This window comes from Mizuhopecten yessoensis, unplaced genomic scaffold (assembly GCF_002113885.1).
Source record: "Mizuhopecten yessoensis strain PY_sf001 unplaced genomic scaffold, ASM211388v2 scaffold11039, whole genome shotgun sequence".
NCBI classification, from domain to species: domain Eukaryota; kingdom Metazoa; phylum Mollusca; class Bivalvia; order Pectinida; family Pectinidae; genus Mizuhopecten; species Mizuhopecten yessoensis.
In genome coordinates, this window is record NW_018408848.1 from 472,305 (window position 1) to 544,393 (window position 72,089).

General features: G+C 37.3%; 3 protein-coding genes across 3 annotated transcripts; 2 read left to right on the top strand and 1 right to left on the bottom strand.

The window, feature by feature from the left end:
* The first annotated feature begins 22,558 nt into the window (after positions 1–22,558).
* LOC110464878 (cilia- and flagella-associated protein 157-like) lies at positions 22,559–30,698 on the top strand. The gene is made up of 10 exons (XM_021520331.1): positions 22,559–22,776; positions 23,919–24,040; positions 24,470–24,619; positions 25,137–25,290; positions 25,710–25,977; positions 27,463–27,593; positions 28,092–28,242; positions 28,361–28,566; positions 28,914–29,121; positions 29,678–30,698. The coding sequence occupies exons 1-10, from the start codon at positions 22,622–22,624 to the stop codon at positions 29,861–29,863; spliced, it is 1,731 nt and encodes a 576-aa protein (XP_021376006.1). The 5' UTR covers positions 22,559–22,621; the 3' UTR covers positions 29,864–30,698.
* A 3,204-nt stretch (positions 30,699–33,902) lies between these two features.
* On the top strand, positions 33,903–42,042 carry LOC110464880 (cilia- and flagella-associated protein 157-like). Its single transcript, XM_021520334.1, has 10 exons — positions 33,903–34,120; positions 35,263–35,384; positions 35,814–35,963; positions 36,481–36,634; positions 37,054–37,321; positions 38,807–38,937; positions 39,436–39,586; positions 39,705–39,910; positions 40,258–40,465; positions 41,022–42,042. The coding sequence occupies exons 1-10, from the start codon at positions 33,966–33,968 to the stop codon at positions 41,205–41,207; spliced, it is 1,731 nt and encodes a 576-aa protein (XP_021376009.1). The 5' UTR covers positions 33,903–33,965; the 3' UTR covers positions 41,208–42,042.
* A 20,684-nt stretch (positions 42,043–62,726) lies between these two features.
* LOC110464865 lies at positions 62,727–66,158 on the bottom strand. The gene is made up of 4 exons (XM_021520312.1): positions 66,047–66,158; positions 64,248–64,329; positions 63,699–63,947; positions 62,727–63,520 (listed from the first exon to the last, which is right to left on the bottom strand). The coding sequence occupies exons 1-4, from the start codon at positions 66,113–66,115 to the stop codon at positions 63,372–63,374; spliced, it is 549 nt and encodes a 182-aa protein (XP_021375987.1). The 5' UTR covers positions 66,116–66,158; the 3' UTR covers positions 62,727–63,371.
* Between the last annotated feature and the right edge of the window lie 5,931 nt (positions 66,159–72,089).

Here is a 72,089-nt window from a genome sequence, read left to right on the forward strand (position 1 = left end):
CATACTTAAACAGTGTAAGTATTCTTGCCACATGCCTACTTTTTATCTTAAGCTTTCTGATATTAAAAAAGGTGATTTGACTTTTGATTATTGAGTGAAATTCATGGCATCTTCCATGCCACTATGAATGTAAAATGGCGTAAATAAGATATGTAGATTAAAAAATGCATACATTGCTTAAAATAGATAAATTATTTCTTTCCCTAGCCTCTACAACAATCACAAAATGTTATCTATTTTTGTGAATGTTTTTGTGACATCTAGTGCGATTAAAATATGTAAACAATGTCTTTGTAACATCTAGATCTAGTGCCATTACAATAATTGCATAAATCATGTTTTTGTGACATCTAGTCCGATTACAATATGGAAACAACATTTCTATCACTGACCACTACTGTTACCACAATATGATTCCATGTATAATATGACATATTCTTTAAAAAATCGGATTAAGTAGAAATTTTCAACTACTTCTTTCAAGAATCAATGGAAATATTAATTAAACAAGCCTGAAATGATTTACCTTCTGTTGTTGTGTGCATGTTTGTTATATATTGCGGGAAAGCCGCAATACCATCCCATGCATACCTAGTTTCCAACGAAACAAAGGTAGGGACAATTCCCGATTTCTCATGTGAGAATGGTTACATCGGTGCTTGAGAAAATTCCATCGGGTGCTTAGCAAATGGACAATGGTCAACCCACAACTTCCAGTGTATTGGTTACTAAACAGTAGTTGCTTACATCTTCAGATTCTGTTGCTTTAACTGTTTAGTAAAGCAACGGAGAAGGATTCTAAAAACAAATATCCGTTCCAGCAATATCTACGATAAAATATAACTTCACCTCCCACAATAAAGATATTCATACCACAGTCGTCAAGACATTGCTATAGCATTGATACATGTACTATTGCTGAAAAATATAACGATGGAAAACTAATAATTTAATGTTCTGAAGGTAAAAATGCAATGGGACCAGATTAGGGTTCGAGCCATTGACTCTATGATTCAGTGAATCCCATTCTAACTGACTAATCTGCCTGGTCAACGGTAGTTAAATGGCCGAGACTTTCACAAATAACTTGTTTATTTAACGTGCAGTTTTTGAACGCCTCTCTATCATGATTATCCCCGTCAGTCCATCCGTACAGCCAGCCAAGGGAAAATGTCGAATCTATTTAATTGGCGATGAGGAATTCTTCCGTTTAAACTGGGGTTGAATGATTCTTATGACATAGAGCATTATGAAATGTAGCGCTGTTTAATATTCTCAAATGTGTAATATGCTCCATGGGAATATTTCATCAAATCCTGACTTGTTTACTGTAAAGTTGAGATATCGATGACAACGTCTTCTGGTTATATTTGGGATCAAAAATAACAAACCAAACAAACATGCAAGCAAACAAACAAACAAACATGCAAACAAACAACAAACAAGCTTGTGAAAAACAGTCCTTTGTTTTTTTTTTAAAGCATCATTCTATTTCTTAATTTGCTGTTTGCAGTTATCGACTTAACCTTTGCATTGTTTTACACAACGATACAGGATCGGTTAAGCAGGTTCCATAGACAATTAATTATCATACAATAAAGTAGTGAGATAATCTGAACTGACTCAACGTAAACCGTAGGCTTGAAAAAGTACGTTTTCGCAACCGCCGGTAAGCCTTTGAAGGGGAAAAGTGTATTCAAGACAAAAACAGATTTGTTTTTATTTCGCCAGATTTCTTAATTTGTGTCCGGAAAAATAAATACCCTTGCATTATCCAGTTAGTGATGATAAGTGAATTTATAACTATAACTTATTCTGGAATCCCGTATCCAACTATTGATGACAAGTATGATTTACACGTTTAACATCTCTTATTTTGGGTTAAAATACCTGTAGTATGCCTGTATTGAAAAGGAAAACAAACTATCTGACGTGAACAACAATACGATGAATGTCCAGTATATAATTTGTTGTTTTCTTTTTAGGTCTGATGGCAACATAACTGAGCAAGTGTCTCTACCGATATCCACACCGTTTGTTCTCTTCATGCACACAGCGAATGGATGTCAAAGAGTTTTAAACATGTCACCAAAGAAAGAATATACTTTATTTGAAGATGAAACAAGCCTTAATGGAGATTCTGCTACTGGTGATGCTCCGCATGGAAAGGGACCCCCAAACTGGAAGATTCACTATTGCTACTATGACCAAGCCCTTTACTGATGTTTTTTCCTATCACGTACAAAGTATCAACTTCAATCTTCACCAAGGACATCTGGTGTGGGTTAAGCGTACATAGTAAAAATATGGAAATGCGAAACGTCTTTAAAAAGAGCTTTGCAGAAGCATGAACACAAATGGTTATAGTTACAAGTGCGTTATCATTTATGGAATATTTCTAAATCCTCAAACTCATTTGAAATAGAACAAGAAAACATAGACATAGTTCGTATTTAGGTAAACTTGTTATACCCCATTTTGTTTACTTTGCTACCAGAATTCATTCTGAATTTCAATGTTATAGAATGAAAATAGTTATCGGAATCATGAATCGATCACAGAATCATCATCATCACCAAAAGGTGCGTAAATATTCGAACGACTATTTATCTAGATGAATACAAATATCTATGATAAACACGTTGTTGCATGGGCACTGCATAACACTATTTTTTCACTTTTTCTTCTAGACCTTATGTGTGTTTAATTTTCCAAAACACTAAACGAACTCACCCACCGAATTCGCTGTGTTTATATTAAGTGCGTTGTTCTTAGTCGTCATTTTGATAATTTCCATGTGTGTTGTCGTAAATTAATAGCAAACGTGCGTTTCCCATGTACCAATGTAATTACCATATATGACATTGCGGTTTGAGAAAATAAATTTGTGTCAGCGTATGCATTTTTAAAGATGGGCCGTATAAAGAACCTATAAGAATATGTATGTTAATAGGAACACTTGATCTTTTAACATCAGTACCTATTTAAACAATAGTATCGTCGATATCATAATTGTTCGAATTCACGAATTCCACCCTTGATTATTTTCTGAAACGAAAAGTGAGACCAACGTAAGAAAATTAAACCCTAAATTTTTTAAAAATATTTTTCTCTTCGAATCGGCATGGTGGTAACAGTTGTATAGTATTTTTTGATAAAAAATATTGTCAAAAAGTAGGTCTACAAAGTATATTAAACTTCATTGATTTCCATACATATTTATAGTTTCCAATCAGCGAGGGAAATGTCCAATGTCGGGACACTTCTGTAGTCCAAGTTAAGTGTTTCGCGTATCATTTACAACATTCAATCACGATTTTGATGTTTTACACTTGTACATGATAAGTATCTGAAACCATAGCTGCCAATACCTTTAGAAATCACTACCAATTCATGACAACTAAAGACAAGAAATGCCATGATCACCTAAACGACCAATTCATGACAACTAAAGACAAGAAATGCCATGATCACCTAAACGACCAATTCATGACAACTAAAGACAACACATGCCATGATTATCTTAATGATCATGTCATGACAACTAAAGACAAGACATGCCATGATTATCTAAATGACCACGTCATGACAACTAAAGACAATAATGTAACGATCACCTTAACGACCATCTCATGACAACTAAAGACAAGACATGCCAAACTCATCTTAATGACCACGTCATGACAACTAAAGACAAAACATGGCATGATAACCTTAATGATCATGTTATGCCAACTAAACACAAGACATGCCATGGCCATCTTAACCAATTCATGACAACTAAAGACAATACATGTCATGGTCACCTTAAAGACCACGCCATGACAACTAAACACAAGAATGAAATGGTCACCTTAATTACCACGTCATGACAACTAAAGACAATACATGAAACGATCACCTAAACGACCATCTCAAGACAACTAAAGACACGACATGCCAAAATCATCTTAATGACCACGTCATGACAATTAAAGACACGACATGCCAAAATCATCTTAATGACCACGTCATGACAACTAAAGACACGACATACCAAAATCATCTTAATGACCACGTCATGACAACTAAAGACAAGACATGCCATGATCACCTAAACGACAATCTCATGACAACTAAAGACAAGACATGCCAAAATCATCTTAATGACCACGTCATGACAACTAAAGACAATACATGCCATGGTCACCTTAAAGACCACGCCATGACAACTAAAGACAAAACATGGAATGATAACCTTAATGATCATGTTATGCCAACTAAACACAAGACGTGCCATGGCCATCTTAACCAATTCATGGCAACTAAAGACAATACATGAAACGATCACCTAAACGACCACCTCAAGACAACTAAAGACAAGACATGCCATGATCACCTAAACGACCATCTCAAGACAACTAAAGACAAGACATGCCAAAATCATCTTAATGACCACGTCATGACAACTAAAGACAAGTCATGCCATGATCACCTTAATGATCATGTCGTGACAACCAAAGACAAGTCATGCCATGATCACCTAAACGACCATCTCATGACAACTAAAGACAAGACATGCCATGATCACCTAAACGACGTATTCATTACAACTAAACACAAGACATGTCATGATCACCAAACCATATCATCCAATTGTACATTATAGTGTTGGAACCATAAAGAAAACAGGTTAGTTTATGTCGGTGTATTGGTTTATCATTCCAGCGTGAGTCTCCTATTTTATCAAATCGAAAAGGTTTGCTGTTTACTTACTAAGCGATAGTAGCATAGCTACGCGCGTTTTATTGAATTGATATAAATAATGCTTCCTTTTGGTCAATTTAGTCTGTAAGGAATATTAAAACATAGCTAAAACTCCTCAAATCCATTGTTGAATATATCCCGTACGTCAAAACTCCGGTTTGACCTGGTCAACACAGAACCTGGCTGACTACTGCTGTCCTGACAAAAAAAACTAAAGTGGTCACGTATTCCTTCCCAAGTTGTTTACAATATCCCTTCCAGTTTGATAATCCAAACAAGAAGAATATGAAATTGAAAAGACTGGGTGATCGTTTCACAACCCACCGTGCGTGTTTTTAGTCCGTACGTTTTTTGGGGAGGCCACGGCCACCACGTTTTTCTGAAAACGTGGGGAGGGAGTGGCAATAGCAGGGAGAGAGTACGTCAACGCACGTCACTCGCACGGTTGCGCAAGGTGTAAGTACGTGGTCCGCACGCCACGCCTGGTCGTGAGCGATTGCGTGAATCGTACGTTGCACACGTGGTAAGTGAGTTGTACGTGCTTACAACTTGCTTACAACGTACGATATCCTTGCGATTGCAACGTTATCGTACGGTGTCCTTACTCACTCGCATGTTGTAAGTGCGTGGAAGTGCGATGAACGTGAGTTTATCCGCCCAATGTCTGAGGGGATATATAGAACGCTTCTCCTCGCCTCTTCCCCTTCCTCTCTGGCCATCTCATCTTCCGCGACCCGTTTCTGTTGGGCCTCTCATGCTGTATCCTCTGCCTTTTGAGCTGCAGATGCAGCTGACCCCTTCTTCTGTGTCCTCTTATTAGGCATCTTGGAGACGAAATGCTGGCACTCGTCCGTTGGCTCGGCTTTTATATATACTCCAGAAATCAGTGAACACAACGTGCGTTGTAAGTGCGGAGCACGTGCTTACTCCGTACGGTCCACGTCAGTTCTGCGTGCTCATTGGACAGTAGAACTGGGGAAGTGACGGGTAAGCACAGGCCACGAACTTATCACGTGCGCAGCACGCACGTGCTAAGTGCGCCGTCCGTAGAGCAAGTGACCATGGGAAAAAATTAAAAGACTCACGGAGTCGGTGCGTTGTGCGCTCATTGGCTGTAGAAGGCATGCGCGTCACCCGTACTGGGGTGAATCCGTAGCCCGACCGCATCCCGAACGCAGCAAAAAGAAACTCATGCACTAAAAGTGCTACGGCGTGTCTGCGTGCTCCCTAATCCGTACTGAGGAGGTACTCACCACGTACGGATCCCCCAATTTTGCCCACGTTTTTGCAAGTAGACAGCACGCACTTGCAAGTACAGCGGGTTGGGACCAAGGCTTTACAGAGCAAAGACACGTGTACCATATAAGACCGATGCACGTCTATCTTACAGACCCAAGCCAGCCACATGTATATTTCAGAATCCAGTCGCGTGAATGTTACAGAACTGAGTCACGTGTACGTTTAAGATTCTAGACAGTATCATACATAACCCAAACACGCGTACCTTAAAAATTAAATAATCGTGTATTTACACCTTTCTTATCAGAGACACATGTTGCGTACAACACTTAGAAACTGTATCATTCAGAAACCAGTCACGTGTTAATTACAGAACCCAGACGCGCTCATAGCGTACACAACATGGAAACGCATATTGTACAGATCCAGAACACATGTATCTTACAAAACTCGATCATTTGTGAAATCCAACGGATACACATGTCTTCTCCATTCCCTTGGAAACAGGTTATCACCTACACCTTTTGTGGTAGGAACTATAACACGTGTTGTTATTATATACACGTATTACACGTGTTATTATCGTAAACAACTATACCACATGTTGTTATCATATTCAACTATTACATGTGCTGTTATAACATATAGCCATTTAACCCATGTTCGCGTTTAAGGATTCTGGGTATAATTTGGTTCATAATAACATTTTGAATTATATTAAATTATGCAGCATCTAGTTTTTGCAAAAAATCGGAAACTATTCGAAATTTCCGTTAAAATTTGAATTTGAAATCAAGACATGATTGGGTCCAAGGTAAATTTGAAAGTATAACGGAAAGATCTGAACAACTTCCTATTGAGAATAGTTCTTGGTGACAATAGCTAGACGTCGAGGGCTTACTTAGAGGCTGTACAGCAGACATGTTAATATTTAAAATAATTCTGAATAATCGTCCAGACAAACATAAGTGTCAGCAGTTCTTTCTACCACGCATCTCTAATTGTTATGATAGTATACACAATTCTGTAGCCCAGAACAGCATAAATATCCCCCGAAGATAATGTAAACGCGTACTACGTTTAAAGTCTGATATAATTAATTATGTGTTGTCCTTCAGTAGTATATTTAAGCTATATGTTGTTTATAGTATTTAATTAATCGTTTTAAATATTGACACGATACGAATGTACAAATGTTCAATTCATATATAGATAATATATAGTGACGTCTTTGAACTTTTTGTCCGATATATTGTTTGATTATGAGATCCATAAACCATATAAAATTAAAACAATCTTTCCTAATTCTCTATAAATACGACACAGAGTCGTTTTTGTATTGGTTTTACAATATATCATCAAGCAGAGTTGACACCTGACTTCATGGCGCTACTAATAACCCACGGGTAAGTTGCTCATAGTAATGTTTTAATGTTATTTTTTTTTTAATTTGTATAAAAGAAATAATAATACAAATTTAAAAAAAAGTAACATTTCATTAATTTAGTTGAGTAAGATAGACTTTTTGCCGTGAAAAACGCCGCGAATAAAACCTCCCTTATTTTAACCTCAATTCCCTTAAAATGATTGTAAAACTCACAGATTGGTCTCCAAGAATTCTGGCATGTATGTTATATTTAGATGTAAGTTTCTGCAGTTCACTTTTAAATAGTACAAATTTTGTTGATACAAATACCAACTGGCATACTATATATTTTTGTCTATTTCAAAATGTAACATGAAATGTACCCGCGTGCTTACTGTTATCGTACAAGTGGATGTTTTTACCGTTCTGTATTTTATACGTATGGTCATAACATTTAAATATTACATGGGTAAAATCACTGGAAGACATAAACGTCATGTGGAAAATGATCTATATTTTATTAAGGTGACTGTCGAGTGGTTTTGCTTTTATATGTATAACCCTATCCTGGATATCCAGGTGTTACGCTCACTTTCGCTCTGTACAATCCTGGAATATGTCATAGCAAAATTGAAGGCTTACTGTGCAGCACCTTGTGATGAGACGAGAAGACTAGTTTGGTCCTTTGACGTACATCAAGAGAACCTCGCGGTCGCGTAACGGTAAAAACTGACAGGCTTTGAAGTCATTTTTTTTACCAGAGACTAATCAAACAGGTGTCTTCGTGCCCTCAATTTTGTTATGACATATTCCAGGGGTGTAGAGAACGAAAGTGAGCGTAACCTAAGGACAGATCTTTCCGAGTAAGTTTATTCATCGAAGTTTGTTACATTGCAAGCGTATTCTGTGATATAGCATGTCACTGTTATTTCATCTAGCTGGTGTTTGTGGTAACTGTAGTGTCAACATGTGGTCGTAACGAATTCCAGCAAAACAAGAGATACGAAGGCTACAGGTCTGAGACATGTGTTGGTATCTTCGGTTGTGCGAAGATGTGTGCCCAAGAAGGGCATTGCCAATCTATCAACTACAATCCGAGTCACCTGTGAGTGTGAGTTGGTCGGAGACTCGGCAGACAAGGATACTACCGACATCCTAGGCTGGGGCTACGCTTCCAACATTTCTTTTATAAATGTAAGTTTCATAAAAAAGTACCACTGTCTTAAATTGATATAATGATGGCACTCACATAGCATCCTGTTTCCCAGAAATCATATTATTTCAATATTAGCTGTCATGTACCGCGTCGAAAAGATATGACTTTTTTATTTACTAACGATGAGAAAATACTATTTACCACATTTTTGCAAGGGAGATATCGTACTTTATCAACTTTATAAATCAAATATCTTTTACATTGTGACATATATATACAGTGATAATTTTCACAGTGTTGAAATACCACACTTGGCATTGACCAATCAGATCAGCACTTTCTATCATTTTCATTCCAAGCTTTGCAGATTTTTCTATTGACTTGTAAACAAATATCGCTATGCTTCCATACTGATAAAAATATAATTTTCAAGGGGGAAACCTTAAGATATCATCTTTTTATTCTAGATAGTTATTGTAATTTATAATCCAGACAAAATGCCTAATTTCCCTTCTATTAGATAATAAATATATGTTCTTCGTGTATACGTAAGTTTGATTCCTCCATCATTATAGGTACAGTGAATGTCCTCGTTATGTTCCAGAACAAACTTGGACCATGCGCCGAAGTTTCAGTACCTGATTCATCTGTCTGCATACCATTATCAAGTGGAAACTATACCATTGTAAAGAAATGTAAGCATTCCTCACGTGCCGCAATAGCAAGCCTACTTAGTATTTTATAATAAAAAGATATGATAAAATAGTTATAATACACCTTATTTATATTTGATTAAACACTGAGTTAACCGAAAGTGAATCCCCCTAAAGGTCCTCTAGATTAGTAAAATGGGTTAGTTTTACAAAGTGTTTCTAAAGCATAGAAATGTAGATAAACCATACATAACACAAAAATATAAGTATGTACATATATGATGTAAAATATAAAATAATTTTCGCTATTATAGCATGAATTAAAAACTATTTTTTTAATCTAAAACTATGTATCAAGATGAATGCTTTATTACTGTTTGCTTAAAAGTTTAAAAGATGAGGACGATATTGCATCTTTTGGAAATGCATTCCACGTTTGACAACTAAATAAAACAAAATGACTAGAAAAGAAGGTTGCCCTGTGCTTTGCTTACAACAGATAAGTGTCCGCCTGTTGTGTAACTGTGATATGGACATAGTTACCATGTTTATTAGAACAGAAATATGCAGGAGCAAGTTCAATTACACAGTTTACATACTGATGAGTCATTAAAGACTTCCTATAATTAATATACAATTTTATAGGCATCCATTTCAGCATAGACAACGTTTCCTTTGACGAAAAGGTATATACTTAAACAAAAATTAATATCTCTCCTGATTTTTGAGATATCTATATTATATAAAACTAATTAAATGGCATATTTCTACCCTTTATCTTAATTGATTTAAATATAATTTAGGATACTAAAAATAATTATTCATTGCATTTAAAGTTAAATTTCATTCTTTTAAAAAGTATATGTTATATATAAATATACTTGGATTAATTTAAAGATGTCTTTATTATATTAATGTTTTCTGTTTAAACATTGCCGTTATACTTTTGCCTCTTCGTTCTGGTATTAAATATTAAGTTGTCTTACTGTTTTACCTTATACAACTGTACGTATTCGATGTATATGAGATTATGATGACAATAACAGGACGAACAAAAAACATTTAAAACATTACATACAGTGTCAAAAGTCTAACTTTTTAGCATATTTTGTTTGTAATCTGTTTCCAAGACACGTACATATATTATAACTATGTGACATGAAGTGCCTACCCATGTCCTATACTTCTTTGTCTATATCCTAGACTGCCTACACATATCCTTTACTTCTTTGTCTATATCCTAGACTGGCTACACATGTCATATACTTCTTTGTCTATATCCTAGTATCCTAGACTGCCTACACATGTCCTTTTCTTCTTTGTCTATGCCCTAGACTGCCTACACCCTACCCATGTCCTATACGTCTTTGTCTATATCCCAGACTGCCTACACATGTCATATACTTATTTGTCTATATCATAGCCTGCCTACACATATCAGATACTTCTTTGTCTATATCATAGACTGCCTACACATCTCCTTTACTTCTTTGGGTATATCCTAGACTGCCTCCACATGTCCTATACTACTTTGTCTATATCCTAGACTGCCTACACATATCATATACTTCTTTTTCTATATCCTAGACTGCCTTAACATATCCTATACTTCTTTGTCTATATCCTAGACTGCCTACACATATCCTATACTTCTTTGTCTATATCATAGACTGCCTACACATGTCCTATATTTCTTTGTCTATACCCTAGACTGGCTACACATATCCTATACTTCTTTGTCTATATCCTAGAGTGCCTACACATGTCCTATACTTCTTTGTCTATATCCTAGACTGCCTACACATATCCTATATTTCTTTGTCTATACCCTAGACTGCCTACACATGTCCTTTACTTCTTTGTCTATACCCTAGACTGCCTACACATATCCTATATTTCTTTGTCTATATCCTAGAGTGCCTACACATGTCCTATACTTCTTTGTCTATATCCTAGACTGCCTACACATGTCCTATATTTCTTTGTCTATACCCTAGACTGGCTACACATATCCTATACTTCTTTGTCTATATCCTAGAGTGCCTACACATGTCCTATACTTCTTTGTCTATACCCTAGACTGCCTACACATATCATATACTTCTTTGTCTATATCCTAGACTGGCTACACATATCCTATACTTCTTTGTCTATATCTTAGAGTACCTACACATGTCCTATACTTCTTTGTCTATATCCTAGACTGCCTACACACATATCATGTACTTCTTTGTCTATATCCTAGACTGGCTACACATATCCTATATTTCTTTGTCTATACCCTAGACTGCCTACACATATCATATACTTCTTTGTCTATATCCTAGACTGGCTACACATATCCTATACTTCTTTGTCTATATCTTAGAGTCCCTCCACATGTCCTATACTTCTTTGTCTATATCCTAGACTGCCTACACATATCCTGTACTTCTTTGTCTATATCCTAGACTGCCTGCCGGCTGACAGACCAACTCATGCTGTCCTGAAATCAAACCTAAGGATGGTGAGTAAAACTATTGACTTCCTTTGCACCTATGGAAACGCTGGAGTGGGTAACTCTGCCACAACGTGCTTAGCAAATGGACAATGGACACCACACTCATTTCATTGTATCCCAGGTAAGTTATGAACGATTCCAACTGCTTGGTCAAGACATCTCAAGTATATTTGTGGTTATTGGATATCTCCTGTACAATATTGGTTATTGACCTCTCCTGTACAATATTGGTTATTGACCTCTCCTGTATGAGTTTGTTATTAACCTCTCCTTTATAAGTTTGATATTGACCTCTCCTGTATTATTTTGTTATTGACAACTCCTGTGTGAGTTTGCTATTAATCTCTCCTTTATAAGTTTGATATTGACCTTTCCTTTATGAGTTTGTTATTAACCTCTTCTTTATAAGTTTGATATTGACCTCTCCTGTATTATTTTGTTATTGACAACTCCTATGTGAGTTTGCTATTAATCTCTCCTTTATAAGTTTGATATTGACCTTTCCTTTATGAGTTTGTTATTAACCTCTTCTTTATAAGTTTGATATTGACCACTCCTTTCTAAGTTTGATATTGACCTCTCCTGTATGATTTTGTTGTTAACCTCTCCTGTATGAGTTTGCTATTGACCTCTCCTGTATGAGTTTGCTATTAACCTTTCCTGTATGTGTATGTTATTGACCTCTCGTGTATGAGTTTTTTTAATGACCTCTCATGTATGATTTTGTTATTGACCTCTCCTGTGTGAGTTTGCTATTGACCTCTCCTGTATGAGTTTATTTTGGACCTCTCCTGTATGAGTTTGTTATTTATTTCACCTGTATGAATTCGTTATTGATCTCACCTGTATGAGTTTTTTATTGACCTCTCCTGTATGATTTTGTTATTGACCTCTCCTGTATGAGCTCGTTATTGACCTCTCCTGTATTTTTTCGTTATTGACCTCTCATGTATGAGTTTGTTATTGACCTCTCCTGTATGAGTTCGTTATTAACCTCTCCTGTATTTTTCGTTATTGACCTCTCCTGTATGAGTTTGTTTTTGACCTCTTCTGTATGAGTTTGTTATTTGATCCTCCTGTATGAGTTTGTTATTAACCTCTCCTGTATGAGTTTGCTATTGACCTCCCCTGTATGAGTTTGTTAGTGACCTGTCCTGTATGAGTTTGCTATAAACCTCTACTGTATGATTTTGTTATTAACCTCTCCTGTGTGAGTTTTCTTATTAACCTCTCCGGTATGAGTTTGTTATTGACCTCTTCTGTGTGACTTTGCTATTGACCTCTCCTGTATGAGTTTGTTATTAACCTCTCCGGTATGAATTCGTTATTGACCTCTCCTGTATGAATTTGTTATTGACATGTCATGTATGTTATTGACCTCTCCTGTATGAGTTTGTTATTTATATCACCTGTTTGAATTTGTTATTGATCTCACCTGTATGAGTTTTTTTTATCAACCTCTCCGGTATGAGTTTGTTATTGACCTCTTCTGTGTGACTTTGCTATTGACCTCTCCTGTATGAGTTTGTTATTAACCTCTCCGGTATGAATTCGTTATTGACCTCTCCTGTATGAATTTGTTATTGACATGTCATGTATGAATTTGTTATTGACCTCTCCTGTATGAGTTTGTTATTTATATCACCTGTATGAATTTGTTATTGATTTCACCTGTTTGAGTTTGTTATTGACCTCTCCTGTATGAGTTTGTAATTGATCTCACCTGTATGAATTCGTTATTCATCTCACTTGCATGAGTTTGGTATTGACCTCTCCTGTATGACGTTGTTATTAACCTCTCCTGTATGAATTTGTTATTGATTTCACCTGTATGAATTCGTTATTGATCTCACCTGTATGAGTTTGTTATTGACCTCTCCTGTATGACTTTTTTTATTGACCTCTCCTGTATGAGTTTGTTATTGACCTCTTCTGTATGATTTTGTTATTAACCTCTCCTGTGTGAGTTTGCTATTGACCTCTCCTGTATGAGTTTGCTATTGACCTCCCCTGTATGAGTTTGTTATTGACCTTTCCTTTGTGTGTTTTATATTGACCTCTCCGGTATGACTTTGTTATTGACCTCTTCTGTATGATTTTGTTATTGACCTCTCCTGTGTGAGTTTGCTATTGACCTCTCCTGTATGAGTTTATTTTGGACCTCTCCTGTATGAGTTTGTTATTTATTTCACCTGTATGAATTCGTTATTGATCTCACCTGTATGAGTTTGTTATTGCCCTCTCCTGTATGATTTTGTTATTGACCTCTCCTGTATGAGTTCGTTATTGACCTCTCATGTATGATTTTGTTGTTAACCTCTCCTGTATGAGTTTGCTATTGACCTCTCCTGTATGAGTTTGTTATTGACCTCTCGTGTATGAGTTTGTTATTGACCTCTTCTGTAAGATTTTGTTATTGACCTCTCCTGTATGAGTTTGTTATTAACCTCTTCTTTATGATTTTGTTATTGACCTCTCCTGTGTGAGTTTGCTATTGACCTCACCTGTATGAGTTTATTTTGGACCTCTCCTGTATGATTTTGTTATTTATTTCACCTGTATGAATTCGTTATTGATACTCCTGTATGATTTTGTTATTAACCTCTCCTGTGTGAGTTTTATATTGACCTCTCCGGTATGGCTTTGTTATTGACCTCTTCTGTATGATTTTGTTATTGACCTCTCCTGTGTGAGTTTGCTATTAACCTCTCCTGTATGAGTTTATTTTGGACCTCTCCTGTATGAGTTTGTTATTTATTTCACCTGTATGAATTCGTTATTGACCTCCCCTGTATTAATTCGTTATTGACCTCTCCTTTATGAGTTTGTTATTGACCTCATCTGTATGACGTCGTTATTGACCTCTCATGTATGAATTTGTTATTGACCTCTCCTGTATGAGTTTATATTGATCTCTCGTGTTTAAGTCTGCTATTGACCTCTCCTGTATTAATTGGCTATTGACCTTTTCTGTATGAGTTTGTTATTGACCTCGTTATTAACCTCTCTGTAAAATATTGATAATTTTTTTCGTGTGTATGACATTCATTTTGACTTCCCTTATATCAAGGAACCTTTTATGATGTTTATTCTAAATTGATCTCTCCTGCATTATGCTGATATTGAACTGTCCTGTATGACGATGATATTGAGTATTTGGAGTATGAGTTTCATATAGACATTTCCTTTCCTAAATTATAATTATGAATATTAAAAAACCCCACACATATTCGTTCAATATGTTTAGTAAAGGTCCCTTTTTTGTGTGTGTAGATTGTGGAGAACCTCCGCACGGGTCGTCTGCGACTGTTCAGCCTGGGAGGGAGCACCACCATCGATAGTGTCCGGACTTACACCTGTACCGGGTATACAGCCGCCGGTCAATCTGTAACGTGTCAGGGTAATGGGCAATGGACAGCCCCGATTTGTATGCGGTAAGATGTATAGTTAGATAACAAAGCAGTTGAACTTTAGCATGTTTTGTATTTCTATAAATCTGCTAAGGGGATTTTGTTTTAGATTGACCCCTGGTACATATGTCACAGCATTTCCCGTATTTGCCCTTGTTATACAGATTTAAGTTATTCAGCTAATGGTTAGTCAACGAGTAGATAACGTTTACTCAAAAGATGATAGAACTATTCCTTAAAGAAGATCAAGTCCTTTGATCAGCATATAATTTACAAATATGATATTTTTCTTTTGATGTATATACAGTATACGACATTTATTTCTGATAGAATGGCCATTTGGAGCGTATGCACCACTGCAGCCTCTTACTGGCTGCCCTGTCGGTTTTGAGTCCGGGTCCCGGACCTGGAACACAGATTACGACGCCAGGAACATGATGTTAATACCTGGCATTCTAGAAGGTACATGACCACTTGAAAGATATATCTAACTCCATTTCGCATGTCTTACTGTAAATATCATTCGTATGTGCATTAACTTTCTTGCGTGTTTAAAACTTTGAAAGTTTGAAGTTTAAGATTAACAATGTTTTGAGCAGGATATGCACGGGGATCCTTTGTAGAGTGGAATTTCTGTACCATGACCGACTCCAATGCCTCCTCGACACAATATGACTGGCCTCCCGGGGACTATTGTATCATGAGATATGACGGAGTGTGTCCATCAGGTATCTCCTCCCGGGGACTATTGTATCATGAGATATGACGGAGTGTGTCTATCAGGCGTGTCCTCCCGGGGACTATTGTATCATGAGATATGACGGAGTGTGTCTATCAGGTATGTCCTCCCGGGGACTATTGTATCATGAGATATGACGGGGTATGTCTATCAGGTATGTCCTCCCGGGGACTATTGTATCATGAGATATGACGGAGTGTGTCTATCAGGTATGTCCTCCCGGGGACTATTGTATCATGAGATATGACGGGGTATGTCTATCAGGTATGTCCTCCCGGGGACTATTGTATCATGAGATATGACGGAGTGTGTCTATCAGGTATGTCCTCCCGGGGACTATTGTATCATGAGATATGACGGAGTGTGTCTATCAGGTATGTCCTCCCGGGGACTATTGTATCATGAGATATGACGGAGTGTGTCTATCAGGTATGTCCTCCCGGGGACTATTGTATCATGAGATATGACGGGGTATGTCTATCAGGTATGTCCTCCCGGGGACTATTGTATCATGAGATATGACGGGGTATGTCTATCAGGTATGTCCTCCCGGGGACTATTGTATCATGAGATATGACGGGGTATGTCTATCAGGTATGTCCTCCCGGGGACTATTGTATCATGAGATATGACGGGGTATGTCTATCAGGTATGTCCTCCCGGGGACTATTGTATCATGAGATATGACGGAGTGTGTCTATCAGGTATGTCCTCCCGGGGACTATTGTATCATGAGATATGACGGGGTATGTCTATCAGGTATGTCCTCCCGGGGACTATTGTATCATGAGATATGACGGGGTATGTCTATCAGGTATGTCCTCCCGGGGACTATTGTATCATGAGATATGACGGAGTATGTCTATCAGGTATGTCCTCCCGGGGACTATTGTATCATGAGATATGACGGGGTATGTCTATCAGGTATGTCCTCCCGGGGACTATTGTATCATGAGATATGACGGGGTATGTCTATCAGGTATGTCCTCCCGGGGACTATTGTATCATGAGATATGACGGGGTATGTCTATCAGGTATGTCCTCCCGGGGACTATTGTATCATGAGATATGACGGGGTATGTCTATCAGGTATGTCCTCCCGGGGACTATTGTATCATGAGATATGACGGGGTATGTCTATCAGGTATGTCCTCCCGGGGACTATTGTATCATGAGATATGACGGGGTATGTCTATCAGGTATGTCCTCCCGGGGACTATTGTATCATGAGATATGACGGGGTATGTCTATCAGGTATGTCCTCCCGGGGACTATTGTATCATGAGATATGACGGGGTATGTCTATCAGGTATGTCCTCCCGGGGACTATTGTATCATGAGATATGACGGGGTATGTCTATCAGGTATGTCCTCCCGGGGACTATTGTATCATGAGATATGACGGAGTATGTCTATCAGGTATGTCCTCCCGGGGACTATTGTATCATGAGATATGACGGGGTATGTCTATCAGGTATGTCCTCCCGGGGACTATTGTATCATGAGATATGACGGGGTATGTCTATCAGGTATGTCCTCCCGGGGACTATTGTATCATGAGATATGACGGAGTATGTCTATCAGGTATGTCCTCCCGGGGACTATTGTATCATGAGATATGACGGGGTATGTCTATCAGGTATGTCCTCCCGGGGACTATTGTATCATGAGATATGACGGGGTATGTCTATCAGGTATGTCCTCCCGGGGACTATTGTATCATGAGATATGACGGGGTATGTCTATCAGGTATGTCCTCCCGGGGACTATTGTATCATGAGATATGACGGGGTATGTCTATCAGGTATGTCCTCCCGGGGACTATTGTATCATGAGATATGACGGGGTATGTCTATCAGGTATGTCCTCCCGGGGACTATTGTATCATGAGATATGACGGGGTATGTCTATCAGGTATGTCCTCCCGGGGACTATTGTATCATGAGATATGACGGGGTATGTCTATCAGGTATGTCCTCCCGGGGACTATTGTATCATGAGATATGACGGGGTATGTCCATCAGGTATGTCCTCCCGGGGACTATTGTATCATGAGATATGACGGGGTATGTCCATCAGGTATGTCATCATACGCAAATTCATTCTATTCTCCATCAATCGTAATCCTTAATTCTTCCCAAAACTTAATACTCAACTAATCAATCTCTTTTTTTCCCATATCTCCCCAATTATCACAGGTTTCCTCAATCCCGTACCATTGTATAAATCAGCCTTGAGGTGGTGAACGGTTACTCGCTAGTATATCATTCTCGGGACGTGATTTCTTAAGTTTATATTATTTTTTTCATATAATAATGACGGCATGTAACAATGATTTGTAACAGATGGGTATCAGTGTCCATATCAAAATCAGTCTCCACATTAAAAAGTCTGGTCCGCCTTCGTCTTTTAAATATTAACAAGCGATGTTGGAAACCTTTATTTTTTATATATTTATAAACAATAAATTGTTCAAATCAGGCATAAAATATAAGCCACTGCTCTATTCATTCTAGTGCTTTCTCTTCTTTACGAATTTCATCTTCCCTGACTTTTTGAACTCATCCTAATAATGTGTTCTCCCGACTCGGTTCAGTATCAATATCCTTTTCTGGAAATAATCTGTATTTACTTGTTTATTGTACTTTAGCATTCGATGAAGGCAGTATTTACTGGGATGAGGAAAATGATGATGAATCGATCAGACCAATGTCTGGAATCTTACCGGACGGACATTTTGACCGTAACGCATACATGATTTTCTGCTGCAGGTATGGTATGAAATTAGTTATCGCATTGCATACTTACTAAATGAGAAAACCATGAAATCCTAGGTAGTTTCCTGACTTATGCATGTTATATGTACTCACATGCTGTACAGCATTTGGCTGGTCAGAAGGAATCTATTTGTATTATCTAAATTAATAATATATTAATAACAGTTATATGTAAATTATTATTTAGTTATAGCAATTCTATATAATTTTCTATCTGCCATAATTTGTTATGCTTTACAATTTACTATTGCTAAACTAAGAAAAAAAATATACATGCTATTTTTATTTTTATTTATAAGCCTTTCAAAATATTCATAATTAAAAATATTACCTTTTCGTTACAATTTGCACATTTTCCTGTAGCGGAGAAATATTGGCCCTTATCCTATAACAGCACAGGGACATTTTTTCTTTCGTTTACGATCTCGATCATTTATGTCGGCAAAAATAAGACCTGGATACATTTTTTTACAGAAATGATGGCAGCACCACGAACCCAATCACCTTACCGACATCCACGCCGTTCGTGCTCTTTATGTATACTTTGCTTGAATATCAAAGTGATGTCGACATGACGCCACAGATGGACTATACAATCTTTGAAGATGAAATGTCTAATCATTCTGACAGTTCAAGTGGTCAAGTCCCGGAAACAGTTGGACCTCCAAACTGGACCATATATTACTGCTACTACTCTCTGTGACACCGATATGAGATGATGTTAAGAAAAAAGAGAGAATATTGATTCAGAACTGCCCTGTAGTACGACAGAGACACCCTTCATTGATGACAGTATCCAACAGTAGGCTGGCAACAGGTAGTGCATACATGTTACCTTCATTACTATCGATGATGTATCGTTTCCTATTTCAATGATCAAGTTCCTTAACCTCATAAAAAAAAGAAACGGTCATTGTACTAACAATACGTTATCATTTTTAGTGTTTCATCGTAAAAGCAATTTCGTTTTCATTTTCATTTATAACTCTATAGCATGGATTAGCTTAATTCGCCAGTTTGTAGGACTTGTTACATTACGACGCCATGGCATTTTCTTCACCTTGACAATAACTCCTTTGTTTAGAATGGGATATTATTGTTAGAAAAATGACAAAGAATCGCTTTTTTGTTTGTTTAGAATTTCAAGCAATGAGCTAAAAACACAAAGACCCTGAGCATAAAATGATTACTGTTAAAATGTTGTATGTATAATGCATGTATGGTTAGGACGATGATATTGGTATTTTTCCTTTTTTCACAAGTAGACTGATATCTCGTGGCAATGATGCATAGGATTATAAGCTTATATAAAGTAATTGATTCATAATTGATATAGACATAAAGTTTGGCATATTGAAATGGCATTGATTTCATAATGTAAAAGTTCATTTTGTAGACTTCATTAACATTAATAATATTAAGTTTGGACATTCATTTGATAATTACAGTCTGGTGCAGCGGGAGTTACTTCCCATTGCCCATCAAATTGAACACCGGTAAGCCTCCGGTCTGGTACCTTAGTTTCTAAATATAAATGGCTTTTGTCATAAACGTTGGTCGCTCGCTTTTTCTACATATAGCGTGGTTGCATTGTTATAAAACATTTACACAGTACTTTTGCACTTAGATGTATTTTTCTTTTGAACAAAAATGTAATTTCCAGTAGTCAAACGCTTTTCACAATGAATTATGAACAGAATTTAACGCATCACTGGTGATATACCTGTCGGTTGGATGATCATGTACATATAGTGCTCCTGACATATGTCGTTAGTGACAAGATTTACTGTCCGTGGACAAGAAATTATAGTTTGCACTTGAAGTGATTGAATTCAGTAACATGCACACCCTCTCATACGTATCCTAATAAATGACCTCCTGTTTTCAAATAGTTTTTCGTTCATGTTAATTTTGTCTACGTGTTATTAACGTATGGAGCATGAGGTCAGAATATTTGACTCATTCGCATCCAAAATAACTAAAGGCATTTAAAAAAAAAATGTTGACTGGTATTTCGCTTTCGACATTTTTGCAATCTTGTGTGTAAAATATGAATATTATACAACGACACAACTGGCTTTTTTCCAGTTTGATTACATTCAACTGTCCGAAATCATGAATAAGTTACAGGCTCTATGCATCAAATATATCTGTGTTTAATTGGAAATAAAGTAACTGAGAGCCAGCGTGTTGCTCTCGTTAATAATATATCCGTACGTCTAGTGCAGGTCTGGGATTGAGAAAACAATATACCTGCTGTTACCCAATGCATGTATCGTAAGAGGCGGCTAATAAGGAACCCCCTGCAGAATAAGGGATTTGCTTTTGTGTCCTCTATTTTGGACCACGAAAGCGTTCAAAATAAATTTGCTGCATCCATTGCAACATTTGGGATCTTTATATTTCTCTCTACTTTTAAGTACCTTTTGTTTCCTAGCGCATTGCTTGGCAACACCTCACTTTTGACTGTCACGTTGAACGTTCGCCCAGGTGAGGAAAGCAATAGGATCTGTTTCCGTGCCAGGACATATCAATGTCCTTAAAACGGCAGTTGTTATTCCCTGCTTAACGTTTAGCATTTAGGGTAATGGCAACAACTGGTTTATCCGTTGTTAGGATATTGTTACCGGGCGAAATGCTGTGATGGGTGCCTTCGGCAGGGTATCTTAGTTAGACAGCACTATGAAATCGGCATCAGATCCGCGCTATCACACGGAGGCAAGTACACCAACATACCCTGTCTCCGGCACACACACAAATGCACGTTTACACAACACACATGGATGTACGTCCTTAAATTATCTTAGTTGTTAATAGGACGTTAAACAAAATAAAACCAAACCAAACCTGGTCAGTCTATTAACGTTTTGTCTCCTAGCATCACCGAGAAGTCCTGTAAGGACGAAACAGACGTATAATGCAGTGTTTATCATTTTTAGCCTTTTAAAAGTTCTATCACCTGTGTGTGTAAGGGTCATCTTTTCTAATATTTCACCATAGGGATTCTCGTTCCAAAACGCGTATCCATTGGTTCATACACATTTAAGTTGATAAACATTCTTTGTTGTAAATCTTGAAGGATAAAAGAATCATGTTGTACAATTATGTAAAGTTTTTCTCCAAGTAGGATATAAAGTATCATTCTAGTAATTCACATTTAGATTTTTTTTCGTTTTGTAGAAAACATATATATGAAAAAAAGCAAGAAAACCAAAACGATGTTATAACATAAAAAATGATTAAATGGTTTAAGACATTGATAAACTTGATAAATAACTATGTTGGTATGTATTGCGTGTTCTTGAAAAAGGAAAATTCTCATCATTGACTCATTGACTAGAAGAAGCAAACGATACGATATTGTTTGTAAACACCATGGCGATCTATCGCAGTATAGCGCCCGATCAATGTGGGATAAACCGGAAAAAATGAGCATTAATTGCCACGGGATAAAGACACTTTGATAGTAATAGGGTATTTACAGTTTTTACAGTTTATAGCTTACAGTTTATAGCTATAAACTGTTACGTAACTAAACGTACAGATAAAGGAGGTATATAATATACATCTCAGTTCGAAATAACGAAGTGCATTTTATATATTGTGTATAAATATCGAATGCATAATCATGCACAAACAACAACAACAATGTAGAAAATATGACGTTAATTAGTATAGTCTAATAACACTGATAGCTAGTTGTAGGATTCCTGTGCGTCGGGTATTTAAACCATACTCAGGATGTGACCATAAACAATAGTACCCCGAGATTGGTATCGTTATAGAGTTGTATAAACTTATGTCCGTGCTGACGCATTCGTCAGTCTACATATCTATTACTATATGTACCCGTCCTACCATATCCCTGGTGTTCTTTTTATAGCCGTAGCTAAGGAATCCCCGCTATTGTCTAAACTAGCCTCTGACAATTAAGCTTGATTGGACGTGTTGTATACACCATTAAACTGTAGATCGACGCCATACTTGATTTGGTGTTTGTTGTTGTAGGAACTCATTTGACTACAAGAATTTAACATGCCACCGAAGAAGAAAAAGAGTGGAAAGAAAGGGAAGAAGAGCGGAAAGTCTGGACGTGGGTCACCGTCTAAAATGTCCGCAGACAGCGTCAATGATATGTCCAAAGACTTCATATTTATGCAGATTAGGGATTTAGAACTTCAGCTGATGAAGTGAGTGCATTTCTTTATATACACGTACATTCTTGTGACGAAGTATAATGTAAAATAATATTTCTATAGGCCTAGACTCGGCTTTAGTTAAACTCCTCAATTTATTTGAAGAAATGTAATTTTTCCTTATCTGTTAGCTTATGTTGTTTATTATATTTAGCTTTCTACTTATCTGTCTGTTTATAAAACATAGTGGGATATAATACATATATAAGGGACTTATAACAGATCTAGTCACATGTATTGCTCAGTTGTCACTTTGACTGTCTAAATTGAATTGAATAAAAATCAAATTGTATTTACTTTCTATTTCGTCACAGCACTCATCTAACATAAACAAAGACTACAATTATTTATTGAAAACTTAATAAAAATTAAGCACGACAATTATAATAATCAAGAGGGAATTCAAAATAATAATAAAAACAAAAATAATGAATAATCGATTTCATTAATTAATCTATTGTTTCATGATGCATGCCAAGTTTTCGTTAGTTGATGGTGCAATGGAGACCAGGTACTCTGGAAGTAAAACGATTCATACCCGCTTCACCTGTGTCACCCGTTATATTTATGTATAGCCACCTAAGACACAGACAGCGTTTGTTTTACGTTTAAAGACAGTTGTATGCCATAGCTTATAAAATGTTGTATATTATTATTGTTATGTATCGGGTATAGATGACAATCGTGTTTTTCTGTAATGTAGATAAGATTCATGCCCTTAATAGCCTTAACAGGTTAAATAACAGTTTAAATAACTTTACAGGTAAACAGGCCACTTAAATAAGCCTGAATCAGTAGGCTGTTACGTTGCTAGATAACCAGCCTTTTATAAGCAGTTGAAATAAATAATATTCACAAAAAGGCGAGTGGTTTTAACGGATTGAATAAAAAAATCGTTTTATGGACTTCTTATTGCTATAATATACAATCAAAGGGGTGAAGTTTGTGTATGGTGTCGTCAAACATCTGGTACAATAGCGTAATAAGAAGAATGTTTTTGCTTTAAATGAATGAAACAATTAGTCGCAAATATGGTTGCTCTTAAATCTACTGAGATGTAATAAGATATAACCAATATATGCAAATGTTGAATGTCAGTTCGTCTCTAAATATCAATGTATTGATTGTTCTACAAGATATCAAGCTAAATCAGAAGAGCTAGAGAAAAACCAGATTGTGCTACAGGAAAAACACGATGAAATGGCCAGAGAAAACGCCGACATTGAAAAGTTCTTCCAGGGACAAGATAATGAAAAAGGTATTGACTATTCCAAGTGTAATTGTTTAACTGTAGCTATTTTTCTTCAGTAATTCATCTGCTGATTCATAGGTTTAGATTATTTTGACGAAGTCGTACATTTTATATCATCTTGTACAATTTACCATAAAATACTTTAACACGAGAAGAAACATAACATTGATGTTTTAAGTCTAAAATATCAATACATTTACGACATTCGATCAACAACAAATATTATAAAGTTGGAACATTCTTTGCCAAAACAATATCTGAATTAATAAAGCAGAAATAGAATATTGAAAGTAATTTGAAAATCTAATCCTCTATGTTTTTTCCCTTTGTCTAATTACGTACACATTGTATTGCCTTGTAAAAGCAGCATAACGTTGGGAGTAGGTCTTGTTTCTATTGATAAATTCAGATCGCATTGAATTTGGTAATTCACAGAACAGGAGAAGGCCCTGATCATGGAGGAGATCAATGGTGTTCAGACGACTCGCGAGGAGGAGAAGGAATGGGCCAATGGACAGATTGACCAGATCCGTCAGGACTTCCAGGACACAAAGGAGAGTCTTACAGCAGAGAACAGCCTACTCAGTAATATTCACATTTCACACATTTAATCCAACACCTACACATTTATCAGTAAACTTTTCTTAATCACTACTTGTAAGCATAACACAAATATTTTTATAATTTCAAGTTGAACTTTTGCCTTGCGTAGTTCTTTTTTTGTAAGCGAAATTGAAATTTCATTGAAGTCCCTTTGTCAATTTTGACCATTTCGCTTCCTCGTATGGACAGTCTGTATAGGTACGCTTGCATTTCATTGCACCAGTAATGCTGGATCCAGACTCAAAATCGATAGGTCACATCTATCTCTACGATGATGTATCGTCATATGTTTAATTATATACAATATTGTACTGATTCAGAAAAAAACTTCTAATCCGTGTATTTAATTATTAATCATATCACGTTTTGAAGGTTCAATTGTTCATAAGGTTAAATACAAAATATCTGATGATTTAAAATGAGTGTTGCGAATAGAAATGGATAATAAGTCGGAATTTTGATTTAAGGATATTAATAATGATGTGAATTTCTTAACTAGGTCAACAACTGAATGACTTAGAGGATTTTAAATTGAGGAAAGAGGAACGAATAGATATGGTGGCAGCTATGGAGGAGCATATGCGACAAAGTGACGAGGACCAGAAGGATATCATAGAGAACATCCGTCTAAAGGCCATTGTTGATAAAGACAGGTGCAGTTTAGAAATGAACAACTCATTCATACTTCATACTAACATACACTAGTTACAGAAAGGTCTTCTTCGTTAATCTGACTTCTGAAATAGAAACATAGCGTTTAGAAATTCAAACTGATTTCAGTTTTTAATAATGTTAAGTTAAACGACAGTTAGAGAACAAGACAAATAACAGAAGTATAACGTTTTCATGAAAATGCACGTTACAAAATGACCAAACCAATCTGATTAAATTCGTCGGGCGTCGGGTGTAGAATAGGATTTAAATCCTGGGTATAAGAGGGTATTAGAAGACAGATTATTTTACACTCAGGTACAAATACAGAAACAACAATAAAAAAAGAATTTATTGTCATCTGTAAACTCAATTCATTGAAGATATGCCAAAACATGATTATACATTTTTTTTTATTAAGATTGAAAAAAGAAATGGTTGACCAGGTGAATCAAAGAGCTGCAGATTTTAGAAAAGTTTCTAACAAACAAATGGCCGAAACGACAAAACGAGCTATTCGGGAGAATGTGTCAATACGAGGGGAGATAATCCAGACCTCAGACAAAACTGTGGAACTAATGGCAGATAACGCAGAGGTTCGCGCACGCGTAGAGGAACAAGAGGAGCGCATCAAGATATTGGAAGAAAGAGAAAAAGAACTTGCTAAGAGTAATAGCAGCAGTGTAAAGGTAAGTAGAGCAATATCCGCCTTGCTGGAACAATCCCATAAAAATGAGCATAAGGAAAGAATAATAAAACCCAAAATTGAAATAATGAAAAAATAAAATGACAATGTGCTGAGTAAATTCCTCCCGCAAAAACGATATCTCAATTTATGTACATAGTTTTATTTTGACCGCCGAGACATCCTAATATGGCAAAAACTAATCAAATACATTTATACAAACACAAATTGTATCAATCACAAGCAAACATGAGATTTTGCGACAACAGGCATTGTTAAACTAACCCCGCAGTAGCAATAAATGCATCGCAAAATATGGTATTCACGTCAATTCAATTGAAAGGCATGAATGCACCAACAAACAAAGACATGATTGATCCTGCAACATAGAAGTCAGTTGGTAATGTGAAGTATACGCCCTATATAGATGTGTCGCTAACTGTACAAGGACCAAGTCGGAAAAATATAATAAGATTTATATCTGGAAATGTCTTTGCCAATCAGAGGTTACTGCAGCAATCGTGAATTCTCAAAACTTATTCGACCTGATATATATCCCAAAAAATATGAAGTAAGTCGTCCAAATAACACTAAAGGTACGCTTACAACTGTTTCGGTTTAACCGAAAACAAAGCTAATTCAGAAACTCATAAAATGTACTCCATATGTGCTTCTCTAAGAGCCCATCTAGTGCAAACAGAGTCAACATTGTTTTTCACACATAACATGCATTATCATAGATGCTTTCTTATGAACAATCTTTTTTACAATATGCAAAATAGACCAAAAAGGAATAGCTCAATGGAATTCAGTCTATCAAACGGCCTTTGATTGGCTGAAATGTATCGTGTCATGCTTGGCTATGTTTGTGTCCGATAGAAAAAAGGAAACCTACAGTAGCATCTACCCATGAGCACTCGTGACAAATTGCATTGTTTCTGAAAGGTATTATTGTTGCAACAGAGATCATTCCACGGGTCTTCTTCAGAAAACGACGATTTGTTCATCGTTTCGCTAGCTTACATATTCATACGGAACAACTTGGCTAACTTAGCAAAAAAAATAAAATAAATAAATAAATAAATACAATAGGGCTTGTGTTTTTTTCTTTAATATTAATTAAATAATCACAAATAAATCAGTTACAAAAAATAACACGTAGAAGAACGATATGGCATATGCCGCAACCAATCGTTATTCATATGGTATACAATTTGTACTTATAAACATAGATCTGATCAAATGATTTCTGGCAGAGCCTTGCATCAACGGGGTATGTCTTTTTACCACACCACATTGCAAATTTTCATCAGGGCGCAATAACACTATAGTGAACCAAACCGGCGTCATCGATGTATTATGAAACAAACATAAACTATACAAAGCATGCTGAGTTTGCTTGATGATCAAACTTTCAATCCTTTCAACAGCTAGATATCTTTGAACAGCATGTCAGTCATTATTAATTAAAACAAAATTCATTTATCAGATAATAAAGATGCTTAAAGGCAGGAGTCAACACATGAAGGAATTGCTAGAGGAAATGGAAATGCGAGATCATGCCTTCCAGGACCTGGACGGTGATCGTGCTATCCTAGTGCCCCAAGTAGAGGCTCAGAGGTACGGTTATCATACTCATCACATTAAACACAGGTATCATTCATTGATACGAATAGTAATTGCTAAGTTAGTTAATCTATTCATGCTTAAATAATGTTATGTGTGTGGGTATTTTAGTACCACTAACACTGTGACGTCGTTTCTGTTGTTAATCTGAATTCTTGTTTTTATAAGTCTTGCAATAATTTGTATATTTCATTTATTATAATATAATTACATATGTAGATATGGGTGTGTCCTTCAAATAGCTTGACGTAACTCAAACATATCTTCATACAAAGACCGAATTCTGCGAACTATTGCAGCACATGATTCTGAATAAAATCGACATCAATATTGCTAATGCACCCACTAAAACACTAAATAATCTAGATAACTGACTACCTAAAACACTTTAAGTATAACAGACACATATATGGTATATCAAAGATATACTTGAAAATTATGCAATCTTTAAAAAGGATCATAACAAGTTTTGGAAATCCGTATGATTTAAAGGTTGCACAAAGAACAGCTCATCAATGACAACAAACGTCTGAGGGAGGAGATACGAGATGTGAAAGGGAAGTTGAGGAAGGAAAACCGTGATATGTTGAAATTAGGCGAGGTCCTCAGTAACGCTTCTAGTACCATCAGAGAGGTGCTCACGGTAAGTCTTACTGAATTTCCAGTCAAATTAATGTAAGCACTCTTCCTGTAATTCATAATTAAGATAAGAGCGTGGCCACAGACAAGTTGTTTTAATTTATAAAACCGTTATTTTTCAGAAAGAAGCTGTCACGGGAGCTGTTACTCCTGTGTACGGAATGGAAGAGGAAAACGAAACAGATCGCAAAAACGCTTTATTGGAAGAGCTTCTTGGGATGGTTACCATGGTGACCACTCCCAAGTCTGGAAAAAGTAGTCAAGATAAATACAGAATACGAAAGAAGAGTGCCAGTGAAATACCCGGGAAAAATTCCTTGAAACGAGGGTTAGTAGTTAGCCTATTTTGAACGTTGTCCAATCTTATATAAGCTGAATGAACATCTTGAAGCATCGTATCTTCAATAAGATTAATCGGTTTGGAACTAATTTTGAATCAAAATTTTTACTTTATACACAAATTAAATCGTAAATTGTTGGTTTTTAGGGTAAAACTTTGATAATACGTGTTCCATCGTGATTACTTCACAGCTATTGATTGTAGTTTTGATCTGTGAATATAATGCACGCAAATTTATTGGAACGTGCTAATCAATAATGCAATTCTAATAAAAAGTATATTGATGCTGTAAGACAGTACTATTGATTCACATGACCTTTTAACTTTGTATTTAGCGCACTTCCGGTTTCGCCGATAGCCACCAATAACAAGGGCACATTGTTTCATTATCAGCCTGGAGACTTGGGTATAATTCCGCGTCCTGCAAATCCAATACCTACCAGTGTTGATAAGATGCGAGTTAAGTCAGCAACCACTAGGCTAGGAGAACTCCGCAAGATGCTCACGAACTCTGTGGGTGTACAGACAGTGAGTGCACCGAAGGTAATTATGGCTGACTCCTAAGGCATGTTCTATCGGTTAAACAAAATTGACATAAATGTGTTTACAAAATTAAATGAAGCTAGGTTCCGTTATATAGGTAAATGAATGTGACATTTTTTTTTTATTTGATATTTTTGTTCTCTTGACTTATACAATATGGAGTTCATTTCATAACTCGTATAACCGGTAATAAATGTGTTGATGATGTATCGGATAAATTGCAATTGATATGTATGTATATTTTCAACAAATTGTTTTGTTTATGAATAATGGGATTAACATCAAAACGTAATCAGGTAGCACGGCCTTATTTTCGTGCTATCTAAAGTTATACGAGGAATTAGCAACATGACAATATCAAGCCCTATAATCAACATCACGTTAAGATAAATTTAAAGTTGATCTCCCACATATTAACGTATGTTAAGATCAGCTTAAATTGAGTTTGAGGCTAACTCAAAGTAGTAGAAATGATGTAGCCAGGCCGCTTGAGTACTGAAGTATGATAGACTGACATGATATATAGATACCTGACTGTTGCTATCATTGATTCCAGGCTTTGTACTACGCTGACCACCTCCTCGACAATGTCACTCCAAGACAACAACAGACTTTACTACACGACCAGGGACGGGAACACTCTCGGGATCAGCTCAGGTCACGTGGTACACCTATTGGCAATGCCGGCCCCATCAGCCCAGCAAAACGGATGCTTTACGGAAAGGGCTACAAGATTACGTAACCAACTTCACTATCCATTTCAAATCCATTCTTATAAAGGTTTTCACGTATGAGGTAGATTATTACGATATAAGTATGGTTAAACAGAAAGGGGAAATAATGTAACATATAAACTTTAGCTCCATGATATAACAATAGTAAAAATTTGAAATACAAAATGTAACTTAAAATCTGTTCCGGACAGTTCTGTGCTGATTCCTTGAATTTAGTTTCAGAATTTCATTTTAGTTTAAACTTTAAAATAATCTTTGGTCTTACTCGACTTCATACTGACTGTTTCCTTGCTGGTATACATGTCATGCTAACTGATGTTATACTATAGACATTGCTGATACATGACATTATGAATTGGTCTGATTACTCTTGTCTTACGTTTAAGTACTAGGAGATATGCACATTCTAGCCGGCCTTTGTCGTGCGGCAACATTGAAATGTATATAATAATATACACACAAAGCATCTCTAACTTATGAATGAATTATTTATAAATAAACGAATTCAAATCTTGTAGAATGTATATTGTTCAATTGCAATATTTTACTTTATTTTACTTTGTGTTACTACATAAGTATCTTGTTCATGCGTAATTCAATATTTTCGATAGTAAATCCGTGGAATAAGCCCACAATGTAAAAATTGTACAGAATATATTACCAACAAACTTTCTGAATATAACATTTTCCTCATGATTTATTTAAGTTGTTTGGCATTTAACTGAACCAATATGAAATTATAAAATTATTGTTTTCTCATTTAGACTCTCATGATAATATCAGACAAGCGTGGATTCCTTGTGTCAATAAAATTCATCAGTTTGAAAAAATGTAATATCAAAGTTTTACTTTAAACATTAACGTTTAATACGTACATTGATGGGGTATAAAGTAAAACTTTGATATACAAAACAAGTTTTATGGTGTTTTTCTCCAAAAATGAAAGTTTTTAGTTGTATTTTCCTAAATTCTGCATGTAATGTAATGATTCTTTTGAAATAAGAAAAAAATGGACTTATGTCAGAACGTGAAGGCTTATTCTCATATCGGAATATAGGTCGATGTTGAAAATAAAAAAAAAAATGTGAAAAAAGTAATTTGCCGTTTTTGCTTCGGTTTCTTGTTTACTTCAAATTCAAAATAGCTACACTCGAGCAAAACGTTCTCTGTACAAAAGAAAGAACCCCGAAAATATAGGCTTGTTTTGTATTTTGTCCAACAATTTTAATGACTCATTATTTCTCAAGATATTGACGTACAACACTACGCTTTTTATTATCCAGTTATATATACATGATAACCAACAAACTATCCAGCGGCATTAGACATGTTTGCAGTTCTGTTCTGAATTCTATAACTTGAAACGTAAAGAAATGTGAGAATGTTTATCAAGGGTGTACTGAGCCTTTAAAAATACGCACCATGCTCGAAAGAGCAATGAAGTTCATCTGTAATAACACTTATTGTCGATTAGTTAAGCTGTTACATACAATATAGGTGTGCAACTATTTATTTAATTAATGACTTACAATATTAAATCAGTAATACACTTTGAGTCAAACTTGTCAAACGACAAACCTGTTTCACCTCTGTATACTGAGGGTTATACGTTATCCTTTGCTTGTGACAATCGATATATCACCTGTATGAATGTCTTTTACATATATTTGCACATATCCTATCGTTATGTACAGTGAGAAACATCTTTTAACAGATATTAGCACACACCTAATCGTTATGTACAGTGAGAAACACCTTTTAACATATGTAAGCACACACCTAATCGTTATGTACAGTGAGAAATACCCTTTAACAGATATTAGAACACATCTTATCGCTATGTACAGTGAGAAACACCTTTTAACATATATTAGCACACACCTTATCGTTATGTACAGTGAGAAATACCCTTTAACAGATATTAGAATACATCTTATCGCTATGTACAGTGAGAAACACCTTTTAACATATATTAGCACACACCTTATCGTTATGTACAGTGAGAAATACCCTTTAACAGATATTAGAATACATCTTATCGCTATGTACAGTGAGAAACACCTTTTAACATATATTAGCACACACCTTATCGTTATGTACAGTGAGAAATACCCTTTAACAGATATTAGAATACATCTTATCGCTATGTACAGTGAGAAACACCTTTTAACATATATTAGCACACACCTTATCGTTATGTACAGTGAGAAATACCCTTTAACAGATATTAGAATACATCTTATCGTTATGTACAGTGAGAAATACCTTTTAACATATATTAGCACACACCTTATCGTTATGTACAGTGAGAAATACCCTTTAACAGATATTAGAATACATCTTATCGTTATGTACAGTGAGAAATACCTTTTAACATATATGAGCACACACCTTATCGTTATGTACAATGAGAAATACCCTTTAACAGATATTAGAATACATCTTATCGCTATGTACAGTGAGAAACACCTTTTAACAGATATTAGCACATACCTTATCGTTATGTACAGTGAGAATCACATTTTAACAGATATTAGCACACACCTTATCGTTATGTTCAATGAGAAACACCTTTTAACAGATATTAGCACACACCTTATCGTCATGTTCAGTGAGAAACACCTTTTAACAGATATTAGCACACACCTTATCGTTATGTACAGTGAGAAAAACCTTTTAACAGATATTAGCACACACCTTATCGTTATGTACAGTGAGAAACACCTTTGAAATTCCAGGGGTGACGCTCACTTACATTCTCNATCGGCATCAGATCCGCGCTATCACACGGAGGCAAGTACACCAACATACCCTGTCTCCGGCACACACACAAATGCACGTTTACACAACACACATGGATGTACGTCCTTAAATTATCTTAGTTGTTAATAGGACGTTAAACAAAATAAAACCAAACCAAACCTGGTCAGTCTATTAACGTTTTGTCTCCTAGCATCACCGAGAAGTCCTGTAAGGACGAAACAGACGTATAATGCAGTGTTTATCATTTTTAGCCTTTTAAAAGTTCTATCACCTGTGTGTGTAAGGGTCATCTTTTCTAATATTTCACCATAGGGATTCTCGTTCCAAAACGCGTATCCATTGGTTCATACACATTTAAGTTGATAAACATTCTTTGTTGTAAATCTTGAAGGATAAAAGAATCATGTTGTACAATTATGTAAAGTTTTTCTCCAAGTAGGATATAAAGTATCATTCTAGTAATTCACATTTAGATTTTTTTTCGTTTTGTAGAAAACATATATATGAAAAAAAGCAAGAAAACCAAAACGATGTTATAACATAAAAAATGATTAAATGGTTTAAGACATTGATAAACTTGATAAATAACTATGTTGGTATGTATTGCGTGTTCTTGAAAAAGGAAAATTCTCATCATTGACTCATTGACTAGAAGAAGCAAACGATACGATATTGTTTGTAAACACCATGGCGATCTATCGCAGTATAGCGCCCGATCAATGTGGGATAAACCGGAAAAAATGAGCATTAATTGCCACGGGATAAAGACACTTTGATAGTAATAGGGTATTTACAGTTTTTACAGTTTATAGCTTACAGTTTATAGCTATAAACTGTTACGTAACTAAACGTACAGATAAAGGAGGTATATAATATACATCTCAGTTCGAAATAACGAAGTGCATTTTATATATTGTGTATAAATATCGAATGCATAATCATGCACAAACAACAACAACAATGTAGAAAATATGACGTTAATTAGTATAGTCTAATAACACTGATAGCTAGTTGTAGGATTCCTGTGCGTCGGGTATTTAAACCATACTCAGGATGTGACCATAAACAATAGTACCCCGAGATTGGTATCGTTATAGAGTTGTATAAACTTATGTCCGTGCTGACGCATTCGTCAGTCTACATATCTATTACTATATGTACCCGTCCTACCATATCCCTGGTGTTCTTTTTATAGCCGTAGCTAAGGAATCCCCGCTATTGTCTAAACTAGCCTCTGACAATTAAGCTTGATTGGACGTGTTGTATACACCATTAAACTGTAGATCGACGCCATACTTGATTTGGTGTTTGTTGTTGTAGGAACTCATTTGACTACAAGAATTTAACATGCCACCGAAGAAGAAAAAGAGTGGAAAGAAAGGGAAGAAGAGCGGAAAGTCTGGACGTGGGTCACCGTCTAAAATGTCCGCAGACAGCGTCAATGATATGTCCAAAGACTTCATATTTATGCAGATTAGGGATTTAGAACTTCAGCTGATGAAGTGAGTGCATTTCTTTATATACACGTACATTCTTGTGACGAAGTATAATGTAAAATAATATTTCTATAGGCCTAGACTCGGCTTTAGTTAAACTCCTCAATTTATTTGAAGAAATGTAATTTTTCCTTATCTGTTAGCTTATGTTGTTTATTATATTTAGCTTTCTACTTATCTGTCTGTTTATAAAACATAGTGGGATATAATACATATATAAGGGACTTATAACAGATCTAGTCACATGTATTGCTCAGTTGTCACTTTGACTGTCTAAATTGAATTGAATAAAAATCAAATTGTATTTACTTTCTATTTCGTCACAGCACTCATCTAACATAAACAAAGACTACAATTATTTATTGAAAACTTAATAAAAATTAAGCACGACAATTATAATAATCAAGAGGGAATTCAAAATAATAATAAAAACAAAAATAATGAATAATCGATTTCATTAATTAATCTATTGTTTCATGATGCATGCCAAGTTTTCGTTAGTTGATGGTGCAATGGAGACCAGGTACTCTGGAAGTAAAACGATTCATACCCGCTTCACCTGTGTCACCCGTTATATTTATGTATAGCCACCTAAGACACAGACAGCGTTTGTTTTACGTTTAAAGACAGTTGTATGCCATAGCTTATAAAATGTTGTATATTATTATTGTTATGTATCGGGTATAGATGACAATCGTGTTTTTCTGTAATGTAGATAAGATTCATGCCCTTAATAGCCTTAACAGGTTAAATAACAGTTTAAATAACTTTACAGGTAAACAGGCCACTTAAATAAGCCTGAATCAGTAGGCTGTTACGTTGCTAGATAACCAGCCTTTTATAAGCAGTTGAAATAAATAATATTCACAAAAAGGCGAGTGGTTTTAACGGATTGAATAAAAAAATCGTTTTATGGACTTCTTATTGCTATAATATACAATCAAAGGGGTGAAGTTTGTGTATGGTGTCGTCAAACATCTGGTACAATAGCGTAATAAGAAGAATGTTTTTGCTTTAAATGAATGAAACAATTAGTCGCAAATATGGTTGCTCTTAAATCTACTGAGATGTAATAAGATATAACCAATATATGCAAATGTTGAATGTCAGTTCGTCTCTAAATATCAATGTATTGATTGTTCTACAAGATATCAAGCTAAATCAGAAGAGCTAGAGAAAAACCAGATTGTGCTACAGGAAAAACACGATGAAATGGCCAGAGAAAACGCCGACATTGAAAAGTTCTTCCAGGGACAAGATAATGAAAAAGGTATTGACTATTCCAAGTGTAATTGTTTAACTGTAGCTATTTTTCTTCAGTAATTCATCTGCTGATTCATAGGTTTAGATTATTTTGACGAAGTCGTACATTTTATATCATCTTGTACAATTTACCATAAAATACTTTAACACGAGAAGAAACATAACATTGATGTTTTAAGTCTAAAATATCAATACATTTACGACATTCGATCAACAACAAATATTATAAAGTTGGAACATTCTTTGCCAAAACAATATCTGAATTAATAAAGCAGAAATAGAATATTGAAAGTAATTTGAAAATCTAATCCTCTATGTTTTTTCCCTTTGTCTAATTACGTACACATTGTATTGCCTTGTAAAAGCAGCATAACGTTGGGAGTAGGTCTTGTTTCTATTGATAAATTCAGATCGCATTGAATTTGGTAATTCACAGAACAGGAGAAGGCCCTGATCATGGAGGAGATCAATGGTGTTCAGACGACTCGCGAGGAGGAGAAGGAATGGGCCAATGGACAGATTGACCAGATCCGTCAGGACTTCCAGGACACAAAGGAGAGTCTTACAGCAGAGAACAGCCTACTCAGTAATATTCACATTTCACACATTTAATCCAACACCTACACATTTATCAGTAAACTTTTCTTAATCACTACTTGTAAGCATAACACAAATATTTTTATAATTTCAAGTTGAACTTTTGCCTTGCGTAGTTCTTTTTTTGTAAGCGAAATTGAAATTTCATTGAAGTCCCTTTGTCAATTTTGACCATTTCGCTTCCTCGTATGGACAGTCTGTATAGGTACGCTTGCATTTCATTGCACCAGTAATGCTGGATCCAGACTCAAAATCGATAGGTCACATCTATCTCTACGATGATGTATCGTCATATGTTTAATTATATACAATATTGTACTGATTCAGAAAAAAACTTCTAATCCGTGTATTTAATTATTAATCATATCACGTTTTGAAGGTTCAATTGTTCATAAGGTTAAATACAAAATATCTGATGATTTAAAATGAGTGTTGCGAATAGAAATGGATAATAAGTCGGAATTTTGATTTAAGGATATTAATAATGATGTGAATTTCTTAACTAGGTCAACAACTGAATGACTTAGAGGATTTTAAATTGAGGAAAGAGGAACGAATAGATATGGTGGCAGCTATGGAGGAGCATATGCGACAAAGTGACGAGGACCAGAAGGATATCATAGAGAACATCCGTCTAAAGGCCATTGTTGATAAAGACAGGTGCAGTTTAGAAATGAACAACTCATTCATACTTCATACTAACATACACTAGTTACAGAAAGGTCTTCTTCGTTAATCTGACTTCTGAAATAGAAACATAGCGTTTAGAAATTCAAACTGATTTCAGTTTTTAATAATGTTAAGTTAAACGACAGTTAGAGAACAAGACAAATAACAGAAGTATAACGTTTTCATGAAAATGCACGTTACAAAATGACCAAACCAATCTGATTAAATTCGTCGGGCGTCGGGTGTAGAATAGGATTTAAATCCTGGGTATAAGAGGGTATTAGAAGACAGATTATTTTACACTCAGGTACAAATACAGAAACAACAATAAAAAAAGAATTTATTGTCATCTGTAAACTCAATTCATTGAAGATATGCCAAAACATGATTATACATTTTTTTTTATTAAGATTGAAAAAAGAAATGGTTGACCAGGTGAATCAAAGAGCTGCAGATTTTAGAAAAGTTTCTAACAAACAAATGGCCGAAACGACAAAACGAGCTATTCGGGAGAATGTGTCAATACGAGGGGAGATAATCCAGACCTCAGACAAAACTGTGGAACTAATGGCAGATAACGCAGAGGTTCGCGCACGCGTAGAGGAACAAGAGGAGCGCATCAAGATATTGGAAGAAAGAGAAAAAGAACTTGCTAAGAGTAATAGCAGCAGTGTAAAGGTAAGTAGAGCAATATCCGCCTTGCTGGAACAATCCCATAAAAATGAGCATAAGGAAAGAATAATAAAACCCAAAATTGAAATAATGAAAAAATAAAATGACAATGTGCTGAGTAAATTCCTCCCGCAAAAACGATATCTCAATTTATGTACATAGTTTTATTTTGACCGCCGAGACATCCTAATATGGCAAAAACTAATCAAATACATTTATACAAACACAAATTGTATCAATCACAAGCAAACATGAGATTTTGCGACAACAGGCATTGTTAAACTAACCCCGCAGTAGCAATAAATGCATCGCAAAATATGGTATTCACGTCAATTCAATTGAAAGGCATGAATGCACCAACAAACAAAGACATGATTGATCCTGCAACATAGAAGTCAGTTGGTAATGTGAAGTATACGCCCTATATAGATGTGTCGCTAACTGTACAAGGACCAAGTCGGAAAAATATAATAAGATTTATATCTGGAAATGTCTTTGCCAATCAGAGGTTACTGCAGCAATCGTGAATTCTCAAAACTTATTCGACCTGATATATATCCCAAAAAATATGAAGTAAGTCGTCCAAATAACACTAAAGGTACGCTTACAACTGTTTCGGTTTAACCGAAAACAAAGCTAATTCAGAAACTCATAAAATGTACTCCATATGTGCTTCTCTAAGAGCCCATCTAGTGCAAACAGAGTCAACATTGTTTTTCACACATAACATGCATTATCATAGATGCTTTCTTATGAACAATCTTTTTTACAATATGCAAAATAGACCAAAAAGGAATAGCTCAATGGAATTCAGTCTATCAAACGGCCTTTGATTGGCTGAAATGTATCGTGTCATGCTTGGCTATGTTTGTGTCCGATAGAAAAAAGGAAACCTACAGTAGCATCTACCCATGAGCACTCGTGACAAATTGCATTGTTTCTGAAAGGTATTATTGTTGCAACAGAGATCATTCCACGGGTCTTCTTCAGAAAACGACGATTTGTTCATCGTTTCGCTAGCTTACATATTCATACGGAACAACTTGGCTAACTTAGCAAAAAAAATAAAATAAATAAATAAATAAATACAATAGGGCTTGTGTTTTTTTCTTTAATATTAATTAAATAATCACAAATAAATCAGTTACAAAAAATAACACGTAGAAGAACGATATGGCATATGCCGCAACCAATCGTTATTCATATGGTATACAATTTGTACTTATAAACATAGATCTGATCAAATGATTTCTGGCAGAGCCTTGCATCAACGGGGTATGTCTTTTTACCACACCACATTGCAAATTTTCATCAGGGCGCAATAACACTATAGTGAACCAAACCGGCGTCATCGATGTATTATGAAACAAACATAAACTATACAAAGCATGCTGAGTTTGCTTGATGATCAAACTTTCAATCCTTTCAACAGCTAGATATCTTTGAACAGCATGTCAGTCATTATTAATTAAAACAAAATTCATTTATCAGATAATAAAGATGCTTAAAGGCAGGAGTCAACACATGAAGGAATTGCTAGAGGAAATGGAAATGCGAGATCATGCCTTCCAGGACCTGGACGGTGATCGTGCTATCCTAGTGCCCCAAGTAGAGGCTCAGAGGTACGGTTATCATACTCATCACATTAAACACAGGTATCATTCATTGATACGAATAGTAATTGCTAAGTTAGTTAATCTATTCATGCTTAAATAATGTTATGTGTGTGGGTATTTTAGTACCACTAACACTGTGACGTCGTTTCTGTTGTTAATCTGAATTCTTGTTTTTATAAGTCTTGCAATAATTTGTATATTTCATTTATTATAATATAATTACATATGTAGATATGGGTGTGTCCTTCAAATAGCTTGACGTAACTCAAACATATCTTCATACAAAGACCGAATTCTGCGAACTATTGCAGCACATGATTCTGAATAAAATCGACATCAATATTGCTAATGCACCCACTAAAACACTAAATAATCTAGATAACTGACTACCTAAAACACTTTAAGTATAACAGACACATATATGGTATATCAAAGATATACTTGAAAATTATGCAATCTTTAAAAAGGATCATAACAAGTTTTGGAAATCCGTATGATTTAAAGGTTGCACAAAGAACAGCTCATCAATGACAACAAACGTCTGAGGGAGGAGATACGAGATGTGAAAGGGAAGTTGAGGAAGGAAAACCGTGATATGTTGAAATTAGGCGAGGTCCTCAGTAACGCTTCTAGTACCATCAGAGAGGTGCTCACGGTAAGTCTTACTGAATTTCCAGTCAAATTAATGTAAGCACTCTTCCTGTAATTCATAATTAAGATAAGAGCGTGGCCACAGACAAGTTGTTTTAATTTATAAAACCGTTATTTTTCAGAAAGAAGCTGTCACGGGAGCTGTTACTCCTGTGTACGGAATGGAAGAGGAAAACGAAACAGATCGCAAAAACGCTTTATTGGAAGAGCTTCTTGGGATGGTTACCATGGTGACCACTCCCAAGTCTGGAAAAAGTAGTCAAGATAAATACAGAATACGAAAGAAGAGTGCCAGTGAAATACCCGGGAAAAATTCCTTGAAACGAGGGTTAGTAGTTAGCCTATTTTGAACGTTGTCCAATCTTATATAAGCTGAATGAACATCTTGAAGCATCGTATCTTCAATAAGATTAATCGGTTTGGAACTAATTTTGAATCAAAATTTTTACTTTATACACAAATTAAATCGTAAATTGTTGGTTTTTAGGGTAAAACTTTGATAATACGTGTTCCATCGTGATTACTTCACAGCTATTGATTGTAGTTTTGATCTGTGAATATAATGCACGCAAATTTATTGGAACGTGCTAATCAATAATGCAATTCTAATAAAAAGTATATTGATGCTGTAAGACAGTACTATTGATTCACATGACCTTTTAACTTTGTATTTAGCGCACTTCCGGTTTCGCCGATAGCCACCAATAACAAGGGCACATTGTTTCATTATCAGCCTGGAGACTTGGGTATAATTCCGCGTCCTGCAAATCCAATACCTACCAGTGTTGATAAGATGCGAGTTAAGTCAGCAACCACTAGGCTAGGAGAACTCCGCAAGATGCTCACGAACTCTGTGGGTGTACAGACAGTGAGTGCACCGAAGGTAATTATGGCTGACTCCTAAGGCATGTTCTATCGGTTAAACAAAATTGACATAAATGTGTTTACAAAATTAAATGAAGCTAGGTTCCGTTATATAGGTAAATGAATGTGACATTTTTTTTTTATTTGATATTTTTGTTCTCTTGACTTATACAATATGGAGTTCATTTCATAACTCGTATAACCGGTAATAAATGTGTTGATGATGTATCGGATAAATTGCAATTGATATGTATGTATATTTTCAACAAATTGTTTTGTTTATGAATAATGGGATTAACATCAAAACGTAATCAGGTAGCACGGCCTTATTTTCGTGCTATCTAAAGTTATACGAGGAATTAGCAACATGACAATATCAAGCCCTATAATCAACATCACGTTAAGATAAATTTAAAGTTGATCTCCCACATATTAACGTATGTTAAGATCAGCTTAAATTGAGTTTGAGGCTAACTCAAAGTAGTAGAAATGATGTAGCCAGGCCGCTTGAGTACTGAAGTATGATAGACTGACATGATATATAGATACCTGACTGTTGCTATCATTGATTCCAGGCTTTGTACTACGCTGACCACCTCCTCGACAATGTCACTCCAAGACAACAACAGACTTTACTACACGACCAGGGACGGGAACACTCTCGGGATCAGCTCAGGTCACGTGGTACACCTATTGGCAATGCCGGCCCCATCAGCCCAGCAAAACGGATGCTTTACGGAAAGGGCTACAAGATTACGTAACCAACTTCACTATCCATTTCAAATCCATTCTTATAAAGGTTTTCACGTATGAGGTAGATTATTACGATATAAGTATGGTTAAACAGAAAGGGGAAATAATGTAACATATAAACTTTAGCTCCATGATATAACAATAGTAAAAATTTGAAATACAAAATGTAACTTAAAATCTGTTCCGGACAGTTCTGTGCTGATTCCTTGAATTTAGTTTCAGAATTTCATTTTAGTTTAAACTTTAAAATAATCTTTGGTCTTACTCGACTTCATACTGACTGTTTCCTTGCTGGTATACATGTCATGCTAACTGATGTTATACTATAGACATTGCTGATACATGACATTATGAATTGGTCTGATTACTCTTGTCTTACGTTTAAGTACTAGGAGATATGCACATTCTAGCCGGCCTTTGTCGTGCGGCAACATTGAAATGTATATAATAATATACACACAAAGCATCTCTAACTTATGAATGAATTATTTATAAATAAACGAATTCAAATCTTGTAGAATGTATATTGTTCAATTGCAATATTTTACTTTATTTTACTTTGTGTTACTACATAAGTATCTTGTTCATGCGTAATTCAATATTTTCGATAGTAAATCCGTGGAATAAGCCCACAATGTAAAAATTGTACAGAATATATTACCAACAAACTTTCTGAATATAACATTTTCCTCATGATTTATTTAAGTTGTTTGGCATTTAACTGAACCAATATGAAATTATAAAATTATTGTTTTCTCATTTAGACTCTCATGATAATATCAGACAAGCGTGGATTCCTTGTGTCAATAAAATTCATCAGTTTGAAAAAATGTAATATCAAAGTTTTACTTTAAACATTAACGTTTAATACGTACATTGATGGGGTATAAAGTAAAACTTTGATATACAAAACAAGTTTTATGGTGTTTTTCTCCAAAAATGAAAGTTTTTAGTTGTATTTTCCTAAATTCTGCATGTAATGTAATGATTCTTTTGAAATAAGAAAAAAATGGACTTATGTCAGAACGTGAAGGCTTATTCTCATATCGGAATATAGGTCGATGTTGAAAATAAAAAAAAAAATGTGAAAAAAGTAATTTGCCGTTTTTGCTTCGGTTTCTTGTTTACTTCAAATTCAAAATAGCTACACTCGAGCAAAACGTTCTCTGTACAAAAGAAAGAACCCCGAAAATATAGGCTTGTTTTGTATTTTGTCCAACAATTTTAATGACTCATTATTTCTCAAGATATTGACGTACAACACTACGCTTTTTATTATCCAGTTATATATACATGATAACCAACAAACTATCCAGCGGCATTAGACATGTTTGCAGTTCTGTTCTGAATTCTATAACTTGAAACGTAAAGAAATGTGAGAATGTTTATCAAGGGTGTACTGAGCCTTTAAAAATACGCACCATGCTCGAAAGAGCAATGAAGTTCATCTGTAATAACACTTATTGTCGATTAGTTAAGCTGTTACATACAATATAGGTGTGCAACTATTTATTTAATTAATGACTTACAATATTAAATCAGTAATACACTTTGAGTCAAACTTGTCAAACGACAAACCTGTTTCACCTCTGTATACTGAGGGTTATACGTTATCCTTTGCTTGTGACAATCGATATATCACCTGTATGAATGTCTTTTACATATATTTGCACATATCCTATCGTTATGTACAGTGAGAAACATCTTTTAACAGATATTAGCACACACCTAATCGTTATGTACAGTGAGAAACACCTTTTAACATATGTAAGCACACACCTAATCGTTATGTACAGTGAGAAATACCCTTTAACAGATATTAGAACACATCTTATCGCTATGTACAGTGAGAAACACCTTTTAACATATATTAGCACACACCTTATCGTTATGTACAGTGAGAAATACCCTTTAACAGATATTAGAATACATCTTATCGCTATGTACAGTGAGAAACACCTTTTAACATATATTAGCACACACCTTATCGTTATGTACAGTGAGAAATACCCTTTAACAGATATTAGAACACATCTTATCGTTATGTACAGTGAGAAATACCTTTTAACATATATTAGCACACACCTTATCGTTATGTACAGTGAGAAATACCCTTTAACAGATATTAGAATACATCTTATCGTTATGTACAGTGAGAAATACCTTTTAACATATATTAGCACACACCTTATCGTTATGTACAGTGAGAAATACCCTTTAACAGATATTAGAATACATCTTATCGTTATGTACAGTGAGAAATACCTTTTAACATATATGAGCACACACCTTATCGTTATGTACAATGAGAAATACCCTTTAACAGATATTAGAATACATCTTATCGCTATGTACAGTGAGAAACACCTTTTAACAGATATTAGCACATACCTTATCGTTATGTACAGTGAGAATCACATTTTAACAGATATTAGCACACACCTTATCGTTATGTTCAATGAGAAACACCTTTTAACAGATATTAGCACACACCTTATCGTCATGTTCAGTGAGAAACACCTTTTAACAGATATTAGCACACACCTTATCGTTATGTACAGTGAGAAAAACCTTTTAACAGATATTAGCACACACCTTATCGTTATGTACAGTGAGAAACACCTTTGAAATTCCAGGGGTGACGCTCACTTACATTCTCGGATAAAAAAGAAATGTAACGTATTGCAAATATCATAGAAAAAAAACCACCAGCTTTAAGAATCCATATAACCCCATTTAGCATTCAACAATTCAGCGATAAAACAAGAGGTTTCTCCACACCCACATGCAATTTGTCGTTTAATGCAGCTGGGGCACGCATGCGCAGTAAGAGTTCCGGTGATTGGGACATCTTTCTCTTGATCGCGTATAACCGATGCATTTTCAGAGTTGACAAATGAATCCTCTTTTGTGGTGACATCAGACGTGAGGTTGTAACTCATCAAACCGGAGTTGTCGTCCTCACCATCGAACATTTGTTCGTTTGCAATGCCTGTAACCAAATAGTCACAGACAGCTTTATGTACGGAAGAAACGGGAAGTTCGGTGCAGCTTGTGCTGTCGTACACTTCCGGTATGATGGCATCCATTGACGATACAACACCGGAAACAATTGGTGTCATGCTGGTACACGTTTCATTACCACATTGTGTTTTACTTTTTCCCCTCCAAACTCCTCGGCAGCTGCAGCAAAACTCAAACAGTGTGGTAGTTGTGCTACATATGACACAAATAACTCGTCTGTTTGTCAAATTTTGCCTCGAGCAAAAGTTTGAACATTTTGGACACATCTGTATATCATTCGAACTATTGATGTAGTTCTGTGAAATCCCGATTTCAAAATCCCTTTTTTCTTCGTCGGTCAGCACAGCGATTTGTCGTAGACTTAAATACTCAAGGGGTTGGCCACATACAGTACCAGGACAATCACTAGTAGAGATATGCTGACACTTAAAACGGACTTCTCCGGCACGCATCAGATTTCTACACTTAAAGATCAATCGACTTCGTTCTGAAAGAGGAGAGATACGAAATATAACAAATATAATATTTGAAGGTGATTTGCCAGACCTAACCGTGAATAGAAAAAATAATGTAGGCATATAATATATACATGTTATTGTACTTGAAGCCAATGTCAACAGAAAGGAAAAAAAGAACCGATGAGACATGAGCAAAGTGAAAAACAACATTGCACAGTCATATGTCTGATTTGTCCGTATGTTTTACAATCATACTATATATAACATATGAACAATCGAGACGTATTTAACATAAATAAAAGAAAAACATCGCCATACCTTTCATGAAAATAAAAGTGTAATTGATTAATGAAACATTTAGACATTTTATTTTTATTTTGCACAGTTCCATGTCACAGAACGTTAAGAGGGCTAAACTTACTGGATATGAAATAAAACAATTTCATAATTTACGGATCTGATCTTAGTAATATCATCCTTAGCCTGTAGCCTGGTTAATATTATTCAGATACAGTTCATAAATAACGATTATACCTAGAATGTAGAACAAGATTATAAAAAGTTATCTATTTACCGATGTTATGACCACACGGCATCCTTATAAAACGGTCATCTCCGGGCTGTTCTACCCGTCTTGGACGTTGCTCCTTGTCCATATCATACAATTTGGATCCGTTAACGAGGTTGTCATCAGATCCCCCGTCCTTTGTGCCGTCCATGTCTGAACATTTATTTAACAATATACCTAACATTTAATTCTATAACTACCTGTTCATCATATCTTATGTTTTTCTTCTTCAAAAATTTAACATTAGGACAATACCTTTCTCGTGCAATGTCAAGATCTAACATTTACCAAACGAACGATATAATAAACGAACAACTTTGGTCGGACCTGTTCAACCGTTTAAACGAAAACGGCCCTGGGATTTCAACACAAGGCTGTTTTCGTTTATCGCGTTCTAATCGGTTAAACCGTTTCGACCAGAGTTTTCGTTTATGAAATAAGGTCGGACCTAGTAATCCGATGCTGATTTCAGGCAAGGCCTACATAAACCTGTGCAGGTCCACCAGGTTTAATATCCAAAAATGTTACATTTCAAAACAGATAAACCGCGTGTTCTGCATCAAAGAACAGGTCCACATATGGTGATCTAAAACGAGACTACAAAGATGTTGTTCAGCATTTTATCATTCCTAAAGTTAAACACGAGTTGTCTTCCTTTCTTTATTGAACGTAATCGAGGCCTGTTCGTTTATGAGGAACAAACGGTTTAAATGGTTTTAAATGTAACATTTCGGGTACTTATGCAGGCCTTGCAAGGCTTTGTCAAGGCTCGCCTGAAATCAGCATCATATTACTAGGTCCGACCTTATTTCTTAAACGAACAACTCTAGTCCAACCGGTCCAACCGTTTGGATCGCGACCAGAGTTGTTCGTTTAACTTTAAGTTAACAACGAACCCCTTCGGCTTCGCTTTCGGTAAATATGATTTACGTGTAAAGATTTCACGATTCCGTAGGAAATACATGTATAATTATCTAATATTACTTCTAAAGGAAGTATAAGTAATGCAAAATTGATTATGATATGATTCAATCAATATTTTAAAGTACAACAAAAACATGTATATAGATCTTATTAATATTGAATTCTTATAAAATGTCAATTTGCTGTCATGCAATTGTAACGTACATGGGGACGAGTACAAGTTCATCTGACATTATTTACATCTTATGGTTCACAAACGTTGTGTAGATCTTTAGGAACTACATCAAATTACAATGGCTACGTATGGAAACATTTCGACCACATGCATTCTGGATGATTTAACTATAAACTGAGATTTATACTAAGTAGAGAATGCGACATTCCAAATGTTTATAAAAGCCTTATGTCTATTTCATTTATCAGTTTTATTGTTTTTTTTTCTTTCTTTCTATGTGTTAATTTTTATTTGTGCATATGTTAAGACTATAAACTATAAAGGTATTATTCATATAAAACACAGCTATTTGTCGTTCTTGACAGGATACAAATACCGATAGAACTTTATCGATTGTTACGTCTGGAGGGGAATAATACGACCGGAATGTGATACAGCTACGGAACACCTTTGTAAGCAAATTTGATTGACTTATGTTTCTAAATACGATCCCGTGACAGTGCTCTAATACCAGTGACAACGAGCGATACATGCTGTCTGTCTGGATTACTGCATCAGAATTATACTAGCATTGAGTAAATAGCACCTTATACCAACACAGTACCACTTTGGCAATGCATATTACATCAGGCACAACTACAGCTGGTCTATCTGTAAAACGGTCATGACATAGGTAGTAAGTCCATAGTAACAGATGAACACAAACTATCAGCTTGATTGTTGCATGGCGATAAATCTATATAAAATTATCGAATGCTACACTTAAAATTTAGATACGACAATTTTATGTAAAAAATCAAGCAATTTTCTTACCTGATAAATCCAAAATAAAATAGACGGCTGATTTGAAAACAAACCTTGTTTGATGGTGTTCTCTTCAGTCCTGGGGTTTGTTTGAGGATGTTGGTGTTCTCTTCAGTCCTGGGGTTTGTTTGAGGGTGTTGGTGTTCTCTTCAGTCCTCGGGTTTGTTTGAGGGTGTTTGTGTTCTCTTCAGTCCTCGGATTTGTTTGAGGGTGTTGGTGTTCTCTTCAGTCCTGGGGTTTGTTTGAGGATGTTGGTGTTCTCTTCAGTCCTGAGGTTTGTTTGAGGGTGATGGTGTTCTCTTCAGTCCTGGGGTTTGTTTGAGGGTGATGGTGTTCTCTTCAGTCCTGGGGTTTGTTTGAGGGTGATGGTGTTCTCTTCAGTCCTGGGGTTTGTTTGGGGGTGTTGGTGTTCTCTTCAGTCCTGGGGTTTGTTTGAGGATGTTGGTGTTCTCTTCAGTCCTGGGGTTTGTTTGAGGGTGATGGTGTTCTCTTCAGTCCTGGGGTTTGTTTGAGGGTGATGGTGTTCTCTTCAGTCCTGGGGTTTGTTTGGGGGTGTTGGTGTTCTCTTCAGTCCTGGGGTTTGTTTGAGGATGTTGGTGTTCTCTTCAGTCCTGGGGTTTGTTTGAGGGTGATGGTGTTCTCTTCAGTCCTGGGGTTTGTTTGAGGGTGATGGTGTTCTCTTCAGTCCTGGGGTTTGTTTGAGGGTGATGGTGTTCTCTTCAGTCCTGGGGTTTGTTTGAGGGTGATGGTGTTCTCTTCAGTCCTGGGGTTTGTTTGAGGGTGATGGTGTTCTCTTCAGTCCTGGGGTTTGTTTGAGGGTGATGGTGTTCTCTTCAGTCCTGGGGTTTGTTTGAGGGTGATGGTGTTCTCTTCAGTCCTGGGGTTTGTTTGAGGGTGATGGTGTTCTCTTCAGTCCTGGGGTTTGTTTGAGGGTGATGGTGTTCTCTTCAGTCCTGGGGTTTGTTTGAGGGTGATGGTGTTCTCTTCAGTCCTGGGGTTTGTTTGAGGGTGATGGTGTTCTCTTCAGTCCTGGGGTTTGTTTGAGGGTGATGGTGTTCTCTTCAGTCCTGGGGTTTGTTTGAGGGTGATGGTGTTCTCTTCAGTCCTGGGGTTTGTTTGAGGGTGATGGTGTTCTCTTCAGTCCTGGGGTTTGTTTGAGGGTGATGGTGTTCTCTTCAGTCCTGGGGTTTGTTTGAGGGTGATGGTGTTCTCTTCAGTCCTGGGGTTTGTTTGAGGGTGATGGTGTTCTCTTCAGTCCTGGGGTTTGTTTGGGGGTGATGGTGTTCTCTTCAGTCCTGGGGTTTGTTTGAGGATGTTGGTGTTCTCTTCAGTCCTGGGGTTTGTTTGAGGGTGATGGTGTTCTCTTCATCCTTGGGTTTATTTGCGGGTGATGGTGTTCTCTTCAGTCCTGGGGTTTGTTTGAGGGTGTTGGTATTCTCTCCAGTCCTGGGTTTTATTTGAGGGTGTTAGTGTTCTCTTCAGTCCGAGAACACCATCACCCGAAAATAAACCCAAGGAGGAAGAGAACACCATCCCCCTAAAACAAACCCCAGGACGGAAGAGAACACCATCCCCCTAAAACAAACCCCAGGACGGAAGAGAACACCATCCCCCGCAAATAAACCCCAGGATGAAGAGAACACCAACTTCCTCAAACAAACCCAGGACTGAAGAGAAAACCAACAACCTCAAATAAACCCCAGCACTGAAGAGAACCCCATCACCCTTAAACAAACCCCAGGACGGAAGAGAACACCATCTCCCTCAAACAAACCCTAGGACTGAAGAGAACTCCATCATCCTCAAACAATCCCAGGACTGAAGATAGCACCAACACCCTCAGACAAACCCCAGGACTAAAGAGAACACCATCACCCGAAAATAAACCCAAGGATGAAAAGAACACCATCACCCCCAAACAAACCCCTGCAGTATTAGAGTGTAACAGGGCGGAATGGGTAACTGTTTACCCGTTCGGCCCATATACACTCTAATGTCTGAATACTTTTCACAGAGGCCGAAGGCCGAGGTGAATATTGTTCAGACCAGGTCCGTAAATCAGGGTTAGACCAAAGGTTTGTTTGAGGGTGTTTGTGTTCTCTTCAGTCATGGGGTTTGTTTGAGGGTGTTGGTCTTCTCTTCAGTGCTGAGGCTTATTTGAGGGTGTTAGTGTTCTCTTCAGTCCGAGAACACCATCACCATCAAACAAACACCAGGACTGAAGAGACCCCCATCCCCCGCAAATAAACCCAAGAATGAAGAGAACACCATAACCCTAAAACAAACCCCAGGAGTGAAGAGAACACCAACTTCCTCAAACAAACCCAGGACTGAAGAGACCCCCATCCCCCGCAAATAAACCCAAGAATGAAGAGAACACCATCGCCCGCAACTAAACCCAAGGATGAAAAGAACACCATCACCCGAAAATAAACCCAAGGAGGAAGAGAACACCATCCCCCTAAAACAAACCCCAGGACGGAAGAGAACACCATCCCCCCCAAACAAACCCCTGCAGTATTAGAGTCTAATTGGGCGGAATGGGTAACTGTTTACCCTTCAGTCCTGGGGTCTGTTTGAGGGTGATGGTCTTCTCTTCAGTGCTGGGGTTTAATTGAGGGTGTTGGTGCTATCTTCAGTCCTGGGATTGTTTGAGGATGATGGAGTTCTCTTCAGTCGTGGGGTTTGTTTGAGGTTGTTGGTTTTCTCTTCAGTCCTGTGGTTTGTTTGAGGGTGTTGGTATTCTCTCCAGTCCTGGGTTTTATTTGAGGGTGTTAGTGTTCTCTTCAGTCATGGGGTTTGTTTGAGGATGTTTGTGTTCTCTTCAGTCCGAGAACACCATCACCCTTAAACAAACCCCAGGACTTAAGAGAACACCAACACCCCCAAACAAACCCCAGGCCTGAAGAGAGCACCAACCCCCTCAAATAAACCCAAGGACTGAAGATAACACCAACACCCTCAACTAAACCCCAGGACTGAAGGGTAAACAGTTACCCGTCAACCTAACGCCTTCAGTATTAGAGTGTAACAGGGCGGAATGGGTAACTGTTTACCCATTCCGCCAAATTACACTCTAATACTGCAGGCGTCAGGTTGACGGGTAACTGTTTACCCGTTCGGCCCATATACACTCTAATACTGCAGGCGTCAGGTTGGCGGGTAACTGGTTACCCATTCCGCCCAATTAAACTTAAATACTGCAGGCTTCAGGTTGACGGGTAACTGTTTACCCATTCCGCCCAATTACACTCTAATACGGTGTTCTCTTCAGTTCTGGGGTTTGTTTGAGGTTGATGGTGTTCTCTTAATCCTTGGGTTTATTTGAGGGGGGTGGTGCTCTCTTCAGGCCTGGGGTTTGTTTGCGGGGGAGGGAGTTCTCTTCAGTCGTGGGGTTTGTTTGAGGGTGATGGTGTTCTCTTCAGTCCTCGGGTTTATTTGAGGGTGATGGTGTTCTCTTCAGTGCTGAGGTTTATTTGAGGGTGTTGGTGCTCTCTTCAGACCTGGGGTTTGTTTGAGGGTGTTGGTCTTCTCTTCAGTCCTGGGGTTTATTTGAGGGTGTTGGTGCTCTCTTCAGTCCTGGGGTTTGTTTGAGGGTGATGGTGCTCTCTTCAGTCCTGGGGATTGTTTGAGGGTGATGGTGCTCTCTTCAGTCCTGGGGATTGTTTGAGGGTGATGGTGCTCTCTTCAGTCCTGGGGATTGTTTGAGGGTGATGGTGCTCTCTTCAGTCCTCGGGTTTGTTTGAGGGTGATGGTGTTCTCTTCAGTCCTGGGGTTTGTTTGAAGGTGATGGTGTTTTTTTCAGTCCTGGGGTTTGTTTGAGGGTGATGGTGCTCTCTTCAGTCCTGGGGTTTGTTTGAGGGTGATGGTGTTCTCTTCAGTCCTCGGGTTTGCCTTCGCTACCGGAGGTTGATTTGTCCGGACGACAGTGACGGGGTTCTATATATAAAACTAAAAGTAAAAGTACCACGTCAAACCATCTATATTGCTCCATTCCCTAGTAAGAGTTCAGGGTTAAGTGTATCGCACAGTACAGCTGTGCTCTAATAGATTAAATAGAAGTAGAAACATGATAATATTTGTTTAAGTAAACACACTTATGATGTGTTCATACGGCACTGACGAAACGAAAGTAGAACTCCCTGAAGTATAAATCTATACATTCTGAAAGTGCGTAGTGCCATTACATCTTATGAAGAGAGTGTTGCTTATAATGAGTGAATTAACACTTTGATAACAAACACATGTATATGCAACCGAACACGGATCAATACAAGGTGACTTCACTGATCAACTTCGGTATTTCATCATATTTAAAAAAATGAAACAACGATTAAAAGGAAACTGCAATTTCTATGTTAAAATAGATATGAGGCAAAGCTATTTGTTACCATCGATTTATGACTATACAACTTTATACATCATTCTTTGTTATCTTTGTGTACTGCATAATAATCCTAGCCATTGCCATTATCATGTGACTGGTTTGGACATTGATCTGCGCTATCGCAGAAAATATACCGCTTCAGCACGCACGCATACATTACACACATAGAGGCACTCTTTAACTGACCTTAATTGACCTTAACTGACCTTATCTGACAATTGGGTACTAACTCAGATAAAACTGTGTCAAACTTACAATAGACAAACCTAGGTCTTTAGCCCTTCTTAGACAAAATAAAGCAGGGAGTATTTTTAGTGTTATCATCAAGCATTTATCTAAATTCACATAGCGTAAAATGTTTTACGTATGAATGATCCGACCTCTGTAAACTTAATTCCTTGATTCAGTAATGCATGTACTTTACGAGAGGTACATGTGTCATTCCTAATCGCAAGGATCTGTATTTAAAATAAATTAATAGAAAGTTTATCTGTTACCAGATCTGTTGTAAAAGAACTTAAAAGCCATAATTAATACTCAGATGGTTTGATTTGTGCTACATTTTATTTGTCCTCTACTTTATTTATTTTTTATAATTACTGTACATTGTTTCGATTTCATGCAGAGCTTGTTAACGTGAAATATTCACTCGAGCTGTCGAGGTATGAACTCGATTTCGCGATTTATATGCGCCACTCCTGTCCGGAATGCGGTATTTTCCACGAGCAGTGTCTGTTGTTGCTATGTGTATGGTATTTTATATCATTTTAGATAAAACGATTGTGTTTATATTCCATATACTGTTATTGGTATCGTTTGTGTTTACGCAGTTGAATACAGACATATATGAGCTGGACATGTCAGGGACCTCTGCCACACAGAGGTGACTATTTCGGAATAATATTAATCGGTTTGGTAGGAATAAAAATGGCTAGGTTTCAACAGGACTTGAAGACCAATTTTGCGAGCTTTCGGAAACGTCTATTTCGTTTGTTAAGCAAAGAGTGTAAATGGCCGTTGTCTCAACTCTAAACCGCTGAACACAACTCACTAAGTCATAGTGGGTTGAATCAGTAAAATCAGCTGTCAAAAATGATAGAGACAATTCGCCCAATTACTGTACAATTATGGACTTTAGGTTCGGTCTATCCCTGATTTACTGGTCTGAATAATTTTCACAGAGGCCGAAGGCCGAGGTGAATATTGTTCAGACCAGGTCCGTAAATCAGGGTTAGACCAAAACTGAAGTCCACAATCGTTTTATTATATGAAATTTTACAATGAGATTAATTATTTTTTATGCCGTAAACACAAGGATGGCATGGACCATTTTGGAATCACTGAGTAAAGGACTTAAAATACAAAATAACATATACAAAAATTGAATTTCAGATTCAATTTATGTGATATTTAATTTGAAGTAAATATTTGCACAATCGACATCATCAATGTTCAGAATTTGATGAGATAATTTATTTGTAGATGAATTCAGCAGTGTGATTGGTAAAAGAATTCCAGACTGGCTGGGAAATTACCTATGCCTTTATTTAGTAGCGGTTTGTAACACTTTTCTATTAATAGGTCGAGGTTTGTAACACTTTTCTATTCTTAAAACGAGGTCTGTAACAAAATTACAGACTCGTCACATGACCTTGCTCCTCCAATCAGGGCTGGGAATTAGCACCAGTCATATAATAAACTCTAATACTGCAGGCGTCAGGTTGACGGGTAACTGTCTGTCCATTCCGCCAATATACACTTTAATACTGCAGGCGGTCACGGGACGGGTAAATGTCTACCCATTCCGCCCAATTACACTATAATACTGCAGACGGTCAGGGGGACAGGTAAATGTCTACCCATTCCGCCCATATACACTATCATACAGCAGGTGGTCACGGGACAGGTAACTGTTTACCCATTTCGCCCAACTACACTATAATACTGCAGCCGGTCAGGTTGACGGGTAACTGTCTACCCATTCCGCCCAATTACACTATGATACTGCAGGTGGTCACGGGACGGGTAAATATCTATTCATTCCGCCCAATTACAATATAATACTGCAGACGGTCAGGGGGACGGTTAACATGTCAACCCATTCCTCCCATATACACTCTCATACTTCAAGCGGTCACGGGACAGGTAACTGTTTACTCATTCCGCCCTTTTACACTATAATACTGCAGGCGGTCAGAGGGACGGGTAACATGTCTACCTATTCCGCCCATATACACTCTCATACTGCAGGCGGTCACGAGACGGGTAACTGTTTACCCAATCCACCCAATTACACTCTCAAACTGCTGGCGTCAGGTTGACGGGTAACTGTTTACCCATTCCGTCTAATTACACTTTAATACTGCAGGCGTCAGGTTAACGGGTAACTGTTTACCCATTCCGCCAAATTACACTCTAATACTGCAGGCGTCAGGTTGACGGGTAACTGTTTACCCGTTCGGCCCATATACACTCTAATATTGCTGGCGGTCAGGTTGACGGGTGAATGTTTACCCATTCCTTCCAATTATACTATAATACTGCAGGCGGTCACGGGACGGGTAACTGTTTACCCATTCCGCCCTGTTACACTCTAATACTGCAGGCGTCAGGTTGACGGGTACCTGTTTACCCATTCCGCCCAATTAAACTTAAATACTGCAGGCGTCAGGTTGACGGGTAACTGTTTACCCATTCTGCCCTATTACACTCTAATACTGCAGGCGGTCAGGTTCACAGGTAACTATTTACCTATTCCGCCCAAATTCACTTTTATGCTGCAGGCGTCAGGTTGACGGGTAACTGTTTACCCATTCTGCCCTATTACACTCTAATACTGCAGACGGGCATTGAACGGGAAACTGTTTACCCATTCCGCCCAATTAGACTCTAATACTGCAGGCGGTCAGTGGGACAGGAAACTGTTTACCTATTCCGCCCATATACACTCTAATACTGCAGGCATTAGGTTGACGGGTAACTGTTTACCCATTTCGCCCATTTACACTCTAATACTGCAGACGGGCAGGGAACGGGTAACTGTTTACCCATTCCGCCCATACACACTATAATACTGCAGGCGGTCAGAGGGACGGGTAACTGTTTACCCATTCCGCCCAGTTACACTCTAATACTGCAGGCGTCAGGTTGACGGGTAACTGTTTACCCGTTCGGCCCATATACACTCTAATATTGCTGGCGGTCAGGTTGACGGGTGAATGTTTACCCATTCCTTCCAATTATACTATAATACTGCAGGCGGTCACGGGACGGGTAACTGTTTACCCATTCCGCCCTGTTACACTCTAATACTGCAGGCGTCAGGTTGACGGGTACCTGTTTACCCATTCCGCCCAATTAAACTTAAATACTGCAGGCGTCAGGTTGACGGGTAACTGTTTACCCTTCCGCCAAATTACACTTTAATACTGCAGGCGTCAGGTTGACGGGTAACTGTTTACCCATTCCGCCAAATTACACTCTAATACTGCAGGCGTCAGGTTGACGGGTAACTGTTTACCCATTCGGCCCATATACACTCTAATATTGCTGGCGGTCAGGTTGACGGGTGAATGTTTACCCATTCCTCCCAATTACTCTATAATACTGCAGGCGGTCACGGGACGGGTAACTGTTTACCCATTCCGCCCAATTACACTCTAATACTGCAGGCGTCAGGTTGACGGGTAACTGTTTACCCGTTCGGCCCATATACACTCTAATATTGCTGGCGGTCAGGTTGACGGGTGAATGTTTACCCATTCCTTCCAATTATACTATAATACTGCAGGCGGTCACGGGACGGGTAACTGTTTACCCATTCCGCCCTGTTACACTCTAATACTGCAGGCGTCAGGTTGACGGGTACCTGTTTACCCATTCCGCCCAATTAAACTTAAATACTGCAGGCGTCAGGTTGACGGGTAACTTTTTACCTATTCCGCCCAATTACACTTTTATGCTGCAGGCGTCAGGTTGACGGGTGAATGTTTACCAATTCTGCCCTATTACACTCTAATACTGCAGACGGGCATTGAACGGGTAACTGTTTACCCATTCCGCCCAAGTAGACTCTAATACTGCAGGCGGTCAGTGGGACAGGAAACTGTTTACCTATTCCGCCCATATACACTCTAATACTGAAGGCGTTAGGTTGACGGGTAACTGTTTACCCATTTCGCCCATTTACACTTTAATACTGCAGGCGGTTAGAGGGACAGGTAATTGTTTACCCATTCCGCCCAATTACACTATAATACTTCAGACGGGCAGGAAACGGGTTACTGTTTACCCATTCCGCCCATATACACTATAATACTGCAGGCGGTCAGAGGGACGGGTAACTTGTTTACCCATTCCGCCCAATTACACTCTCATACTGCATGCGGTCACGAGACGGGTGACTGTTTACCCATCCCGCCCATATTCACTATTATACTGCAGGCGGTCAGAGGGACGGGTAACATGTTTACCCATTCCGCCCAATTACACTCTCATACTGCAAGCGGTCACGAGACTGGTATCTGTTTACCCATTCCGCCCATATACTCTCTTATACTGCAGGCGGTCAGTGGGACAGGTAACTGTTTACCCATTCCACCCAATTACACTCTAATACTGCTGGCGGTCAGAGGGACGGGTAATTGTTTACTCATTTCGCCCCTCAGTGGAAAATAAGTTTTCAATTCTTGTTTGTGTTAAAAAACCCAACTAGCCTTTAGGTGATTATTTCATTATAAATCCCTGTATGTTTATATCCATTTTGATGTCCAGTAATAGTGTGTATGTCCGTGAATGGTTTTCACCATTTGCAAATTACGTTAAAAAAATGCCAATAGATTTAACATACGTATTTTATAGTTAAGTGTTAATTGTCAGATTGTGATTGTATCTAATAGGTGTATCGATAACGCTATGTGTTCGTGTAGTAAGAGTCTTGCATTTTGTATTGTTGCAGGGTGTGATTAATATACATCAAAACCACTAGTTCGAAATCAATGTCAACCTTGGGCTGTTTATCTACTCCCAAATACCCCTCGGTTTCTGTAACTGTAATGTTTACAGTATATATAATTTCAACTGCACTGTATACAGTGTATATCATTGTAACTGTTCTGTCTACATTATATTGTAACGCACCAAGGTTTGGGAAACTATACATTGCCTTGTTTTGAGTCTTATTTTTGTCGATAATTTAGTATCGCGGAGTAAATTGTGATACATCTTGCGGGAGACAGTTTTCACTTTGAAAATGGAACCGGGAAGCCGTTGAAAGGAACCTAACGCATATTTTTTCCCCCATACACGTTGAAAACGGACCCCCGTTGAAACGTGAACCATATGAAAAATTGATATATTGATTTTAAATATCCACTTAAATTATACTTTATGGAGTTGTGCGACCTATTTCTAGAAATTTGACCTTCGCTAATTTATTTTAGTTCAAAAATTAACCCAGTATGGTTGTCTGGCCTAATTAGGTGAAACAGCAGTTCTAAGTACATTTCTGAACCAATTTGTAGTTTATAATAATTTTTTAAAAGTAGGTCACATTGACCTAATTAGTTGAAACAACAGTTTTAAGTCCATTTTTGAACCATAAGTCAATTTTAAGTAATATAGGTAAATATTTCAACAGTAGGTCACAGTGACCTAATTAGGTGAAACAGCCGTTCTAAATTCATTTATGAACCAAATGGCAGTTATTAATAATGTAGGTCAAATTTTAAAAAGTATGTCACATTTACCATATTTAGGTAAACAGAATGTGCATTTTTCTGAGCCCAATTATAATTTCTGTTAGTGTATTTCAAATATTGAGAAAACGTTCACTCTGACCTGATTTGGTCGGACGATGGAAGCATAGGTACATGATATTATTTTGGTACTTCGGACAAAGTAAGGGCCCGTTTTCAACGGGTCAGTTTTCTACGGCCTACACGTGGAAAATAGACCTCTCATGGGGTCCATATACAACGGGGGAGTCAGTTTTAAACGGCTCCCCGGTTCCATTTTAAACGTTGAAAACTGACCCGGGTTCCATTTTCAAAGGGGGCCATTTTCGACGTTACACCGGCTCTCATACCGTTTGGAGGAGAAATGTTTGTAGATAGCATTTTAGTTAGTGGCTGAACATTTTCCGCATTGTCTATTTAGAGCATTTAATGATTGTTTACATGAGCTGTAGGCTCATCTTGCTCACGTAAAGAAATGCTGGGAAGATAGAAAGGTTTAGCGGGTAAGCGTTTGAGTGGAAGTGAAAGCCGTATGTTCCCGACCACGTGTCATCTTTACCTCGGGGAAGGCTTTAGGATTCGTTCCAATTTATATAGCTACATATATAGGTCGTAAAAAGCGCAGGAATTATAGTGAAGGTAGTTTTTTGTCAATTGTTTTGCCGAATTTCGGTGTGAATTTGAGGAATCCATTTGCTGTCATGTGCTTTGTTAAGTTTGAAATACTTCAGACTGCTGAAGTTGTTTTTGTCACCAATTTCTGCTTCATTTATTATCTCTTTTTTCGTTTAAAACCATATAATTTACAAGCGGAAGTCGAACCCTAGTGAGTAGTTAACTTTCGTCACAATTGGCGCCCTTCGTGGGGCCCGAGTGAGAAGGTAATGTTCGTTACATTTGGCACCCTTCGTGGGGCCCGAGTGAGAAGGTAACGTACGTTACAATTGGCACCCTTCGTGGGGCCCGAGTGAGTAGGTAATGTTCGTTACAATTGGCGCCCTTCGTGGGGCCCAAGTGAGTAGTTAACATTCGTTACAATTGGCGACCTTCGTGGGGCCCGAGTAAGAAGGTAACGTTTGTTACAATTGGCGCCCTTCGTGGGGCCCGAGTGAGTAGGTAACGTTCGTTACAATTGGCGCCCTTCGTGGGGCCCGAGTGAGTAGGTAACGTTCGTTACAATTGGCGCCCTTCGTGGGGCCCGAGTGAGTAGGTAACGTTCGTTACAATTGGCGCCCTTCGTGGGGCCCGAGTGAGTAGGTAACGTTCGTTACAATTGGCGCCCTTCGTGGGGCCCGAGTGAGTAGGTAACGTTCGTTACAATTGGCGACCTTCGTGGGGCCCGAGTGAGTAGGTAACGTTCGTTACAATTGGCGCCCTTCGTGGGGCCCGAGTGAGTAGTTAACATTCGTTACAATTGGCGACCTTCGTGGGGCCCGAGTGAGTAGGTAACGTTCGTTACAATTGGCGCCCTTCGTGGGGCCCGAGTGAGTAGGTAACGTTCGTTACAATTGGCGCCCTTCGTGGGGCCCGAGTGAGTAGGTAACGTTCGTTACAATTGGCGCCCTTCGTGGGGCCCGAGTGAGTAGGTAACGTTCGTTACAATTGGCGCCCTTCGTGGGGCCCGAGTGAGTAGGTAACGTTCGTTACAATTGGCGCCCTTCGTGGGGCCCGAGTGAGTAGGTAACGTTCGTTACAATTGGCGACCTTCGTGGGGCCCGAGTGAGTAGGTAACGTTCGTTACAATTGGCGCCCTTCGCGGGGCCCGAGTGAGTAGGTAACGTTCGTTACAATTGGCGACCTTCGTGGGGCCCGAGTGAGTAGGTAATGTTCGTTACAATTGGCGCCCTTCGCGGGGCCCGAGTGAGTAGGTAACGTTCGTTACAATTGGCGACCTTCGTGGGGCCCGAGTGAGTAGGTAATGTTCGTTACAATTGGCGCCCTTCGCGGGGCCCGAGTGAGTAGGTAACGTTCGTTACAATTGGCGACCTTCGTGGGGCCCGAGTGAGTAGGTAATGTTCGTTACAATTGGCGCCCTTCGCGGGGCCCAAGTGAGTAGGTAACGTTCGTTACAATTGGCGACCTTCGTGGGGCCCGAGTGAGTAGGTAATGTTCGTTACAATTGGCGCCCTTCGCGGGGCCCGAGTGAGTAGGTAACGTTCGTTACAATTGGCGACCTTCGTGGGGCCCGAGTGAGTAGGTAATGTTCGTTACAATTGGCGCCCTTCGCGGGGCCCGAGTGAGTAGGTAACGTTCGTTACAATTGGCGACCTTCGTGGGGCCCGAGTGAGTAGGTAATGTTCGTTACAATTGGCGCCCTTCGCGGGGCCCGAGTGAGTAGGTAACGTTCGTTACAATTGGCGACCTTCGTGGGGCCCGAGTGAGTAGGTAATGTTCGTTACAATTGGCGCCCTTCGCGGGGCCCGAGTGAGTAGGTAACGTTCGTTACAATTGGCGACCTTCGTGGGGCCCGAGTGAGTAGGTAATGTTCGTTACAATTGGCGCCCTTCGCGGGGCCCGAGTGAGTAGGTAACGTTCGTTACAATTGGCGCCCTTCGTGGGGCCCGAGTGAGTAGGTAATGTTCGTTACAATTGGCGCCCTTCGTGGGGCCCGAGTGAGTAGTTAACATTCGTTACAATTGGCGACCTTCGTCGGGCCCGAGTAAGAAGGTAACGTTTGTTACAATTGGCGCCCTTCGTGGGGCCCGAGTGAGTAGGTAACGTTCGTTACAATTGGCGCCCTTCGTGGGGCCGAGTGGGTAGGTAACGTTCGTTACAATTGGCGCCCTTCGTGGGGCCGAGTGGGTAGGTAACGTTCGTTACAATATCATTGTACTTGTATTGTAAATAGTAACATCATTGTAATTGCACTGTATTAAGTATATATAATCGTTTCTGACACGCATACAGTATATATGCAAGACCACAAACTTGTGTTTTTCTAACGAATCAGAAAGCACGAGTTTATTGCGCGGACGAATATATTCACGAGTTAATATATACGTCCGCGCAATAAATTAGTCGATACAAAGATTTTATAAACTTTGATATTTTCTGCAAATACTGGTAACTTTTCAGTTCGCTATGACAAGGGGATTCCCATAAAAAGTAGTTCCGGCTAGAAGGTAAATACACCATCCGTATTGCACATGTGCAATACAGAACGTTGTATTTCATGGTTTGAAAATTGTTTGTATTACTATAACAAGATTCAACAGGTATGTGATAAATAGTTATACAGGATATAAGTATATTTCAAAGTCTCATGACCCATTGAGTTTTACTCCTCAAACCCCAAGAGAACAGTATTCAATCCTTATATTGACAATTTGTTGATAATAGCGGGCACTCTCGGCAAAAACGGCAAAAGTCTTAGATGTCCATCACGCATGATCTCAACTTATTGAAGGCCATTCATTTTGTTGTCAGTTCATATATAAAAAAAAAAAGAAACAGATAAGTCTTATAATCCTCTGATGACTGTCTTCATTGAAATTGTTACGATTGCCTAGCTTGAAACGTCATGATACCTTTTAAACAGACTGATTTACAAATCTGAATATTTCAGTTAAAAAGTAATGTCCCTAAAAAAAGGGACTGGAGTGATTACAACTGGAAAGAAAACAAGAGGCCCAAGGGCCTTAGCGGTCACCTGAGTTATATCATAGGTACTGGTAGCTTTATTTTATTGTTTCGATGTGATGTGGAAATCAGCATGTAAACTAAGTGAAATAAAATACTTGTCATGTCATCAAAGGATAAGAATTTGAAAATATTGGTAAATGTTCCCTTTGGGGCCCCGCCCTAGCCCCTGGGGATGGGGTAGGAATCCCAATTTTACAAAGTAATACTCTCATTCATCAAAGATGATTCTTACTAAGTTTGAGTAATTTTCTGCTGAAAATGGGTAAATATATACCCAAAAGTGTTATTTCCCTATATAAACTATAGTAAACTTTACCCCCTCCCCAAGGGAGAACGGATCGCTCGGGGGTTCTGAAATTTACGATTTAAATAAAGCCCTTGAAGATTTTCGTTCCATGTAGAGAAAATGAATGTAGTACCTCTGAGTCTGAAGAAGAAGATTTTTGAATTATTGGTTAATTTCCCCTTTGGGGCCCCGCCCTGGCCCCAGGGATTGGGGTAGGAATCCCAATTTTACAACTTTGTAGCCTCATCTACCAAGGATGATTCTGACCAAGTTTGAAAAAAATCCATCCACTGGTTCTTGAGAAGAAGTTGAAAATGTAAAAGTTTACGCACGACGCACGACGAACGACGGACGACGACGGACGGAGAGCGATTAGAATAGGTCACTTGAGCAAAGCTCAGGTGACCTAAAAATCTATAAACTATGTTTGTTTCGAGTTTTGCATCATTGCAACAGCTAAGTAAAGAAAGATGAAGGAAAATAAAAGATAGAGGTCCAAAATATCCCAATATGGACGGCAGATCGATGTCTGTTACTTATCCCTATGCGGATGACCAATAATATCGCCAATATTTGATTTGCAAGTTCATGTATATCTTTGTTTTGAGATTTTACTGTAGGCTACATGATGCTTGTAGTTACATCTGAAATAGATTCTTTTACAAAATCAAATAGCAAAATTCTAATCATTAAGTATTTAATCAAATTCAGTATGAGATCAGGTTGTAAATGTATCATATTGTTTGGGTAAGAAATCCGGTCTTGAGTCCATGTAAAAGAGCAACCATGCGCAAGATACATTTATATTCAAGAAGAAGGGTTTGTGGTTTTGTTTGGTCCATTTCCGTTGAATCTTAAATTAATGGTATAATCGACCATAAATAGACCGATCCTGCTCCGATCAAATAAATCGTCGTCCGATCCTGCCCGATCTTGTAAATCGTCGGACCCCTCAAAAAGGGGAAATAACTTAGTAAACTAAGTTTGAAACGTAAACACGTCGAAATTTTACACCTATTTTTAAACAATTTAATGTGGCCGCAGCCTTTAACCAAATAAAATTGGGCATTTATTTTAAGATTTGCTTATTAATATTTTATTTTGAAAATATGGTTTTGGTTAATAAATGCGGCAACTTTAAATTTTCGAGAAATTTGCAATAAAATCGCATTTTTTCTGATTCTTGTCAACATTTCAGCCTACTTGACGACGGCTGTTCTAATTTTAAGTACAAGGTTTCTGACAAAAAAACATTTTGGGATTAAGGGACGATATTAGGGAATGAAAAACAAAACTTTGTTCTGCGATATTTGATACTTTTTTTTATAAGGAAAAAATAGGCATATATAGCTGCTAGTGAATCTAGTCCATATTTGTTGTCCCTCTAGGATGACTGAAAGAAATGGGACAATTTATCGAGTTTCAAGATTATGGCGGCGAGGAACTAGACTCTCTATTTAGAGTTTTCTATATAGAAGTAAGAACCACAAAAGTTAAAAAAGTTACAGCAAATCGGCATTTGTNCCCCGCCTTTGAAAAGATAATCAACATGCTGACAGACAACGAGTTCCAAGGGTCTAACTTGATATGTTTTTCAATGTTGAAAATACTAAAGGGAGAAGGAAACGACGTATCGACACACTATCAACCCGTTTCCAATGGCGATATGTCCACACTTCAAAACTACCGTTGTCAGCATCATCATCATCTGAATCGACAATCGTCTTCTGGATTGGAGCGATACTACAGGGTTTGTTGTAGGTCCCTCATTGATACAAGCCGTCGGTCCCTGCCTTTGTGAGACAAATGAAGCGCATAAACACACCATATACTTGGAATTATTTGTATGTTGTATCAGAATGCCACACTTTTGACAAGCTCGGATTGACGGGCAACCCATCAGGCCGACGATGCTTTTCAGTGAAGCCTCTTTCAGGATCTTAAACCTCGGATCTTCTCCAGTACATGCAATATTCCCACAGCTAGTACTGCCGGGTGTTTTTCAGTCGCCGCGCGAGGCAATGCCAACAGAACTCGAACATTTTACCGTCTTTGCTGCACGACAGACACACAACTCGCCTGTCTTTGGAATTCTTCCTCATGCAGAAGATGGTACATTTGGGACACGCCTGGATTCCAGCGGATTTCCTCATGTAGTTTTGAGACATTTTAGTCAGTCCAGCCAGACGTCTGACTGTGAAATATTCCCAAATTTGCCAACAGTATGTTGAATTTTCCTTGTCTATGTACGGACAGTGGAACTGACTTTTTTCCAGTCGTCAGCAAACTTCTGCAATACGCTGTCAGGGACTCTGGACCTGTGGACATTTAGGTTTATTTATCATATTAGCAACAAACTTGTAACAAACTTGTTATCAGTCAGATTAATTATTACATTGTCGCTTTCCAAATTAACTGCTGCCTCCTACTTATCTAAATGTTAGAGATGCAAAACGAAACTTCAGTAAAAAAAGAGTATCAGTATTGGTGACTAACCAATAGCATGACCACATGGCATTTTGGCACGCTGATTGTTTGGGTCATCATCCCATGTGATCATATCTGAAAGATCAGTTAATTTAACGGCATCCTCAAATTGTTTTGGTTGACGGACCTGGCCTTCCAATGGGTCCGGGTCACTGCCCCCCGGAAGTTGGAACACCACAAACAGTTGCGACCTGTCCTGGAGTTTATAATCCGACAAATACATCTTCTTCCCATCTTTATTCATCACCAATTCTTTAGCTGTAGACAATAAGGTTAATTTGTACATGAATGTTTAATGATTAAGAGTTGGTTCTATTACTTGTCGATTGTATTTGTCTAGGTGGTAATGTGATATATACTTATATATATCAATGTTTTTACTTCCAAACCGTATGTTTCTATATATCAATGTATTGTATCAGTACACCAGTCATACTTGTAACTTAGTTTTATAATTAATTATTTTTTAATATCAAATACATTCATGACTTCACAGTCCATACATTTCACAAGTATTTCAAAGTTGAAATTCAAATGTAATGTGCTTGTTTACTCTACCTGCAAATAGGACTCGTTGACTGGCCGAATCTATGCCATTCCAATCCGAGATTTTTCTCATTAGGTCCTCTACAGATGCATCCTAAAATTAATTTGGGAACATTAGCCTGTTCCGATTGTGAATCAGGATAAAACTTGTTCGCAAGTATCAAGCTACCCTGTATTGTGAATTTGAGAAAAAAGGGATTTGAACTTAAATGAGCATTCCCCTTCAAAATAAAACAAAAAACAAAACAAACTCAAATTTTCGCGTCTGTTCGACCAACGACTTAGAGAATTTCAATATGCTAGTTTCTTCTAGTAATTTAACTAAAGAACGATGTCTCGTGAAATATTATCGACTAAGACTCATGTTCATTCAAATCTGACAATTATGCTGCAATGTCATGGAAATTACTGATTAACATTTTGAACCAGTTCGACACAAATGGATAATGTTTTGCTAAAACTGTAAATTAAACCAATTTAGAAACATCAATTTTTCTTTAGAAATGCATAATTGGAATAATTTGAGCACATTCAAAGAAAAGTTAAATAATTGTTTTTGAAATTAAAGGATAATAGCGTAAATGATAACTTATACAAATATAATGATACCTAAAATCATATATATCAATAGATTAGCCACTTTTCGAAATGGCAGATATGAGCTTAATTTCAGCGTTTAGGAAGTTTATGTTACTATAAGCCATATTATAGTATTGCTATCTGATAGCTAATCAAAGTAACATCTCGATTGAACTTCTAAATGTGGACCTTAACACTCATGCAGATTTTAAAATGAAAATCAATGTCTCTCCTCTGTTTCAGACGGTTTAATCGTTGTAAATATTTTATTGACAAATAAAAAAAATATGTACACTGTAACGAAGGGACTGTGCCAAGTTTAAGGCAAGTCATGCATGTACGCACCATGTGTATATTAAAGGTCGTTATCTAGTACTTCCAGATAAAATGAATCGTTATATCATATCGACCGTGTTGGCTACTGTGTTCTTTCAGTTTTGATATCGGGAATACCAACTTTCAGTTTTGATATCGGGAATACCAACTTTCAGTTTTGCGTGTATAAATTAGGTTCTGATGTCACACACAAAACGAAAATGAAAGATAGATCGATTATCAATGTTTTACAATAATATAAACACATAAGTGGAATAGTCTTCCGAGCTGTCAACAAGTGGGTGTCATTAATCACGTAACTACATAATAAGGAATCGTCAACAAAAGATGGCATATGCCATCTTCTCCTTTAACACGAATTGTATACACATCTGTTATACACACCCGTAAAAACGTACAGTAAATACTTTTACAGGTCTGTGCTAAAATATTGCAAAATTCACATTAAATGTATTCAAAATGTAAATAATGTAGCTGTAGAATTGTATATTTGGTATGTAGACTTAACCAAGCCAATAGAGAAGTGGAAATAACTGGTAAATAGAAGTTTAGTTTCTGTATTAGTGAAAGTATATGTAATTTCAATCTGTCATAGTTTGTTGTCATTTGATTTCACAATAAATGTAACATCTTAATGAACGGAAACACTCACCCACTCATTTCCGATTCCAAAATGAAAATACAGAAACTTATATTTCTCGTGTTTTCAGTGTGTTTTAACATAGATTTGTTAACCAAATAATGAGTAGATTGTGCATAGGTTTATAGCCGTGGACTTTAAATGACAAGATATCTCTTTGTACCGACAGACAATTCAATGCTCTCACCAACATATGCAGTCCCTATATGTCATTTGACGTAACAATACATGATATACTTGTTATACATGTACTTACTTTGTGTATTTGAAAGGTTGTTTTCTTGTTACTTCCAGACGTAACAAACAGTTGTATCATGTCGGCCATATTGGCTTCTGTGTTCTTTCAGTATTGATATCGGGAATACCTGCTTTCGGTTTCGCATGTTTAAATTAGGCTATTATTATTATTTCCTTTATTTCCTCCAGAAATGAAGAGTTACAGAAATAACGAACAAAACACTATTGAAAAGAGAAGAAAATGCATTCACAATCATGCTCACACCCTGACATAGTGACTCACACATGCACATGGACAGACACACACATAAGAGAATAATAATAGTACACGCATCATACCATAAAGTACTATAAACACAACACAATGATATAATAGGTACTATTACAGTCATTATACGGTGATAATTATGATGATAGACAGTATAACACTAATCATATATTACATCACACATTGATATAATAGACATATTTACACTCCTCAGACTACATTATCATATAATAGTATAGACAGTAATCCACTTCTCGTACTAAGCAATCATACAACATTGTAATAAACAGTATTACAAGCATCGCACTATAAATTATACAGCATTATTATAGACAGTATTACTGTTACATAAGTCTTACAATACAATCATACATTGAGTAGAACCCGTTGCACGAAGTCATACAACATAGTCATACAGTGGTGTGAAATACACAACATACAATATAATAATTAACTTGAAGAAACAGCGCAACCATACAATGATTTCAGTTGTAGTAATACATCTCACAAGATTAATTCATACAATACAAACAATATTATGAATGGTAGTAAGTTGCACTAATCAACAGGAAAGACGTAGGAAATGCTTGCCTACTAATATGAATACAAAAATATATGTATTTCATGTATTCATCTTGCTGAAGCGTGAGGTACACACAAGTAAATTAGTGATCATATTACTCAGTATACAACATTCAAATATCTAAGGATAAATTACATAATGCCACTGTATTGAAGAATTTTAGTAATAATAACAATGGATTTTATTCTAAAGTCCTCCAGTTCATATGGAGATAAGTCATAATTGAAAATACCACCAAGAAGAACATGAAGTAGATGGTAATTAGACATTACATTAAGATTAAACACAAAATCTATATCTTTTACAGTACTGAGTACACACCAGAGCTGGTCACGTAATAGCTCTGTGTGTGAGCATTCGAGTACACTATGCATAATAGTATCTTTGTACATAGATCCACAGTAATGACACAAATATATATTTTCATTATCGCGCATGTCACAAACAAAACGAAAATTAAAGACAAACAATTATATTAATGCTGACACAGCCATCAAAGCAATATTGAAAAAGTGGTATTTTATGAATTAAGTAGCTTCATTAAATATTAATTATTTCAAAGGGAATACACTACAGAAAAATATAAATTATCTTTTCCACAAATTATGTACGTGATCAAGCCATAACACGTAATGTATACCAATTGATGAGTATATTTACTTAGTGATAGTTTGCGCCGATTTGATAAAACCCGTAAGGTCACACTAATCACTACGGCAGTTTGGTGTATCATGTGAGGGGAACACGTTTAGGTTTTAAAAGACAATATAATTGAATTATTGAACATTCGTTTTTTTTCAAATAAGCTTTACTTATCGTGTATTTCATTTATGTAGAAACAAAATAATTCTTTTTAGCGATGTATTGTTTAAAAGACAATACAATTGAATTAATGAACATTTGGTTTTTACTTCAATAGAAAAGATCAAAAGATCAAAGATCAAAGCTTTTGCTTCAATAGAAAAGATCAAAAGGTGTGGTATTTGCATTACACATGTCATGCAGTTCCGTTGACACATTATCTCAAAGTCGCTGAACGTAACAGTGTTGAATACCATCATGCATGCTACAAAGATGTATCTATCCGTATATCCACGTTCACAACAACAATAACATTGCCAAGTATATTGTTGTGTGTGGTGTCATTCGGTTCAAAATACTTTTAACAAACTATTTTACCTAATGCTGACCAGCTATTTTTGCGGGAACCACATCGTGTTTTCTATGGCTACCATTTCCGTAAGGTGAAGAATATCAATCGCTAACCATTCGTCATAATTTCCGTCATTATTGAAAAGTTGCCGACTAGAAAATATTTGCAAGTAATGGTTCTTGCTTAAATTCAATTATAACATTTTTTATTCTTAATTTCATTTAAAAACTGTACATAGGACATGTATATTAAACACTAAAAGTCATATACGTAAAGCCGCCCCTATGCGGTACTCTAAAACGGGGATGGCCTGGTTTAGTGTGCATATTTTACATGTGGGTGTCCTCTCTCAGTGTGCATATTTTCTTTGTGTGTGTCCTACCACAGCGTGTAATTTTGCATGTGGGTGTCCTTGTTTAATGTATTAATTTATCAATGTGTTTGATCTGGTTTTACATTTGCCAAAGAGCAATGAGAGAGATGTGGTAAAGTCATCAAATGCCCTAACAAGTCAGAAATTACATTTGTATAGAAAAAAGCATCAATGCAAACGTTTATAAGTTATTGAATATTACTTCAAAGTTTATTGTTGACATTTGAGGACTGTGCATAGATACGAACACGGTAAGACAGATAGTCACATATGGAGGTACCCCTGCAGATTTATGGGGAAAGAATCAGCCTAATCTATCACACATCAAGTGCATTCCTGGTCAGTTAGGGTATTAGTAGAGGGAAAAGTAATAATTACGCTATTGTCGACTGAATTCTTAATTGGCATATCATGTGGAAAGTAATCAAAGGTCTCTGGATCAAGAAAACCTGCATCTGGATGTCTCGTAGCTGATAACATGGCTGTGACGTGGTTGTATGTTGGCGAAGAGGGTTTTGTACCACTTTTACATGTAACGTTAACTCTAGCATTTATTGTGTGTGACATTAGAATATCCAGTGTGTCAGTAAGTAAGAGCATCCAGTGTGTCAGTAAGTAAGATCATCCAGTGTGTCAGTAAGTAAGATCATCCAGTGTGTCAGTAAGTAAGATCATCCAGTGTGTCAGTAAGTAAGATCATCCAGTGTGTCAGTAAGTAAGATCATCCAGTGTGTCAGTAAGTAAGATCATCCAGTGTGTCAGTAAGTAAGATCATCCAGTGTGTCAGTAAGTAAGATCATCCAGTGTGTCAGTAAGTAAGATCATCCAGTGTGTCAGTAAGTAAGATCATCCAGTGTGTCAGTAAGATCATCCAGTGTGTCAGTAAGTAAGATCATTAACATGTATTGTCTGTTAGAATATCCAGTGTGTCAGTAAGTAAGATCGTTAACATTAATCAGTACGTAATAACGTGCCAGAGTAAGCATATTCTTCTTAAACTGTATTTATGTATAGACATCGATTATAATAATAACTAAATATGTCAGTCAGTATAAAAACTACATACCAGTTTCCTAATGTGTCAGTCGGTATGAATACTTAACGCTTGTATCCTAATCTGTCAGTTTTTGTGAAAACTTAACTCTAGTATCCTAATATGTCAGTTATCATTAACACTAGACGCTAGTATCCTAATATGTCAGTTAGTATTAATATTGGACGCTAGTATTCTACAGTTGTGTGACTGCACAACGCACCAAAAATACCATGCGCATACCGTGCATACATCGCTCACACACCGTCCGCACATCGTCCACACATGGTGCTCACAACTTTGCGATTTAACAATCGTTCTCCCCGTTGTGCGCTTCTCTCCACACAACTGTGATATTTTGTACAATTCATTGATCAAAATTACGGAATGAAAAAAATACGGAATGCTCGTATGCAGTAAGATACACTGTATATATTACTGTAATTTCTCATCACAATAGTTAAGATTAAGTACAATTTTACAATGCGTGTTACACAGTGTTATAGTGACCGTTAGACTGTCAAGAATGGGTTTAGCTCCTAGGTAACGGAACAGGTAAATAACAATTTGATGAGTGACCGGAGTTTTACCTGGCATGTGCCTAACACATAGAGGTGCAAAACACAACAGGATGTTTAGTTGATGAATAGGAAATGGGGGTTCTGGGCCACTTTATCCCTCCATCTTTATATATAGTAAATCCCTCCCCATCGGGATGGATCAGTGAGGGACCAGTGAGGAACGAGGGACTGACCCACTTAGTGACCAGGTCAGTGAGGGACGAGGGATTGACCCACTTAGTGACCAGGTCGTTAAGTTTATGATTACGTATAAGTCGTAACTATAAGTATAAGTGAGGGACTATATACACTTCCGGAACCTGCGGACCTTTTTGTGGCACATGCTGCACTTCTTGCGGCCCTTTTAATTCGTTTTATCCCTCCTCCCATTCTTAAATATCATGCCTATTCTTCTTGATGGAAAGAGTTGCTTAATACCTAGACAACAATATACTGTGTGGTTTGTTTGTCAGAGGGAGTTTTTTTTGTTGACTATGCGATTAATAGTCCATTGAGCCATATGTGTAATCTCCATATATATACACCCAATGTCGACTCTTTGTTAAGGTTGTTTTGACACCTATGAGACCTTACGAGTTCATTGTAAGTCATCGCTAACTTTACATCACCTACTGTTAGTATGAAAGACCACATATTGCTAAATACAGACATTTCCTTTTAATCTGGTGTTATCTCTCGACGTTAAAATTTTAATTTACAATGATATGTGTTTGGACTTTTGAATTGTAAAAAAATTGTATTGCAAAACATAGGCTTTCTCCTCGATATGCTTTTTCATCGTGAATTATACAGAAACATCAACGCCTATGTGCTCTTTAAACATGATAAATAAATCAAGCAGTGAATCATCATAGGATAATTGATTTTCTTTCCAAAGATCTTTTAATATCCTCACTAATTCGATTATGTGTTCGTGTTTTTATTTCATGCCAGTCGTACGACCAACCTCTCTCGATCAGCTTCTCATTATCGCAATGCTGTACCTTGTAATATATACACAGCAAACAACCACTATGATTACCTTAACAATCGCGGAAGGCCTACTACCATGTCATAAAATTGTTAATATGGTATGAGGTTCTTCAAAAATGAATCTGCATAAACTCTACGGTATCACCATTTGTAATGATATGCAATCTTTCGACGACCTTTTATGTTCGATTTCTTCACAATCGTAGGCTGTTCATGAGCTTAAATGTACTCCGCATATGAAACAGGTGACTTTGTCCTGAATAGAAAAACCCGTTAAGAGCAAGCTGGTTTTGAGTCTGATGCACTTTTGTGGCCAATCCTTAAAGGTTTTTATACGGTCCCTCACTGATCCATTCCGATAGGGAGGGATTTATTATAAATAAAGAGGGAGGGATAAAGTGGCGCGGAACCCCCATTTCCTATTCATCATTTAGTATTTGTTATTTGCATTCATTTTGGTATATAGCTCCCCTTCACCTGATTTTCACTCCTTGGCGAGTTATGTAAATGCCCCGGGCGGAGGATAACTACGGTCCAGGTACAATTACAAAGTGGCTATGTTTACCTGTATTGCCGAGACTGTGTTGTAATTTTACATGTGTCGATTTAGGTTGTTTAAAAACACCGAAAACACCATTTCTAAATTTAAGAAAGTATAGACAGAATGATAAGATTATAGATGTACAATGTAGCTAGAATATAGAAGCATACTAAATAATCAAGTATATGTGTTTAAACACATACATAAAACCGTATATATTGTTAAGACATTCCTCAATTTACACCATCCACGATTGTTATCGCACAACGTTCGTCCATCGTCCGCACAAATGTGCGCAAGCAATGATCGTCTAATTTTGTATCGTTCGCACTTCGTGCACACGTCGTTCACACACCGTGCACACATCGTGCGCACACTGCACATCGTGTACCGTTGTGCAATCCAACAACTGTAATATGTCAGTCAGTATGAATACTAAACACTAGATCCTAAGATGTCAGTTATTATGAATCCTAAACGGTAGTATCCTTCTAAATCAGTTATTACGAAAAAAAAACTACTATCCAAATTTATCAGTTATTATGAATATTTTACGCT

What these genes read in the sequence shown, in the direction of transcription:
- LOC110464878 (XM_021520331.1), top strand. Translation starts at nt 22,622, where the DNA reads ATGCCACCGAAGAAGAAAAAGAGTGGAAAGAAAGGGAAGAAGAGCGGA. An exon ending in CCCCAAGTAGAGGCTCAGAG is followed by an intron (nt 27,594 to 28,091) that starts GTACGGTTATCA and finishes TATGATTTAAAG; the next exon opens with GTTGCACAAAGAACAGCTCA. An exon ending in AGACAGTGAGTGCACCGAAG is followed by an intron (nt 29,122 to 29,677) that starts GTAATTATGGCT and finishes CATTGATTCCAG; the next exon opens with GCTTTGTACTACGCTGACCA.
- LOC110464880 (XM_021520334.1), top strand. Translation starts at nt 33,966, where the DNA reads ATGCCACCGAAGAAGAAAAAGAGTGGAAAGAAAGGGAAGAAGAGCGGA. An exon ending in TTAGAACTTCAGCTGATGAA is followed by an intron (nt 34,121 to 35,262) that starts GTGAGTGCATTT and finishes TTGTTCTACAAG; the next exon opens with ATATCAAGCTAAATCAGAAG. An exon ending in AGACAGTGAGTGCACCGAAG is followed by an intron (nt 40,466 to 41,021) that starts GTAATTATGGCT and finishes CATTGATTCCAG; the next exon opens with GCTTTGTACTACGCTGACCA.
- LOC110464865 (XM_021520312.1), bottom strand. Translation starts at nt 66,115, where the DNA reads ATGGCCGACATGATACAACTGTTTGTTACGTCTGGAAGTAACAAGAAA. An exon ending in CAACCTTTCAAATACACAAA is followed by an intron (nt 64,330 to 66,046) that starts GTAAGTACATGT and finishes AATTAATTTTAG; the next exon opens with GATGCATCTGTAGAGGACCT. An exon ending in TCAACGAGTCCTATTTGCAG is followed by an intron (nt 63,948 to 64,247) that starts GTAGAGTAAACA and finishes TATTGTCTACAG; the next exon opens with CTAAAGAATTGGTGATGAAT.